Genomic DNA, 60,948 nt, shown 5'->3' on the forward strand with positions numbered 1-60,948 from the left:
AACTGTGGTGACTGGAAAGTTTCTCATATGATTTTAGCAAATCAGGAGAAAAAGGCATCTATCCTCTGACTTTGTATCGCCTTGTCGCATAAACTTCGTGCAAAAGAAGCTTCGGTTTACTGCCTGAGGTTTGTCGTTACACAATCTTGGAGGTCTAATATGGTACAAGATATATAGGATAAAAGTTAAAAATGCCACTAGCGTGCTTTCCAGACTTACAGGACTGGAACTAAAAATGAATCATGAATTTAGTTTTGGAAGCAATATTCTGAGTAGTTTTTTTTAACACAATAACAGTACAATTAACAAACTTTAAGTATATTTCATGATTAAAACCTTTGGGCAATTATCTGAAGAATAAAATATAGTGTCGGTAATATGGGAGGTGCGTTCCCTCGAATTAGGTCAACAGTTCGCAAAATCACAGTCAGAGGTTAGAAACAGCAGAGGACGTATACTTCGCCTCAATATAGGCTGGCAATGCAGTGTCAGCCCCATCAGGGGCCAGCACATCAGCGGCGGATTGCTAAAAGCATGCCCCACGCAAGAACGATTGTGTACTTGCTTGTTCGTGAGATAGTCTTGATATACTAGGAGACACGCAACAATTTAAGGCCCCCACACCTGCGTATTCCAGCAAGTAGACAAGGTTCCTAAACTACAGCCCCTCGAACAGTTCCTCCGTGGCAGCTTCCATTCTGGTACATCAGGTGTCGAGGTGTCGGCGAACAAACCTCTTGGTACGGGCCGTCAGTCCCATAAGCATTGTGAGGTTACTGCTCACTTGTTATGGCTGCAGTTTACTATGGTACCACCCCCCCCCCCCCTCACCCCTTCGCTACTGACTCAGCTGAACTTTGTTCTAATTCGAAAGTCCCCAATATAACCCACAGTCCGGCGTAGCCTAAAACGTGCCAAGCGCGTCGTGCAGTGTAGGCGGCGACAAAAAAGAATGGCATTCTCCCTGGATCAACTGTAGCATTTATTCGGACGCTCAAAGACCATGACCCTCATCAGCCCATTGTCATTAATTGTACTCCGTGTAGTTTATGTTCCTCTGTTTCTACTATACCGAATGGACCGGACTCGTACATTGCTAACGTACACACCGCATTCGTTGAGCTCCACTTCTATCTAGCAGCAAAACGACTGCTTTCATGCTGCTTTGTAACACTTGAGAATGCCTCAGAATCACCCTCAATGGCGCTACTTATTGTAGATCGCATGGTCGGAAGTTAATCAACGTAAAACACGGCGGCTATTTATTGCACTGTTGTCAAGCATCTAAACGTGTGCGGGCCCTAAAGCTGATTGCGAACTCTGCATGTTACTTGGTTTTGCGTATATTTAAAACCGGTTCTTTAAATTCTTGTAAGGCGACCTTACCCCGTGACTGGTTCTAATGCTTCCCCAGTGCCTCTTCTTTTCCATCTTTCCTTGCCCGTGTTCGTTTTAGCACAAGTTGCGCAAAGTAATTGGACAGTTGCGCAACGATATCGTGCGCTCGTTTAGAAGCCGCAGCTGAACTTAAAAAAAAGCATTCACCCCCGCCCTGGTGCTCCTTCCAAATTTATTCATTCTAAAAATTAGCATGCCCCGACGCCATCACTGCAAGCACCAATCAGCAGACATCTTGTAGTATGTCTGCCGTTCTCTCGGAAGAATGCATCACCAGAGCCCCCATCCCCCTCTCCTGACTTTATTTCTTTCCTAACTTTCCATTTCTCTCCCTCTCTTTTGCCTGTGTGAACTTTCAAGCTGCGGGGGAGATGAAACCTCTGGAATAATTTGTTCTTCACAGTGTTCACCTCTTTTTCTTTTTGCTCGTTCGTAGCTCGTTCCTTCTTTCAAACCCTGTTCGTCGCCATTGGATGGCGGTAGCAATTTACATCTCTGCGTTAACACACCAGAACGCCGAATCCCTTTAACAGGAGCCCGCCTCGCTGTGAGAAATGAGTGTGCCTCATCTCGACGCGCCGCATTCATTCACTTGCCCCGCGCGGGCTCGGTTCCACGCCAACGCTGGCTTGCTTCGTTTGCATCCGCGAATTCGCTCGCGCCCTTTCGCCCGGCTAGCGTAGTTTCACTTCCGCGCCGATGACTGCGCTCGCGGCCCGATGTTCTTTTATTGTGCCGCACCCACCGAGTGTGGACCACCGAGAAGCCAGCGCACCATCACTCTTCTGCACTATTCGAAACCCTGTGCTCAGTATGTACCCTGCCAGATTCCAAGCTTTAACGTCAAACCAAGCAGGCTCCTGCTTGGTTTTGTAAGTATATGAGTGAGTGTTTGTGCGTGTGCATTTGTGTGCGCGTTGGGGGGGGGGGGGGGGGGGGGGGAGCAGAGGAATGGGGGTAATTTTGTGTACGCACTTCTATACTTTTATTTCTCGATATATTGCTTCACAGTGAGGGGAAGCAAGCACTATGAGTAAGCGATGTTGCTGGCTTTACTGGAGCCCGTAATGCTTGGTTTTACCGCACAATTCCTGAGCGCGGTACACTATCATGTTGCAAATATTGTGAGACGGGAAACAAAGCGCAGGATAGAGCGAGCTTTAATGGCACCCGCAAATATGGCGACCAACCCTTCGAAGAAGAAGATGAGCGATGATGATGGATATGTACAGATGAAGACGAAGGTCGCATGTTGTGCTTACAATATGTGTATCTAGTTTTTATTTTCGGAACACGTCTAAAGGGAGGGGGGAGGGCAAGCTACATACAAACTGGCGCCAATGATCAATGAATACTATTCGGCAAGCGGCACTACATTTGAGAAGCAAGAAAAATGTATGCACGTCAGAAAGAAAAAAGAAAGCTTATGTAAGCACGATAACATTTCAAGCACAGAAGTCAATCACAAAACAGAAGTCGCAGTTACATTTTCTTGTTTTGACTGCGACACGTTTTCGCTCTATCGCATCTCCTACTTTGCCGAGCGCGCACCGGTACTCCCTGTCACCGCCTGCTTGGCGTGCGCGTGTATTGGAGACGGACACAACGCGAAATCCAGTTGAGGAGACTGAAAACTGCGTCGCATTAAAATGGAAATGAATGACAGTTTATCACAATGCGAACAAAATACTACATGAAACGAAGGAAGTTTCGCACTTTAAAAAAAACAGCAAAACCTTTGTTCAAATCAGTGATTAGATTTGTTTTGTTAAATACCTTTACCGTTCGAGAACGTGAGCTTCAACTGCTCGTCGTGTTTGAGTTTTCGTTAAGAAATGGTGCGCGCGTATGGTGCTTTGTTGGACAATCGCACGGCTACGGATAACTGTAGCGTTGATGACAATGTGAAAGATATTTAAGCTGCCGAAACGCGAGAGCTTAATGATTAATCGTCGCTGTATGAAGGAAACTCGCACGCTACAAAAAGGTCGTAACACTTCGCAAACCGTGTTGCAGAAAAGATGCCAAAAGTGGAAACTCAACTGGGAACTAAAGTGGGAGGGCGCCATAACCCACCACCACAGCGCACCGCATACAGCGAACTCGCACACCACCTTTCTTATGCACATTAAAAAGAAAGAAGTAAAAATGGAGTAACCCGACCGCGACGGCAGCGTTTCGACGGAGGCGAAGCGCAAAAAAAAAAAAAAACAAATGCGCCCGTGTGCTGTGCGATGTCAGTGCACGTCAAAGATCCCCAGGTGGCCAAAATTATTCTGGAGTCCTCCACTGCGGCACCTCTTTCTCTCTTTCTTCTATCACTCCCACCTTCTTTCCTTCCGTACGGCGCGGTTTAGGTGTCCACCGAGATAAGTTCGGTTTGGTTTATGGGGTTTAACGTCCCAAAGCGACTCAGGCTATGAGAGACGCCGTAGTGAAGGGCTACGGAAATTTCGACCACCTGGGGTTGTTTAACATGCACGGGCCTCTAGAATTTCTCCCCCATAGAAATTCAACCGCCGTGGCCGGGATCGAACCCGCGTCTTTCGAGTCAGCAGCCGAGCACCATAACCACTGAGCCACCGCGGCGGCTGTCCACCGAGATACTTGAGACAGTTACTGAGCCATTTCCTTTCCTCAGAACCAATTTTCTTTCCTCTAGTGCATTCACTTTCGTAAAAGAGAGCGCGCTAGAAGAAAGCTTACTCTCTTTTTTACTCCCATATAGTCCTATTTTTGCTTAGGGTGTAGTGCTAGGCTGTTCCCATTCCTTCACGCTTCCGTGCTAAGAGGAAGCTCCCGCTGTGTGCCCCAGCGTGCCAGAACAAATCGGCATCGGAAAGCGTCGGATCAAGTTGTCGCAGGACTTGAAGAGAGAGAGAAACAACTTTATTGCCATTGATTGGCGGGATTTAGGGCAGGTGGGCTTGGTGTGGCCCCCAGGTGGGGGCGACTTCCTGGGCCCACGAAATGAGCGCCAGTTGCTCTTCAAGAAGAGGGCTGAGTCGGGCTGGTTGGTTCATGTTGAATGGTACGGCAAAACAGCGCTGACATGCTGAATGCTCTTGTCTGGCCTTGTGAGGAGTTGGTTCCATACCTCCTCGGAAAGAGCTGGCAGTAAGGCTCGAGGGGGCGGATTTCCCGCGCAACCCCAGAGGATTTGCGCCTGGGTGGCGATTTCTCCCTGGTAACAATTTTGGCAGACGGGGTCGTATTCCCCGTCTGGGATGAGTGAAAGTCTAGAATGGCTGAGGATGGAGTGTGTCTGTAACCTGCGGAGCAAGGTGGCTTGCGCTCGATTGAAGTCGGGGTGGGGAGGCGGGAACTGGCGTCTCATCTCTCTGTGGAGGTTGGTGATTTCGGCAAAGGTCTGGGGAGTCTCGGCAAGAGTGTCTAGGTCCGTGGGGCCGGCCGCCCGGTTGGTTAGTCCTCGGGCTAGTCGGTCGACCCCTTCGTTTCCAGAGTTTCCCGCGCGGGCTGGTACCCAGACCAGGTTGACACTATGCTCGAGAGTGCAGCCGCGAAGGATGCGTGCAGCGGGGTGGCAGATAAAACCTGCCGAGTAATTTTGGATCGCTCTTTTGGAGTCGCTTAGGACTGCGCGCACGTGGGTCAGTGATGGCCAGCGCGATGACGGTTTCTTCTGCCGCAGTGGGAGAGTGGGCATTCGCCTGCACACGACCGCCACGTGGTTCATAAAACATGAATGCCGGTACATAATACCGGTACATAAAACATGAATGGTGCAGAATACCGGTACATAAAATATTAATGCGACCCGGTGGCCCGAGGACAAATTCACCCAATGCCGGAGCGGGCTGCCTCGTAGCTCCGTACTCGCGCAAGCGCTATAACATGCTTCGGCGAAGTTAAACGCAACCAAATTCACCGCGAACTGCAACTGCGTATCGCGTCAGAGCCAGCGCGAGTAAAGAGAAAGAGAGAAGAGAAAAAAGAACAGAGTTATCAGCTGCATGAGAGCAAGAAAGGCACACTTCACTCCACCCTAGCGTTGTTGATCGCATGATCGGAGCTCTATCTGCCACGTAATAACTCCTCTTTCGTCCGTATAAAGTGCCCCCCCCCCCCCTCACCTCCCTTTTCTATTCGCGTAAGCGCGTCTGCCTTCGATAGGCCTTGGTGCTGCAAGGGGTAGAACCCCCGAGCAGGACGTTCTCACCGCCTGAACACGTGAGGTCAAAAATATCCGAAGCGCTGAACAGCAGCCACCGTTCGTCCGTGTCAAATTGTGACGGAAGGCTAGAGAGGCCACTTATCGATGTTACCTTCTGTCTTGGCCCAGAAAGCCAACTACTCGTTTTCTTTCTCCCGCTCTCATCTCTCTTTGCTTGTTTTTTGTTTTGTCTTTTTATGTATATAAAGACCTACGTTTAATAGCGAAGGTCCGATGACAAAGGCTCTGTTTTTCGCCAGGTTGGGCCCCGGCTTTTCTTCACGGGATTGATTACAGGGTTCGAGGAAATGGCGGCTCGATAAGGGAGAGACATTCGTGGAAGAAAGGCGAATGGGAGAGCCGTCCTCCCGGATAACCCACTCGAGTGTCCCAGTTTCCGGAGAGGTCCCGTTAATTTCCCGGACGCCCCATTTAACGCTCTCCAACGTCGTGCTCTTGGTCGTCGTTTCTCCGATCCCCAGTGCTCCGTAAATACGGAAAGCAAGGGGGAAGAGCTCTTTTCGACCATAGATGGTCGATGTCGAAGCTGCGCGGAGCGGCAGAGATCAAAATTTCTCGAAGCGCACCTTGCCGTCCGCTGTCCCTTCAAATTGCACCCTTTCTGGGGACGACGTTGACATACGACGACACCGTGTCATGCGCAGTCACGTGTGAACTGGTCGGCCTATCTCAGAGCTTGAGAGAAAGACATTGAAAGAGCTGACACTGAGCGCGAACGGACGGCGCTGTTACAAGCACTAGTGGGTTTGCTGCGAGAAAACATAAAGTCGGTCTACAATGTGCACTTTTTATGTTCGTCGTTTCAATGTAGGTATGAGCCTCTCTACCATTGCCTGCGGACGGAGATGTCCAACTACGGGCCATGAACCTGCTATTGCAATTATTGACCAATAGCTACGCCGTTCGATAATTGACAGCAGAGCTCGCAGACGAGACAGCTCGTTGGTTCCAGCATTATAGCAGGGGTACGGCCACCATCCAAGTGTTTGTTATTTGACCTCCGAAACCAGAAATAGGATCAATGGCTGAGACTCTACCGTAAAAGCTGCCTATTCGTTTGTGTGATACCTGTAAATGTGGGCTTCTTCTTTTTTGCCGGGCAACCTACAGCTTGCCTCGCTACACAGCCATCTTCATTCATCGTTCACTGCTCTGTCCAATCCTTCTTTCCCGTAGCCTTCCCAGCCACATGACGTCCTTTATTTCTTCTTGTAAGTGCATTTATGACTGCACTATGCGGCTCTCAGTGGCCAACGCCATTTTTGCCAGCGTTCACTTATTCAGAACTGCGCTACAGTGAACTAGAATAGACAGAGCAGCGGACGGGGACCTCCGCGTGTCCCCAGCCGAGTCGCCATTTGCGGCCCGTGAAGAGAGTCCGATCGCAGCGCCGCCAGGAACGGGTGGAACAACGCGGCGTTCGAATGGTCGCTTTTTTTTTCTCCTAAAGCGCTGTCGGCGTATAGCTGCGCAATCTCAAAGAAATATTTTGTTGTTTCATGCACCAGGCACGCGACGCAACGCGTCACCTAGTTCCGTTTGCATACGAACTCAGAACACCGTAGGAACTCATTTAAGACTGGGCGACAGCAGCGCCGCCGCTTCGCTCGTCATAGCGCGGACAAGCGCCGTATGAGCACACTCTCCTGTGAACTACATAGTCTCTTTTAATACTCTATAACCGCGCTGTGCAATTGAAATTCTGCGCGCCAGGACTGCTTTTACGCATAGGCCAAGGAGAGACGTTAAGCGCGCGGTCACCTGCTTCATTTCTGTACTAAAATTGCGATACTGCCACAGCCAAACTTAGTTGTAGAGAGGTGAACTGCTCTTAAGGTTGAGAATAACTCGATTTTTTTTTATTTATTCAAGGTCTCTCTTCTCGGATGGTCTATTTTTCCTTTTTACACATCTTAGCTTCCGTATACTATGGCTTGCTTAACTGAAAGTATACTTCGCCGTTCAGCCCCGCTATTCTTCACAGAGAAACGAAACTGTTGAACGAAACTAAGAAGTAAATTCTAACATACAAGCTTACTCTTCGTTTTTATGAACCGGGAGGGTTATTTACGATCACAATAGCAAAGTGTCTGGCTGGTTGGTACTGCATACCTAAAGAAAACAGCGCGTAGAACGAGGACAAAGGAAGAAAATACGTACGCAAGCGCGCTGTACATAGTTTCTACATCGACACATCGCTTGTCACTAGGATGTTGAGAAGCGTATGGTCCAGAACCCCCAAGAAATATCGGCAGCATGCTGATTGTCCTTGCCACTATTTTGCTGCGCCACGCAGCGTCCGGGCTCGCACAACAGCAAAAGTGCCGTCGCTTCTGAATTTCAAAAACCAACAGCTCCTGCGTAAGCCTGGACTTTAGGCAGAAAATCAAGCTCCTTCCCAGCACAAAAAGCACTTCGCCCGACGATGACATTGGTTGCTGTTTTTCATGACAAGGATTACGAGGCATGCTCCTACAGGAAGAGAGGGTTTCAAGCAAAATGCCAACCTTGCCTTGTACAGTAACGCCGGCATTTCACAGAGCACAGACTTAGTAGCCGGCGCGTCAAAACTGAGCCACAGACTTGAGGAACCGACGGTTTCTCGAACAGCACAGTTCACCCGAATGTCCGGCTCTGTTTAGCTATACACATTAGAAAGTCACGATACGCATGAGGCACGAAACACGGAGGGACATCATCTAACAGAGAGGAAGGAGCGATGATTGCATTGAGAGAGTGCGAAAAGGCACAATATAAGACAGGAAAAAATGTTTACATAAGCCGTCGGTAATGCTCGGACATAGCCCAGTCTTTTGACTGATAAGAATGTTCAGATTTTGCTACGGAAAAGAGAAAATACATCATTAAGCTCGGAATGTAAAAGTATAAACAAGATCGACGCGGGGAATTAAGCGTGTTTCATTTTTTAAAAAGAAGGAAATGCATATAGACCAATAAAAACAGCGAAGCGAATAATAAAGAGCATTCGTGATGTGACACCGACCAATGGCGGTCAGGTCACGGGCGACTGCTGCGGCGCACGCTGCCCCGGATCGGGTGCCCCGGCCGACGCTGCCGACCGCCTGCGCTGCTCCCTGATGGTGGCCATCTTGCGTTTGAGCGTGGCTCGGAGCAGCGCGATGCAGGCGCAGCCGGCGAGCAGCATGAAAGACAGCGCCGCGTTGGACACCTTGTCGTCGAGCGCACCCCGGATGCTGGACGAGCACAGGATGAGCACGAAGCCGAACGTTTCGGCCGCCATGTTGAGCACGCTGGCCGAAGTGCCTTCGGGCAACGGGTACGTGATCTCGGCGCCCAGCTGCAGGCCGACGGGGATGTATCCGGCCAGGAAGAAGCCCAAGAAGAAGCACACGACGGCCGTCAGCCAGTGCGAGCGCAGCGACAGCACGAACGTGTACGCGAACAGGCCCAGCGTGGCGAAGGCGTACGTGATGACGGACACCTCCTTGTACCTGCCGGTCTTGTCCAGAAACCATCCAGCCACCCAGGAGCCCAGCAGGCCGGATAGGACGAGCACGAGACCGAGCAGTCCGGCGAAGCTCTCCTCGCCCGGGAAGTACCTCACGATCACGGGGTTGAGCAGCGTCGAGACAGAGTAGAAGGCGCCCGTGTTGATGCCGTACGAGAGGACGAGCAGCCGGAAGTCCCGATCGGACACCAGCTGCCGCAGCGCCTGCGAGAAGCTCGGCTTGGTCTCGGCGTAGCGGTTCAACATCTCCGAGAAGCTGGGCGGGTGTTCGGGCTTGTCCTCGAACGCCACGATGACGATGAACAGGCACGAAAAGCTCACAAGAGCGACGCCCACGCAAAGCATGGTGAGCGTCTCGTGCACGTTGTTCGGGTCCACGATGTAGGGCGGGATGATGAAGCCCAGCGCGATGCCGACCTGGTTGCCGAGAACCCCAAGGGAGCAGGCGGTGGACACCTCTTCGTACTTGAACCAGGCGGACGCAAGCCGAGACGGAACGCCGATGATGAACGCTAGCGAGAAGGCCGGGAACGTCTGGCCCAGAAGCACGTAGCCGAACCTCCCGGGATGGACGCTGAATATCTTGACGCAAGACCCTATGGAAGTCCCGAGAGCACCGAGAAGCACTGTTACGCGCAGGCCCATGTTCTCCAGGATCCAGGAAGACGGGAGCGCGAGAGTCACGCATCCGATGTGGAAAACGAGGGACGTCCAGGCAACCTCGATCTCTTCGACACCGTAGTAGTCCTGGATGACGTTCGCGATGATGGAGTACTCGATCCACTGGAATCCGTTGATGAGGGACGAGGCGCAGAATATGGCCAACATGTAGAACCGGCGGGACGTGGAGAAGACGACAACGTCGTGGAGGGCTGTCGACAGGGACTGGGTGAAACGGCTGCTGAATGACTCTCTCGCGTGTTCATCCGATCCTATGGAGCCTATTAGTCTGGGTGAGCTGAAGAAATCGAGCGGCGACTCTTTTCTCTGAGGTGTCAGCAGCTCCGACCGGAATGGCAGCCCTTCGGGAGAACCTGGGCCGGTTTTGTCAGCTGCTTCGTCGAACAGCTTCTCGCTGGATTTTATATCGGCGCCCAGACACTGATGGCACGCCTGTGGTGCGAAGGCTGGAGAAAGATAGGAGTACGTAATAATAATATGGAGTGTATAAAATGTACTTGGTCCTGCGTTACAGTGAATTCTAATCCGCTTCCTCAAATTTTTCGGGGGAACACGTTCAACATTCGTGGACAAAAATTTTTAAAATTGAAAAACTAAGATACTGGTAGAGAAATATTGAGGGTAATGGTGCATTCTTCCAATGTGTAGCAAAATCTTTCTTTTATACTGTTGCCATCGCTCGCATTGTGCAGTTAAGATTGCCATAGAAAACGAAGAATGCTTTTGACGATAAGAAAAACATTATCAGCAAAAAAAATGCAAGCCTGCCGAAGGCAGATCTGCGGATGTATTGATTGTTATAGTGAAAGCTTACTATATATGAAAGAAACTTTTTCCCGTTAAAATTTGTCCAGACTTGTTGGGTATGAATATCAAAAAAGTCAAAAGTTGGACAAGGATTTTCCGTTACTTACTAGCAAAGAAGTGTGATCTTGAGAATATGAGGGTCTAGATAACAAATATCAGCTTTCGGGAACTCAGAACTCACCACGGTAAACTTATCACGGAAAATAAGAGTGGCAACGATCATTTTCAAGGTGGGGGCGGCAGCGAAGGCGTGAAGGGCTCGCCCAGATCGCGGTTCCAATTAAGACTGCGCATCTCTTCATGCTTTCCACAAAAATGTGCTGTATCAGAAGGAATCTACCCGTGTATACCAAATTGGCTCGAGTGATAGCTTCGTCAGGAATCATAACGAATTGCTGCTCGAAAGAACGCCACGAAAAGTAGAAAAATTCAGAAATGCGTCACGCCTGTCTGTCCACCTCCCGTTCTCAACCTTACACTCTATGGTCACTCTCATTCACTCATTCTTTCCGTGTTCCCAAACAGCTAAGTTCGCCGACATCACTCGAGCGTATGCGATATAGAGCTAACACTGTCAGCTCTCTTGCAACATGGTTTCTTTTTTGCATTGTTTTATACCGAGCCATGGTTTATAGTAAAGGCACTCAGAGGGCAAGTTACAAACTACTGATAGACTACAAACTACTGATAAACTACAGATAAGAAGATAAACTACTGCATTCAAACGACATTTAGACTACTTGCGCCGAAAGAAAAGCTTTTATAAGCCAAAAAGCACACGAAAGAAACGAAATTTAAGTAATGCCATCACCAGCCGATTTCGCAAGTAAGCTGCGTACGTCGACATGGAACATTTTCGCGGTGGGTCCCACAGGTTATAGTTCATCGCCATTCACTTCAAAATGACAGAAACACTGTCCTCCTGGGCGTGGACGTCATGAGCTTGAGTCGAGTGGAGGAAAAGTGATTAAATTCAATTTTAGCTGCAAATGAGTTCCTTTGTTTTTTTCTGTTGGACAAACGTTACAGTATGTTTATAAAGCGACAGAAAGTCAGTTCTTACTAAGAAGAGTAACTGGATAGAGTTGTCTTATCCACAGTGTCCCTTTAACGAAACCTTTGCCATGTTTAGAATCCCGCGTGACCTCAACCAAGGGCTTCAAGGGCTTCACAGTGTAACCAGTGAATATAACTAAATCGCTAAAAATAATTATTCCTTACAAGTTCAGTTTGTCCTAGATGGTACCGGTAAAAGCATGTGCATTCACTGTGTGCACGTCTGCTGTTCATGCTTCTGCTAGAACAATGTTTTTGGTAACGCCCGTGGTCGACTCCTTCATTTTGTTAGCATTTAAACCAAACATAAAAAATAGCAGTCGCTCTCGATCACGTGCCACCGGCGGTAGACTTGTAGTAAAGGTCCAAGTAGCATGAAAGTCATGCAGTCAATGATAAATCCACAAGAGGGAGTGAAAACTTTACTTTTTCGGTTTTTCTATGTAGTTTCCTTCTTGGCGCATGATCCCTTTATGCGAAACTACTTCCCGTCTACGCGCTAGCTTTGTGGTTCATCACCAGTCATACAGGTCGGGCCGACAACTTACGGCCGCTAGGTTCTCGCAGGCCCACAAAGTGACAAGCTTCAGCTATCGTTTCGACTTTTCATGTACAGCCTAACAACTGTAGGAACTGCGTAGTGCCACTGTAAGCGCTTACAAACGGCTGGGATTTAAATGAACAAAGAGTGTCACGTTACTGCGAAACAAACACCAAATTATTGTGCTTCAAGTATCACGCTTCACTAGTATTCTGCTTCACTGATATTACAACATACTCCGATTTTAATCTAGTTTTCTATAGGCAATCCAAAAATATAATGCAAGACAAGAGGCGCCCATGCTTCTCGCGCTGTACAAATCGATCGAACTTACAAAGGCACTTCGTGGTCTCTACAGGGACCTTACGTTAAATCATTGTTTGCCTTCCATAGCTAAAACCTAGCCAAAGTTATCACAGACCGCTCCGCAGCAGTAACATCACTGTTCACCTGGCCTGTAATGCTTAATACCAGAAAGGAACAGTAAGGCCTCTTAATGAATAATTTAGACGTAAAAGAATTTCAACGTGCAAATTAGGTTTGTTTATTGTCCATACTTTTAGCAGGGCGAACAATTCTACACCAATATACGGGCGGGATTTCGGAAAGCCGCGCCAGTGCGAAAGTCTCTTCGACTTCGCCGAGATTCGTAAGGAGGATGGCCAAAATTCGCAAACGTCAGTACATCACTGCTCATAATGCAGCCTCAAACAGCACTCTCTTAAAGGCCTCATTTCACCCCTTTAGGAGGAGGCTTACCGGCGGCCGACGCCTCGCGAGGTTGCCCGCTTTTCACTGCTGATGCAACTGGATTCGGGCTACATGTCGCCTCCGTCGGAGCTAGGACCGGCTGTGGCACTTCAGTTTTGCCGACATCCGCTGACAAACCTTCGGCCTTGTCCTTGGTGGCGTCCGACTTCCTCGCGTCGTCCTCCTTCACAGGCTCGGGCTCCTCCGTCGACAGCGGCGTAGCGGGACTCGGCAGTGGCGGCTTCACTCGGCCAGGGAACACGGGGGCATCGATATCGAGGCTCAGGGCAGAGGTGCCCGAAGCCGCGGAGGAGCGCCGGCGACGTGCACGGTCCTCGTGAGAAGCCGAGTCGTCGTGATCGGCCGCGTCCGTGTCCCCCTCGGCGTCTACCCCGGTGGAGGTGTCGAACTCGTCGTACATGGCGTCCGCCCTGTTCCTAGTCGAAGGCTGTCTCGGAGTCGACTTGAGCTGCGCCGTGTCGTCGGAGGCGGCGGTGACTGCACTGGTGCCCGCCATCTCCCAGCTGGCTCGCCGCTTCGCGGCCGACAGCAACGAGTCGAGCATTATCGTTGCACCCGGCGAGGCCGGGCTCCTGTGCCCTGAGACGGTGACCGCTCCGAAGGAGACGCGGCGGTGGAGGCGGTCGGCCGATGGTGACGCGAGTTCGTGGTCGCGAGGGCTCGAATCGCTGTCTTCCGTGAGGACGCCGAACGTCGACCTGGCAACAACGCCAAGGCCTCCTCCGAGTTCCTCGAGGCAAGCGCTGGACGCGGCGACCTGAGACCTCGCCAAGTCCAGGGAGTCTTCTTCGCGGGTGCCGCCAGGGGGTCGCTCGCGGTCGGCCCCTGCTCCGGAAGACGGCCAGTGCACACTTTCGTGATGCGGAGTTCCTTCCAGGCCGTGCTTCGGGCTGGACGCGGGCCGGACCACCGCTGCGCTGCGCTCGGAGCTCAAGGACGAGGTCGAAGGCAGGAGTTTCGAGGGACGCTTCTCCGGATCCACGCGTGGAGATTTCGGCGTGCCCGGTGGGCTCTTCTTGGCGTTCAGCGGGGACCGCTGCTTCTTCGGGCTACCGGTGGAAGCCATGCCGCTAGGCCCAGGGGTATGACAAGTTAGGTTATCGGGGACGACAGCAACCTGAACGGAAAAAGCTCGAGCAGCGACCCCGGCTTTGGAACACGAAAGCGCGTTCCAGTGCTCGCTCGTGAAGCTGAATTCGTCTTCGTCTTTTCGAACCCGAGGCACGTTCGCGCGTGGCTTGATCATGGACGAGATGATGGCATGGATGTCCGCCGGCATTTTGCTCTAGGTTGTTGTTTCTACAGTGGCATGGTCTCTTTTGTAGCGCGGAGTGGTGCCTATATGACACCAAAAATACCAGAAAGAGTTCAAAAGGCCCAATTCGTTTTACTTAGCAGCGCTAACTCCGATGATAATGTCAGGCACGTAAAGACTCAAGATTATGATGACGATGATGATGCTGTCACATGTGCCGCTCTCTAGTGGCCAGAAGTACAATCAGGGAGGCAGTCCAAGGAATGCTCGGGTTATAATGTGCTGCCCCCGCGTTGCTTTCAAAGCGAGATTTAGCATCATAGTGCGTATAGCTTACTGTGATTGTTTGATGCTTCAAATGCAACAATTGGAAGAAGTATCAGCGGCGATGCTGCTAAGATTTTAATATTTTGACAATCGCGATAGAAATCTAGGTTGCAGATCGTACCACTTCCCTCGAGACCGCGCGGAGGAAAAAATGAATTTAAGCTATGCGTCCTTTTCCTGGTGGGCAACTTGTGAGTCCCTTTTTACTTGTTCCGGCACTGCTCCAAGCAATTAAAACTGCGGGAGTTCATCTGGTTTTCTTTTCCCAACGATGGAACTGCGGTTCTCAAAAAGTAGGAAGACGATGAATACTGGACAAGGAACAAGAGTACATAAGTTAATTAATGACAATGAGTTCACATGTATTCAGTGACAAGTGCATCACTTTAGACTGAATAATCGCTTCGCATAGGTGAAAGCTTTTGGTTTGGTTTGGTTTGTGGGGTTTAACGTCCCAAAGCAACAAAGGCTATGAGAGACGCCGTAGTGAAGGGCTCCGGAAATTTCGACCACCTGGCGTCGAGCTTTTAATGGCGCTGTTAGAAGCCTACTCAAAAACTCTGCCAGGTTATTTTATAAAATTTTAAGTTACGAAGTGGTTGCGCAAACACGCTCAGGGCGACAAAAATCGCATGCGCAACGAGTACCCAGAGGCGACGTAGAAAATTTGATTTGATAATCAGGCTAACACAAGCATAACGCAAACAGGCGATGCGGTGTATAAAAATATGCGACAGAAAGATGCATTCCATGGCAGTGCCACAGCAGGTAAATGTAAACCTTCTCCGCAGCTGGCGGTAGCCCGTTGTATCACCCACTGAAAGCAAGTACGTCATACCTACAAAGCGCTCTCTGAATAACGCTTTTTCGTGCAGTGCCTGCTTACCTGCCGGGTGAGTTGTAGTGCACAGGCGTTTTTACGTTATGTCTCAACTGCAGTGCGTCCGCTATGACCTATGGCTTGTGTAGAGCAGCGTAACCGTATACCATTGGACTCATGCGCCGGATATCGTTTCTGTAACGCCGAGCCATTCTAGGCTGCTTTTTGCGCAATTTTTTTTTTCTCTTGAAACGTGAGAAATGTGTTCGGAACTTGCTGTGGCGTGGATAGGTACGCTTGAAAATGTGTTCTCTACCTCGTCGTCGATAGTACGTATAAGCATGAAATGCATTGCTGGGAAGGTGTAGCGCATTCTAGGACTACTCATAGATGGTAGTAGTCACACTAGGGTACCGGCCAGGTTTACTGACGGCTGAACGTCCCTCCGTACTCGCCCGCTTCTTTTCGAGCTGGGCAGTACATATGATCGCCTTGGATGCTTTCACGGTCTGCGGAGTTTCTTAGCTGGGCAGTACGCTTGCTTTTCTTTGCCGCGGTCGGTGTTTTATGTGCCGCAGCATTCAGCCACTCCTGTTTTTCGCGCTGGCCAGTGCGCTCAAAGTCCCTCGCTGCTTTCGCTCTTAACGCGTCATAGCACTCATCTGCCCTTGTTGAGTCTGAGCGATGCGTTTAAATGCGTCTTTATCTTCCTAAAAAACGTTAAAATAGGCGAAAAGAGTCATAGAATCTATTCTGAGTGAAATCGAAAATAAAAAATGTATCAGACCGTTCCCATCCCACTGTAACACGTTCAAATATTCATTTTTTCTGTTGACCATCGAAGAATGGAACAGATTGCCACGTGATTGTGTCACTGCGGGCACACTTGAATTGTTCCTTCAGAAAACTGAAAGCCTGTTCAGCCAGTGAATCCCTCTGAGACGTGTATTAAGCCTTTTATTTATTTGTTGATTGTAGCAAAGTATGTATTCTCATGTGTATTTTGTTTTTGTGACTGTGCATTTTACATCGTGTAACCAAGCACTGTCTGCTTGGACGGAACTGCAAAACCCACTCCTGTACGAGCCTGGCAATCAGGCTCACAGTATTGTCAAATAAGTAAAATAAATAAATAAACGGAGTTTTTCTTAGTGCATCCAATACCCGATTGCCTATAACGAGCTGCTGTTCCTTTCCCACAGCGTTGACCATTACCAGCTAGCACTTGTCTCCTTGAAACAACGTTTAAGCTTTCCGTTTCGTAGGTGGCATGTTTAGGTCCTCAGTGATTCCCGACATTTTCTCCCCCAAGCTGCTTATCAAGGCAATGTCGTAAGCAAATCGGAAATCACTAATGTGTTCTCCTTCGATTCTTACTCGTATCTCTGCCTGCTCCGATCCTCCAAATACCTCCTATAAGCGTGCACTAAAAAATCCTTTCTTCTACCACTCCCCCGTTTATTTCCTTCTCCCTGTCCTCTCCGTCTCATTTTATTCTCGCTAGCCGCAGCTCTGGTGCTTCAGGCTTCGATGGCAGATGCCGCGGCTAGCATAATTTATTTTCTTATTACCAATAACTAGCCGCTAACAACAACAACGTAGGCTCCGCCTTAAGGATATGACGCGATAACGTTGATGAGTTAATGCCCATATATGAGGAATTGCCAATTCTCAACTTTACGCTCATAGCTCCCTGGGAGTCCTCATACCACTCCTGGCGCAGTGGTGCAACGGATAAGGAATGCGCCACAGCCCTTCGATGGCAGGTGCTGCCACCAGTGGGTCTTGTGCGACCTAAGTTACCCTTCCCGAGCAACCTCTCGCGATCAATCATTAATTTGACTGCCACCTATCAGTGTGGTGGTTGCTCACAATCCGGTGGGCAGGTTGTGAAGACTCCACAAGGTCATGTGACCTAGCTTGCTCACAATCCGGTGGGCAGCTTGTGAAGACTCCACAGGGTCATGTGACCTAGCTTGCTCACAATCCGGTGGACAGGTTGTGAAGACTCCACAAGGTCATGTGACCTAGCTTGCTCACAATCCGGTGGGCAGGTTGTGAAGACTCCACAAGGTCATGTGACCTAGCTTGCTCACAATCCGGTGGGCAGGTTGTGAAGACTCCACAAGGTCATGTGACCTAGCTTGCTCACAATCCGGTGGACAGGTTGTGAAGACTCCACAAGGTCATGTGACCTAGCTTGCTCACAATCCGGTGGGCAGGTTGTGAAGACTCCACAAGGTCATGTGACCTAGCTTGCTCACAATCCGGTGGACAGGTTGTGAAGACTCCACAAGGTCATGTGACCTAGCTTGCTCACAATCCGGTGGACAGGTTGTGAAGACTCCACAAGGTCATGTGACCTAGCTTGCTCACAATCCGGTGGGCAGGTTGTGAAGACTCCACAAGGTCATGTGACCTAGCTTGCTCACAATCCGGTGGACAGGTTGTGAAGACTCCACAAGGTCATGTGACCTAGCTTGCTCACAATCCGGTGGGCAGGTTGTGAAGACTCCACAAGGTCATGTGACCTAGCTTGCTCACAATCCGGTGGACAGGTTGTGAAGACTCCACAAGGTCATGTGACCTAGCTTGCTCACAATCCGGTGGGCAGGTTGTGAAGACTCCACAAGGTCATGTGACCTAGCTTGCTCACAATCCGGTGGGCAGGTTGTGAAGACTCCACAAGGTCATGTGACCTAGCTTGCTCACAATCCGGTGGACAGGTTGTGAAGACTCCACAAGGTCATGTGACCTAGCTTGCTCACAATCCGGTGGGCAGGTTGTGAAGACTCCACAAGGTCATGTGACCTAGCTTGCTCACAATCCGGTGGACAGGTTGTGAAGACTCCACAAGGTCATGTGACCTAGCTTGCTCACAATCCGGTGGGCAGGTTGTGAAGACTCCACAAGGTCATGTGACCTAGCTTGCTCACAATCCGGTGGACAGGTTGTGAAGACTCCACAAGGTCATGTGACCTAGCTTGCTCACAATCCGGTGGACAGGTTGTGAAGACTCCACAAGGTCATGTGACCTAGCTTGCTCACAATCCGGTGGGCAGGTTGTGAAGACTCCACAAGGTCATGTGACCTAGCTTGCTCACAATCCGGTGGACAGGTTGTGAAGACTCCACAAGGTCATGTGACCTAGCTTGCTCACAATCCGGTGGGCAGGTTGTGAAGACTCCACAAGGTCATGTGACCTAGCTTGCTCACAATCCGGTGGGCAGGTTGTGAAGACTCCACAAGGTCATGTGACCTAGCTTGCTCACAATCCGGTGGGCAGGTTGTGAAGACTCCACAAGGTCATGTGACCTAGCTTGCTCACAATCCGGTGGACAGGTTGTGAAGACTCCACAAGGTCATGTGACTTAGCTTGCCCACTTAGGTCGCTTCTCCGGAGGTGGCTGCTTGAGCCCCCCTACGCCACCCTGCTTATCTCTCACAACTACGACAACGCCAACACCGGATTTTCTGCGTAACGGGGCCTATTACGCTATCGCGTTGAAGCAGCGGAGAGATCGTGTCGGCTTGCGTGACATCCTTTCTAATGGGTATTTCTTCACTTCTGCTGCGGAGGACTGTGATAGCTTCGCACTCGCTGTTTGTATTTTGATGGATACTTACAAAACCTTCCTCCAAGCCCTGGCTACGCAAATCCTGCATGACTGCCGATGTTGGAAGTTAATCAGCGGCTTTTCATGGTCTATTTTTGCGATATATAGGTGTCCGTTGTATTCTGAACATTTCTCTATCACCTCACTGATGGCATAAATGTGTTCTATTTGCGTCATCCCCATCGAAAAAAAAAAAATTCTTTTTGTTGGCAGCCTCAAAACAAAAGACGGAGCTTAGATTTTTATCTTACAAAAAGGAAACTTATTCTCGCAAACTTATATCGCATCGGCAGCACTTTGTAAGATGCGTGCATTATACAGGGTGTTTCACCTAAGTCTCTAAAATTTTTGAAAATAAGCTTTTTGAGTTAGAACGATGCTTTTTCCGCGTAGCACTGTCAAATGTACAGTGCATCACATTGCAGCTAAGATGTGCTAACTATGAGGCTGGTTAACTAGTACTGAATAGTTTCTAGCTATTTAACTATTACTGTTAGGCTCTTTAATTATTGAGAGGCATCTAGCCCACCAGAAATAATATCCATATCAGTTTTTAGAATTTCGAAAACGTGGTTACCCTGGGCGCTGTGGCTCAACAAGTTTTGGCTGCATCGCGCCTAAATACACACGATTTCGAGAAGCTTGCAGGCAAAGCAACCTCTTCAGTGCACGTAGCTCGTCGAAATAGACAAAATTTGTTGGGCCACCTCGCCGAGGATTACCACGTTTTCGAAATTCTAGAAACTTACATGGATATTACTTACGGCGTGCTACACGTCTCTCGGTAATTAAAGAGCCGAACAGTAATAGTTAGTTAACTATTCAATATTAGTTAACCAACCAACTAGTTAGCACAGCTTGCCTATATTGTGATGTACTGCACCGCTGACAATGTTATGCCAAAAATAGCGCTCTTCTTACTCAAAAGGTCTATTTTTAAAAATTATGTTAAGTCTTGGGTTAGACGCCCTGTATATACAGCTGGCGAACAAGTTAGAGCACTAACTCTAGTTTATGCGGAACTTTCGCGGCGGCAGCGACTACAGGTACACTTGTACTTGTCTTGTATTTCCCTCGGAATGCACGTGCTCCTGAACACTTCGGGCAAAACACTGCAGCACCGCACAAGCCAAGCGGGCAGCAACAACAACGACCCAGGTTGATGACACCGCGCTTACTGTCCAGCCATGAAAGGTATAGAAAAGAAAAAAAAAGGCAGGGGAAAGGTGAGGGTGGAGGAGGGGGGGATGAGGGCTCTAGCTTTCCGCTCCGGCGAGCAGCCAGTCCCTCCCGGCCGTCCGAGCGGCATGCGTGACAGAGCACTAATACGCGCCCTACCTGCGCCGCTACACATGCTCCCGTGCGCGCGCCCCGAAAGAAGAAAAGAACTAGCTAGCGCAGCGCTCGCGTGGCCAGGTCCTGACCGGTTTCCATCACGAATGACCCTATATGGAATCCGCATGGAGAGAGCGGGTGGAGAAACAGGAGCACTCGAGCGGGCAGCTATGGCTATGCAGGATCCACTTTCGCTACTGCTCTTGCTGCTGCTTCTCCGCTGATCCGCTGCTGTTGTCGTCTCTGCTGTCGTCGTCACCGCTTGTGTTTCAGGCGCTTCCCTCCTCCCCGCCCCCTCGGTCGCGGTCACTGCCCGGAGTTCGTTACGTGAACCCTCGTGCCCGGCTTCGCTGCGTGTTTTTGCAGGATGCGTTCCTGCGCGTGCTGTCTCTCTCTCGGTACAAGCAAAAAAAAAAGAAAATGAGCCGGCATTCCTTTCGTTTTGCCTGTTCTCTTTACCACCCATATCCTTTTTGTCCCGCTTACGCCTGCCTCCGTAAACCATGACAGCATTGATTCTTTTTGTCTTTCGCATTCTCTGGTGCTGACAGGACGACGTTGCTAATCTCACGCTAAGGTTAAGCCGGATTGTTGCAAGATCACATACTCTGGGAAGCAATGTCCAGCGGGCAGCTGAATCAGGCTGGCTTAGCAGACTTGCGCTTTTTGTCTGCCTCTGTAGTCGAATACAGGAGCATGAACTCGAACGCATATGTAACATTAAGGTACTGCGTAGATATTCGCGAAAGAGCTTGACACCTGCTTAGTGCCACGTTAGTCGAGGTTTCGGAATCCGCATGCAAGCGCACTGCGCATCGGACAACGCAAGATCCACACTTTCCGACGCACTCAGTGCTATTATCACACCACGCTCGGCCTTCGGCGCTCACGTACGCACAGATAAGCAGTCAGCGTGGCCGCTTTGGGCAATTATGCGGCTTAATGGGACGTCGCACCAACCGGCAAGCTCACCTCGTCTCCCAGACAACAAGACGCGCTCCCAAACAGGAAAGATACTCGAAAGCGAAACACCCGCGTGAGCGTGGACTGCGCTCCCAGGTAGTACAACCGGGAGATGGCCGGGGCGGGCACGAGACGAAAGGTCCGTCTTCGTGAAAGTCGCCTAGAATCGAGCGAAATGAGAACGGGATGAAAGGGCGTCGTACAGCACCCACGGGAGCGCAAGAAGACGCGGGCCTGCTCTCACAGACGCACATACTGCATACCCGACGTTCGTTAGCACAGAGCGACAGAATGCGTAGCCAGCTGCGCGACGCGTACACAGACACGCGATGCTTCGTGACGTGTGCGCGAGCGGGTGTTTGTGTGCGTACACTTTGCAGCACGGCAACTTTCGGCGGATCGCCCTTGAAAGCGAGATAGAGAGAGCGGTTGGGAAGAGATGTACAATACACAGCGAGCGCCGTTTTGTTCGCGAAGAGCGATGCGAGACAGCGGTGACGACTCTACTTTAGCCGCGGCGACGAGCCGTGCACAGAGTCGCAAAATTGAAAGGAGCGACGCCCGTTTCCTCACAGACCGGCTGAACCCCTGTACACTCATTTCTTGCTCTTAAATTTTTAGTTTATTCACATAAGTGCGGTTATTTACTTTTGAATGGTGACACCAGCATCAATTTTCAATGGCTGACATCTAAAATGACTGACGAATTGCATCTTGTGGTAAAATTATCATTTACATCGTCATCCACCCAGTAACGCATAGTGCGAGACAAACGTCTCTCCTACTGACCTGCAATTAATCCTGCCCTGCGGTAGTTCCGGTCGCCCTATGCGCGCACACTTCTACTGCCATCTACCCACCTGACTAAGCCTTGGCAGTAAATGAAGGAAGCCAATAGTCAGCGAAACCAAGAAACACATAGGGGAACGTTAAAGCTGCTATTCTTTTTTTTTAATTTGCTTTGTTAATCGGTGGAAATTTAATTTTGTACTTAATTTGTACCTGAAAGTTAACTGATTTTAAAGCAGAAAAAAATAATCACGCCGCTGTGATCTGAACTCACGACCTCCAAATTTCGAGTATGATCTTGACTGCCTTGTCATGTCATTCCATGATCGCGTTTAGGTTGCGATAAAAGGCTGTTTTGCGCCTAACCTTTTTTCATCGAAATGCTATTGAAGGCTGCGCTCTCTTAAATGGCGACCTGCTTCTCAGCAGGCATACAACACATCAGCACGAGCTTTTTATGTAGCGGCCGCTGCCCTGTTTTTCTCCCCACCAAAAAAGTATAATTTTTGACGTTCCCTAAATCTTTGCGTATGTATCCGAGGAGAAAAAAAAGCATGGCATTTAAACGCTTTAGTGCGTACACGGCTCCAGGTTAAGAAAAGCTAACTGCAGCCAGAAAAACTCGCCAATTGTGAACGCATGTCGATGTAATGTGCATATTTTCGCCAAGCCTAATTATCGACCTGAATGATGAAGAAGAATGAAAAGCTTGAACACAGTTTGGTCGTTATCTTTACATACGTATGTACGCTGTGACTGAGGCATTTCTTTGGAGTCGTGACTAAATATCTGTTATTGCGTTGCGCTTTTGCAGCCAGAAGAATTGTAAGAACATGGTCCAAGAGTCTACCGTCGACATGCACGGAAGTTCTGAACTCCTCCTCGATGCGTCGTTATCCCATAAGGCTTTAAGATCTCATATCAGCCGAGACTAAAATACAAATGAAATAGCGCCAGTCGTCGCATGGTACCTAACCTACTTATGTTTGCGAACGACAGTTATGCTTATAGTACAGCGGATTAAGACTACTGTCGGTGAATGGTTCGAATAGAATGATTAGAAGCCCTCTACGGTGACCGCTCTGTACAACTACACGCACACGGTAAGCAGTTTCCATTGTAGGCCGGTCATTCATCTCCAAGTTCACGACTTTCGTGCACGATCCCGCGAAACAAAAATATAGCTACTCCCTATTCCTGACTTGCATTCTGTCTTGCTCCGAGTGCGTACCTGAGCGTGTGGTGCAGGGTGTATTTACGTAATGAGTGCGCGTGAGTGTGTCAGTGAGTGAGTGAGTGAGTGAGTGAGTGAGTGAGTGAGTGAGTGAGTGAGTGAGTGAGTGAGTGAGTGAGTGAGTGAGTGAGTGAGTGAGTGAGTGAGTGAGTGAGCAATTGTGTGCGTGCATGCGTGGACGTGTGTATGTGTGAGTGCCTGTGTGTACGTGTGTGTGTGCGCTCGTGCACGCGTGCGCGTGTGTGCATCTGTGTTTGCGCGTGCATGCGTGTGTATGCGCACGGCGTAAGCTTTCGTGCGTTCGCGTGTGTGTGTGTGTGTGTGTGTGTGTGTGTGCGTGTGCGTGCGTGCGTACGTGTGTGTGTGTGTGTGTGTGTGTCTGTGTCTGTGTCTGTGTGTGTGTGTGTGTGTGTGTGTGTGTGTGTGTGTGTGTGTGTGTGTGTGTGTGTGTGTGTGTGTGTGTGTGTGTGTGTGTGTGTGTGTGTGTGTGTGTGTGTGTGTGTGTGTGTGTGTGTGTGTGTGTGTGTGTGTGTGTGTGTGTGTGTGTGTGTGTGTGTGTCTTTATCCTACAGCGGCTCTAATCAGGTTGATGAGATGTTAACCAGCATTGTGTAGGGGATCCAATATCTGAAAACGGCATCCAAGTGTACGTACCAGTATAATAGCGTCTTTCTACCATATGAAATGCTTCACCTACGCAATAGTGGCCCACAGTTGGATGCCTTGCTGCCTGCTGGCGCCGTACCTTACCCGCCAGCACAAGCTAGGTGATCTGGCGGTACAGGCATCCCTCAATCGGCGGGCATTTCTAAACTTCGCCTTTCAAAAAAAAAGAAATGTCACCCTTGCCTGGACGTGCACCGCCTCCCCTCCCTGGTGGCCCACAGACACCGTCTTCGCGCACTCATTTCACTTTGTCCCGGCCATCGCTCCCTCTCCTCGCTCTTACGGTCTCGCGTGTGCGCGCGTGCAGTCGCGCAAATGTGACGCTTTTTCACGGCCGCTGCGTCCACGGCCGAGGTCCGGGTGTCGCGGCGGTGGCCGGCAGGCTGTCCGCCCTCCCGCCATTGTCCCTGGGCGGACCCCGGCTTTTTTATAAAGCGACGCCCCCAGCCCCGTATTTGCCCAGAGTGCCCCGAGACGCCTGCATGGCCGCCGCTTCAAGGACGATACGCACTCGCCACGGTAAGCGCGCAACCGCCGACGTCGTCGCTCGCCGGCGTTGTTAACGTCGGTGACTCGGCGTTGCGTAAGTTGTAACGCGTGCCACATTGCATGAGCGCGAAGCGAGCTCCTCGGCGGACGGCCGCCGATCGGTGGGCGTTGTAGTCGTACTTCGAAGTGGACGGCCGCCCAAGGACATTTCCGGAGAAGGATTTCGCCCGTATGGGCAGGAATTCGCAGCAAGCGCAAGCGATGATACCGCCGTGTAACTTGGCCGTCGGCGGTAAAATGAATGCAACTGAATATAACGCCTTTGTCAAAAGTGAACGGTTTGATTCTGAGCAGCGTAGTGGGGTTCTTGTAGTCCCTGTAGAAGTCCTGTCTTTTGACGTACTGGGAGCTAGACTTCATCTCCCATTTGTATGGAACGCTAGGGATGCTTGATGACTCACAAAGCATTGCCCAGAAGCAGACCCCTTGGGCTCTTATCTTTATACAAGGGCTGGACATCTAAACTTTATTTAATACAGCGTTATATAGCAATGGCATCCGCTGCGCAGACTGTATATCGCATGGCTCTTCTCAGTCTATACTGAGGCGTATTCCAAACGGTAATCGGGAGCAGCTCTCCGAATTCGCGAAGGAGCAAGATATTCGTCGCAGTACAATCAGAATTCAGAATCTCAATACAAATCGCCGTTTGAAACTCGCTATTCGGTTTCGCGGAGCAAGAAAACTTGCTCTGGATCGCCGATTGGAATACACCAGGAGTGACGGTTTTTTCATCACACATTGTATATCATGTATGTCCTGCTTGATCCGAAAAGATTCCTTCAATTCAAAAACCTCCGGCCACCAGGGAAAGGAACAGCCAGTTTTGAAAATATTGCTTCAGTCCCACCACTGAGTTTCTAGGCGCGCGGAACCCTTATTGTTGATGTTTCCGGGGTTGTTGATGTTCAATTGTGAACGTTTTTTTTTTCCTGATTCCATATTTTATCCGTTCATCATCGGTGGCTGCAGCTTGTGACCACAGGGTAATTGATAGAAAGCAATGTCACTTGTCCACTCTGTTTTCACTGGTGGGGCTTGCTTATGGCGGCATCGCAAAAGAATGGATCGAAAAAAGGAACCTTGCAAACAATAGTCCCATTGGCAAGCCGTTCCTCTCTCAGCACCATGACTTTGGTCACGGGTTCGTATTAACTGTTGTGAGCAAGTGTAGTGGGTTTTCTGCTTTTCAGACTGTGCGAACGACGCGCTCGAGCGACGTTGTGTTTGTGGAATTCTATTCCAATTCTATCGCATTATAATTTTTCACTCATTGTGATCGGCTTCAGAGTCGCCGCATCTAAGTTATCAATAGCGGGAATGGACGCTGAGTGCGGCCGATGATAAGCATGGAGTAATTGAGAAAAAAACATGAGTTTAGAAATACCACATGAGAGTCTAACAGTGTCCTAATGTAACAATGACTGTATATATAACAATATAACAGTATCACCATACAGCCACCCTGAAGTCGTAGTGGCTTAGCAAATCTCGTGCTTCATTTCGTAGACGCCGGCAAGTAAGACAAATATACTACTCTCAGCTTGGCGCTGCCTGAGGTATTCACATCTGGGACTACCTCGTTGAAAATGTCGCCACGTCATGTCAGGCATGCTGACCATCAGCCTGGGGAAGGTATTCACATCACGGATGGGGACGGCAAATAACAGGGGGATGAACTCTCCATAGCAAACCTGCAACAAACAGCGCCGTCGTATACATGGTACACCCATCTTCATGCGCATGTAGCAGAATAACAAGATTGTTTTGGTTGTTCAACGACGTGCCTTCGTGACTGGTACATCCGGACAAACAAGAACGTATTTGTTATGTTCCCACACGTCACAAATAGAATTCCTAAATGCTGCTCATCGTGGTAGGAAGTGCAAAGCAATTTATGCTGCGGTGCTTTTCTCTACGCACTCGTGAAAATGTGCACCTTGCGTTCCCAGCTCTCCTGCAACGAGTGCTGTGCAACTGGCATTAACTCTCAACAAATCAGTTGCATACTGACCGGAAGGCAGGAGAAACAATTAAGTGGTTTTTCATACCGAGGATGTTATGATGTAACAGCCGAAATTAACTAGAGGAGAGTGGGGCAAATCACTACACGGGACAGCAAGCAACATTTCAACGCGATAGAGTTAAGGCTCCCGTTTTGCACAAAATCCGGTGTCGTCGTCGTCGGCGTTATGAGCGAAAAATCCCCGGATAACCAACCTAGGTGACCCACCTAGGTTACGTGACCTTGTGGCGTCATCACAACCTGTCAACCGGATTGTGAGCAAACTGAGCACTGTCTTGGCAGGAGGCAGTTAAACTGCTGGTTGGTCACGAGAGGTTGCTCGGGAATAGCAATCTAGGTCCAATGAGCCCCACCGGTGGCAGCACCTGCCATCGCAGGGCAGTGCCGCATCGCTTAACCGCTGCACCACTGCGCAAGGAGTGGTATGAGGACTCCCAGGTATCTATCAACGTAAACTCAAGAATAGCGCAAATATTGGATGCCCAAAAATTAAATTTCTTCGCGAGAGTCACCTTTCTTAAACTGTTCGCGGCACGCGCACCCACGCCGCTTCCCCAACAAAGGTTACGTGAGAGTGAAACAGCTTGATCATCATCGCTAGCTGCCCTTGTACTTGGTGAATTAGGGCCCCGCCATAACTTTTTTTTTTTGCCGTTCCGTTGACTGAAGGCCGAAAACCCTGAACGAAAACGACTTCTTCGGTTCGTTACAAAATGTCAAAATGTTCGTTACAAAACTATATGGAGTGGCGGGCGGCATTTAAAAGGGTATAGACACCTATGACTTGAAGCGAGGTTTTTTTTTTTTTTTGACGAAGAGCACCACGCACAGAGGTTTTGAATACAGTCTCACATTATTTATGCCGGGGACAAGGTTTCATCAGCTGATCGTCAAGCCTCTTGAACACGCTATCCCGTAACGTGGGCCACAGCAACATATGTGGGTACTCCCATGAAACTGCCCCTTGCTGAATGATTCTAAAGTCAGCTTGGGTCAAAGGGCATACGCAAACCCCATTCCCTCTCACCGCACAAAGCAGACCCCCCCCACAGATGTGAATAAAAGAACGCCGACTGTGCTTACACGTATTTTTTTTTTGTGTGTCATTGCTCTTCTACGTTGCATAGATGTGGTCGCCTTAGTGCAGCGATCGGCATGCCTTGTTACGACGCGAAAGTACATTTGTATTTTTGTGTTTTTTCATGCACGGTTCTAATTATGATATTGTTGCCGTCGCCGGCGCGCTGGAGCCTGTTGCTTGTGCTCGCACCCTTCAGAAGGACTCCGAATCATTCGTGACCTAACCACTGCGTACCAACACGACAATCCACCTGCGCCGGTGATAGCACCAGGGCAAGAATGCAAGCATTCAAGGGCCTCGACGTCAATTCGCTGCGCACCGTTGGAAGCTGTGCAAGGTTCTCTGCTAGCTGTCGCGGTAGAAGAAGAAAGAGACGGAAACGACAAAAAAAAGTGAGAAAAAGAGACAACGAAAAAAAAGAAAACAGGAAATTTTTGTTCACAATTGCGGAAGCAGCGCCAAAAAATTCCCTCACGCGTCGAGCTGAAGGAAGCCTCTTTCCAAACACCGTCCTCTATCATCTGCGCGGAGCAACGAAGTAGAAGGCCGACGCGCACTCCGTCATGTTAGCGCCAGCGTCTAGCAACGATAGCTAAACAAAGGATCTTCAGCAATGATGGCAAAGCAAAAAAAGCGATTGGGTTTCGCTCCTCTCTCGTGTCAACATAATAGGTAACACGACCTCTCCGCGCAGCCGAGTCAGAAGAGGACAAAGCCAACGCGGCAAGAAAAGAACGGGAAAAGACAACGGCCGCGACCGTTAACTGAGGGGCTGCGCGCCTGGCGGCGTCTCTCATAATTGCAGTTCAGCAGCAAAAATGGCGTGATGATTTCAGTTCTTTCGCGGGCATTTGAGCCTTGCTTCTCTAGCTTTATGTCCCTTGAAGGAAGCCAAAGTGGTCACAGTTTTTGAAACCTTTAACAGTCTTCGTTTCTTCTCATAGTTTTTTTTTCTTCGTCCTCTCTTGCAGCTACCACGCTAGGGTCAATGCGCGAAAAGACCTTGCCTCGTCAACGTCTCCAATGACTGCACATCCTTGGAGCTAGGCGGTACTCTGTGCACATCTGAAATTCCACACCGCTGGGGGCAAGAGGACATCTGCGAAGATCTTAAAAGGTACGACAATCTTTTGTGCGAAAGCAATTCCTCTGTTTTTGCTTTATTTCAGGTGGCGCCATCAATCTCCTTACGTAGTTTGTTTTGTCTGTCCGTCTGTCCGTCCGTCCGTCCGTCCGTCCGTCCGTCTGTCTGTTTGTCTGTCTGTCTGTCTAAGCCCGTTGTGCTCTAAGCGGTGCGGGCCGGGCTCTATTATTTTACTTTCCTTTTAGACAAGCCCACCCTAACATCTCTGTCTGTCTGTCCGTCCGTCCGTCCGTCCGTCCGTCCGTCCGTCCGTCCGACTGTCTGTCGGTCTGTCCGTCCGTCTGTCTGTCTGTCTGTCTGTCCGTCTGTCTGTCTGTCTGTCTGTCTGTCTGTCTGTCTGTCTGTCTGTCTGTCTGTCTGTCCGTCCGTCCGTCCGTCCGTCCGTCCGTCCGTCCGTCCGTCCGTCCGTCCGTCCGTCCGCCTGCCTGCCTGTCTGTCTGTCTGTCGTTCTGTCTGTCTGTCTGTCTGTCTGTCTGTCTGTCTGTCCGTCCGTCCATCCGTCCGTCCGTCCGTCCGTCCGTCTGTCTGTCTGTCCATTTGTTTCCTCCTTTATTTCTTTCTTTGCTTGCCTTTTTGTTTCTTTTGATCTCATTAGTTCCTTCGTGGAGCTACCTATTCATTTCGTCATGCGTTAAAACCAGACCACACGTATGCCGGAAACCAGGCTCACCTCACAATTCTGGGAACGTATCCTATATGCAGTCCATTTTCGGTTGTCCATTTCACGCCCATTCGGTCCTCTGTCATTGGTCACTCAGATATACTCGCGCCCTTCAAGCGCCTGGGGCAAGTCGACCCGGCCATTGGGCTGTTGGTGACCGGACTTAACCATTGGCTGATATTTGCTGCGATATGCAGCCACTAGTGAGATGCACTACAGCGCTTTGTCAACAGCAGGTTACCAGACCTGGCCACTGGCTGCCATTTCCTGCGATATGCAGCCTATGAAGTCGGCATTCAAGCGTATGAATACCACTGACAGGCGACCGAACGGTCGCGAAATGGACAACAGAAAATGGACAGCTTGTAGAACACGGCCCCTGACGTCAGTCTTTGGGAAAGAACCTTAGTCTTGGCAAAGCGGGTGCTTAATTAAAACCAGCGCGAAAAAATGCTGACGGATGCACAGAAGTGGGCCAGCTTGGGCTCTAACTTTCAGTTTAATTCCCTAACAAGCCAACGAGCTTTATAAAGTTGAAAGTTTCTGCTTGTCCTATCTGTATCTGCGTCTCCGTCCGCGGCGCAGGTAATGCAGGCGATGGTCAATGCAAAGTTAAACGTGTAGAAAATGTATATAACAACAGAGATTTAAATGGCCGATGATTGATTCTATTTCCACCTTATTTATACGATTGGTGCAGCGAGGAAGAATTTGCGCGTGAAAACGCTTCTAACGCTCTAATAATAGGCCTTTCCATTCGTATTCCACATGAAGAATGGTTTCCTAAGAATAGCCACCCGACGCGTCCGTGCCTTTTGGTTAGTCAATAGAAACGTTTGGGCAGTGTTGATAAATGGCGCAGATCTGCATTGTGACTCGCTGCTCTTGGGTTAGCGGTAACCATCGGGTAATATTTCAGTGTGCCATTAAAAGAAAAGTAAGATATAGTGCAAAATATTATATGTACTGCGAGCCAGAGCTTCGAAGAAACTGGTACTGCGGCGAGATCAAAATTAGAGCTGCATTATCGACGTCTATCTAAATCAAGCGACAGTAGTTTTTTGTTTCATGTTATAGTTTAACAGCCCTGTGAATGTTTATTGATCAGCTAAAAACCGCTGGAAATACGCGGTAAGCGTGAGTAGAAAAGCTGTACAGTGCAGAGTGACATTACCGTGACTGCATATTCAAATGCAATTGTTTGCAGTAAATATATATTCTCTACTACAGGGAGAAAGTGGAATCAAACTTCTCTGCCCCCATTCCTTTAAATGAGGTAATTTGTTCCTCTTCACAGAGAGACCTGAACGTTTGGGTGTAGGTATTGTCGTACAAGAGCCGCACCAATTAGCGGAGATACGGAAACTGATTCTGTTGCTTGGCTGCAGTTTGCAGCGTCATGTGCCTAGCATAAAAGTACGCTTCAACGTCAGTCGGCAGATCTGCAAGTCACAGTAGCGTGCATCGCGAACGCTATACATCCTCGCTGAAAGCAGGTGCTGTTTAGCGTATTCGAGCCAGTGAGCCTGACGCCTCACTGATAGATCGCAATTATGCAGTTATAACATGTTCGCTCTTACATGTATATCATCCCCCCTTTGCCCAGTGGCAAAAATAAAGGTATTCAAAATAATAAAAACGCTCTGCAATGATCATTTCTGTTCACTTCACTGCGATCCAACTCGAGAAACAAAACCACATTTTCGTTCTACAACACTGCACTTTGAATCATTCCAGGCCTGCTTCTTCTCAAACGTTGCTGTTGCAAAGTGTCCATTGAATATTTTTATTTTGATATTTATAACAAAGGAAGGCTTTCGTCGTAAACAGATGTTCGAAAAATTTTAGTGTCTGCACTAAATGTAAACAAATTTTGCTGTTGGCACAGAGTAGCACATTATAAGTATCTAGATCCAGAGGGACGTTCCTGTCTTAGACAACAGTTTATCTTTCCAAGAAGCCGTCAAAAAAAAAACTGCGTGAAATGTCAGCTTTAGAGGCCGTACGACCGTGCAAAAACATGTACTGCTCTTACTGGGCGCTGTGGAAGTAACTGAAACTGTTGCCCCGACTCCTAAAGCATTTATATAACAGCAGCATGTTTTGACTAACTCTCGCTGTGTTATTTTCCCACTTCTTTTTTTTTTTGTGATGTCAGTACAGCGTTCCACCAGAACACGCATTTCACCCACGTAAAACTCGCTACAGGCGGTATGAAAAGAAGCCTCCTCCTCGAGTCGGTCTCCTTTCAGCGGACTGTCACCGATACCTGTGCGCGCGCTCAAACAAGAGCCGTCCTTTCGCTGGCGCATATTCATCGCGCTTTAAAGGGGCCATTGTTCGCGGCCGGATATTACATTACGCCGGCGTCAAATCCCTGTGCGACGTATCTGGGTCACGTAACAGCGGCGTCGCTTTATTCGCCGGTTGCAAAAGTCGGCCTCCGCAGCGCAGGTCGCATTCTTTCCCTCGCAGACAATCGTCGAAGGTCAACGTTTCGATACCAGATCTGCGCTGCGTCATAGAATCAAAGAACTGTTGTTCTCTCGACCCAACACACGATGTATGTTCGGCCAGTTTCAACGCAAAGCCCGGAACGAATTCTTTTCGAGGTTCAGGGGCCGAGTGTTTGCCTTGAAGGTAATAGCTCGCGTTCTTGCAAGTTTAGCAATACTGAATTTAGTAACATCATTATTATAATGAGGAAGGCTTTACAGAGGCCTTGCATGTTAGTACGGGGTGTCAGTCGCAACCAATCGGTGAGAGTTGTTCTCAGTATAATGTGTCTGTTTATTAGTATAGTGCGACGCTCGTACCAATGTTGATAGCACCTTTATTTTTAATTGTTTTTAAAAAGGCCCACTGTAGTAAAACAAATAAAAAAACTACCTGTACATGACGCCGGTTAATCGCAGAGCGAATTCGAACAGATTTTGGTTAGGAACGAAAGCAATTGCTCTGGTCAGTTCAGCTAGTCAAAGGCACAAGATTCAGTGCCCCCGTAACTATGGGGGCATTGATTATATAATCAGTTATAATAGTTAGAACTTTAATCTATAGTTATCATTCTACTAATTATGTCATTTAATACTGATCAGCGCATATTCGCAGATTAAATCCGCATTCTGTATGATGAGACGCCGTGATGTTCACACCCTGCCCCGGAAAGTAGACAAAACTGTCTCGCCCAAATATTTTATATTCGAAATCACCCATCGGATATAAAAAAGCTACGCGCGCATCAAAAACCATGCGAAAGAAAATAAAAACAAAGATTACACGCACGCCTTTTATGCACACGTTCATAACGAAAAACATACAACGGCTACATACCGGCAATATCCACTGTAAGTGCTGACGCAATAAACGGTAAGCTAGTCGCAAGATTCCCCCACTTTGTGCAGCAGCTGGGAGGCAAACGAGCATCGGCTTCAGGACCTCGTAGTGGGTTTATCCGCTAAAAACAAAAAAAAAGGATATGGCATGAAGACACCGCGGTGCGGTGCGCCGTGACATTCCAGTTGTGGCCCGGATGTCGCTGAATTTCGCGTTGCGTTGTCCTAACTCTGGCGTCCAAATTTTAATGCGATAGTATGATAGTTGACTTCCCATCAAAACATTGCCAATGTCCAAGATGAAATTCGCTGATTGGATAAAAGATATCATGAGACCTTGTGACGTCCTCGCAACCTGCCCTGATCAGCCACCCTTATTGGTTGAGAGAGGTCACACGACCTTGTGACGTCATCCCAGCATACCCACCATGGCAGGTGGCAGGCAACCTGGCCACTGGATTGTGAGCAACATAATTTCTAGAGAGCAACCTAGAGATAGAATTGAAATCAAAAATCCAAAAAAAGAAAAACAAATTACGATACATGTAAATGTCAGCGCCGTGACAGCATAACACAGTCGCAACAGAAGCTGCGACAAATGTGAAATCTGATGTTATCGCATTCCCCTCCTAACGTGGCTTAAGCGCTCTTACAGGTGAACAGTGCGCATGCGCAGAACGCAAAGGGTGTGCGTAAGTCCCACGAACGTACAAGAGATTCGGATTTTACGTTGCAGTCTTTGCGTTGCTTGCGTAGGTAACGTTGACAACATGGCGGCGCCTTGTCCTCCGCTTCACGGTGTAAACAGCTTCGTCGCTAACCCCTCGACGCGATATCGTGCTCTAAACTGTTGTACTCGCCGTCAATTTACACATTCTTACCTTCGCATAAAGTTTTAAGCCACAAATATCTTCTGTTTTTCAGTTCGGCTACCATAGTTGAGCTATCTTGGTTCTGGCTCTCGTATTGGAGTTAGTGCACTGCACGGGCTCGGGTCAGCCCGAAAGCCCGGGCCCGGCCCGGCCCGCGGGCCGGGCCGGGCCAGGACATGATTTATTTTGCCGGGCCTGGGCCGGGCCCGGGCTTGAAGTTGCGGGCCCGGGCCGGGCTCGGGCTTAAAGCTGCGGGCCCGAGCCAGGCTTCGATCCGTGCAGAAACGGCTGATGTCCGACTTTTCATTCAATATTGTAGAGTGAAGTGCAGAACTGCGGCATTGAAGCAGCGACACGGATGAGCTATGAGTTATAGTACGCGCTGAGAAAAAGACTAAGCTTTATTCATTGATTTATTTATTTCCGCGCCGCGGTGCAGTAAGAGTAAAATTCAACCGTCCTTAATTGGCCATTGATCATTCGCGTTCCCAAAACATACCTATACACTATTAGAAATGCATTAGGGAAGAACATATTAGTTTAGGACGCTTATGGTCTTCAAGTACATACCATGAAATACTCAAGCCTTTTAAAGCGAAAGCTTTACTACTTGCACTTTCAAGCCTTTGCCGTGCGACGGCGGTGCACATGAAATGACCTTTCGCATGACCTCTGTGTGACGTCACGCCGAAGAGCTGGGCGACCATCTCGCGCCGTCTGCGAGTAGTGGCGGCAGCCACCACCGGCGGCCTTAGATTAGATGGGATTTGACTAGATTGGATTAGATTGGATTGAATTGGATTTCGTTTGATTGGATTGGATTACATTTGATTGGATTGAATTGGATTAGATTAGATTACATTAGATCACATTACTTAGATTAGATTACATTAGATTAGATGAGATTACATTAGATTAGATTACATTACATTGGATTGGATTTGACTGGATTGTATAACCGATGCATCACCACAAGTATAACCACAAGCACCACCACCAGCTACACTACCAGCCGAACCATGGCGCAGCTGTGACTTAACTAAGCTAAGCCACAGCGAATTTTAGCTTTTCGTTTCTGCTGAAAGGTGACCAGTTCGGCTATGAGCTCAACCTGTGAGACCGCGTTCAGTAAAAAAATGTCATCCTACTGCTTGCTAGGCAGCTTTAATATTTATACTTTGCAGGCGGCAGAATATAACTGATTACAATCATGGGGGAACGCAGAGTAGACTAATACGCGTGTATGCAGCCCTTTTTATTTGGCTCTCGGAACTTCCGAGTTTAACTTTGCCCACCTACACGATATCAGTCTCCAAAAGACGGGCCTGGCGAGAACTACTCATCACTTCCTTCTGGGTTAAAAAGAACCAACTTTCTTTAAGCCAAACTGCGGTTTCAGAACCTTTGTCGGCCAGTTCCTTATCGGTGTAGTAGCAGTCTACTTGCTCAGTTACTGTGAAACGGGCCGGGCCGGGCCCGGGCTGAGCTTCACTCCGGCATTCACGGGCCGGGCCGGGCTCACTAGAGCGATAATTTAGTGGGCCCGGGCCGGGCCCGGGCTTGAAGCCGCGGGCCTGGGCCGGGCTCGGGCTTCAGGTCGCGGGCCCGGGCCGGGCTCGGGCCTCAAATTCAGGCCCGTGCAGTGCTCTAATTGGAGTGGCCACAGCCGGACTGGAGAGTGCGCCGCCGCAGATGGAGTACGGCTGTGGAGTGGCTACAGCAGTGTCTCTGTCTGTTAGTAGTAGATGGCGCTAGGAACAACGCGGGGCACGCGCGGCATGCGTCGCGCACATGTAACTACGGGCTTCAAACGACATGCGCGTAGGCCACGTAGACTTCTCGCGCCTGCGTACGTGAAATCTGCACGTACGCGAAACTAAAACCGCCTATTGTGTACGTTAGTGTATGCGTAACCTTTTTTTTTTTTGCGTACGTATATACTCACAGCTGTAGGACACAGTTTAGCACACACACACAGAAACATAAGCATACGCGCACGCACCTACAGATAAAGTGTTGGCTTGATGAAAAGAGAGCTATAGCATAGCGCTTCCGGGTTTACATTTCCGCATGCCTGGGCAAGACTGGCTACTGCTACGCATGAACGGCCATTGACATCCATGCATATAATACCGTTGTGTGGAGTCAGCGTTATCTCGCGAACTGTAGATATTCCATGATTTGTGCACTAAATTAGCTCGCGCCATTGCAAAGCTACCATTAATTGAAGAACTTCACGTGACGATGTTCACTTGGCACCCGACGCGCACGAGCTGACTGTTCGCCACCGATTTTAGGCTTTCCGGCTAACCCTTTGTGTTTTCGGTCTGTCTCAAGGTGCCGACCGACGGGATACGCGTGATGCAGGTGGTCTCAGTTACTCTCCGATTACGCGCTTTATTAGGCCTAGACTTCAGCGTTTCCGGCAAAATGTTGCTATATATGGTATATAAGCTGCTACGTATTCGTGTAATGTCAGGTACGTCGCCTCGCCAAGGCTAAATTACGGTACACTCCTACTGTAGTGCACTCAGCCGCTACATTTTATTCATTTACTTGCATATTCTGATTATTCTACATGGAATATATCGAAATCGCGATGTACATGATGGTGGTTTCTGCATGGGGAGGGGGGGGGGAGTAGGAGGGGGAGTAAGGGAGGGGGGGGGGGGTCGTCATTTGGAGAGTGGCTTCATGGCACGTGCCGCTAGATTTTGTCTTTTTTTTTGCGCAAGAACTTTGCGGGTAAACCTCCGCACAAGAATATCGTTCATGCGTAGAGATTACTATATCTCGCGTTAGTGGATGTATTCTTTTATATTACTTCCAAATCCCCCCCCCCCCCCCCCGGGGGGTCTACATTACTTATTTTATTAGCCTGCCGTATTTTTATGGTGTGTGGTGGCGCATGCGCAATCGGTTCCTTTGCTCACGGTAACGCTAACCACAACACAGTAACCTTGTAATGCACGTCTCTGAAGTGCACAACCAGGTTGTTTCTTGACCGACTGCCAGCGCCCTGTTCGAACAATAGATTCCTTGTTTTAGAATATAAATTCAAATGCATACCAAATCCATTACCAAGGCATCTTTGTAAAAAAATGCTCCGCTCGTTGTTCACAGGACGGCACAACGAGCGTCTTGTTAGCCACTGAGATGCTCAAACGAACGACAAAATCTCGCAACCCACAAACGCAGTGGCTCGCTATCAGCCTGGGTGTCCGCAATGCACCCACCGTAGAAGTTGAAGAAGCCGCAAAGTTTCTCCCTGCGCATGAAGCCTGCATTTAAAACACGATCATAGCGACTCAATCACTCTCACTTCTACGAACACGGAAGCGCTCGGTACAAGCTTTGTAACACCTCGTGGTGGAGCAGCGCAAAGGACGGGACACAAGAAACAAGGAAGGACGTACACAGGCGCTGACTATCAACAGTTGATAGTCAGCGCCTGTGTACGTCCTTCCTTGTTTCTTGTGCCCCGTCCTTTGCGCTGCTCCACCACGATGCAACAGCACCAACTAGCCCAGCAACTTGCTCTTTTGTAACACCTCTTCTTTAATCAGCGATAATCCAGGGACGACTACAAAGCGAGTTCATTCATGGGCTGGTTATTCCGCAGCCGCTATCTGTTAGGAAATTTTAATACTGCTTCATAACTTCGCTCGAACACTAATCAGGCATGCCTGTGTTCTGCGAAGGCGTGTGCCAACGTCACTGTACGTGTGACGAAGTGAGCCGCTCATATTGTCTTCAGTTTAAGGAGAAAAAAATGCAGGAAAATCTGCAAAACACATGAAACTGCTGCGTGCATGCCTTCCTACCGATTCATCTTTCAGTTGGTGACGGATTAACTGCGGCTTTGCTCTGGTGTTCATCTTACGGGAGCTCCCAAAATCTCAAGCACTCTATCGAGGCTACTTTCTTTTAATGCGTTAGCATGAAAACCCTCATCAGCGCAAAGCGTGACCTGACCGGCTTTGGCGACGGCGTGTGAAGCCTTGCGGGGAGGAGACAACGTATGCAGACTGAAAAGGGAAAGGGCAGGTCCGTGGGGGGCGACTCTACCTCTCAGTGGCGAAGGGATACGGCGTAGCACACTGCGGTTGCTAGATAGGATCGGGCGAGTGGAGTGTGGCATGAATCACATGGCCAGACATTAACCACGTTTACATGAATGCGACAGAAGCCTACAGGCGTCCACTTTTTGAAGGAAAAAGCAAAAGAAGAGAGTAGAGGACGAGTCGTATCTTTCCTTCTCAAAACCCGCTCTTTCTCTCGAAAAGGTGGCAAGCGGCGTTCTGTCGCATTTATGTAAACGCGGTCTAGGGGGCCTAATTCGCATACAGCCAAGCTACGCAAATCGACCGTCATTTTTTTTTTCGTCTGCTCCTTCTTCCTGTTCCTCTTTTCCAACTTACCTGGGCAAGTTGAATAGCCTATACTTCTTCCTATGCGGCCCCGTATGCAATGTTCGCTGTACGGGTGTATGTACGCACTGTGCTCCTGTGAAGACATGGGCGCCCTTTTAATATTGCCCAGTTGAGCTGTGTCATACGGACTCAAAAGTGTTAGCGTGAAAATTTGGCACGAATGCAACTTGCATTTTTGCTTCCTCTGCAGCCCAAAAGTCAATACATAATTCTTCCCTCCACTTATTGTTACGGCATGATCTTCGAAATTTCCGCAATCGCGAGCACACAACGATGCAAATCTTAATTTCTCCTTTCAGTGTTAGGTGCTCTGCATATAGTACGGAAACACTTGCCATCCGCTAAATCAACCCCACCTATCCACACCACGGAGCTTGTTCCACGCGAACTGTGCACACAGCCCGCAAGACTATAGGATAAATTACGTGGGCTCTCACGTTTCAGTGGGTCACCTGACGACATCCGACAATGTTTAAAGCCCGCGTGCCTTTGCTAGCCTGTAGACCTCGTATTCTGATTTAGGAACTAATCCTTACGTGACAGAAAGTCTTCTGTGGTATTAGAGCCCATACTCGATACATTTGACTCTATGCTGCAATCTCATTCACAGCGGGTGGAAAGACTTGAGAATACAGTTTGCTGTGGAGAATTTCACGCTGTCCAGGCTGATATGAATAGAACCCTCATGGGCAGTGTTCTTCAACGCAGATTTAGGCGTTCCTTCGGGCTCTGAATAAGATTCTGAAACCTGGTCCTGAATAAGCTTTTCAGTTTTGATGACAAGAACCACAGGCACACACAGAGCAGCGCGAGCTCGCAGGGCGAAACGTCAGAAGCGTTTCTCTGCATCCATGTCGGGGTTTTCGTCAGAACTTAGCGCATTCACAAATAGTAATTGGCATGCAACTCCAGCCAGCCTCTGTCATAGCTTACATGAGAAATCTGCAGCCTGCTATTCTACACGCGTTGATATTTTTTTTTTTCCTAAAAATTGGCGTCACACAGAGAGCTTTGCTTTGGTTTATTGGTTTATTGTGGTTTAACGTCCCAAAGCGCCTCAGGCTATGAGGGACGCCGTAGTGAAGGGCTCCGGAAATTTCGACCACCTGGGGTTCTTTAACGAGCACTGACATCGCACAGTACAAGGGCCTCTAGAATTTCGCCTCCATCGAAATTCTGCCGCCGCGGCCGGGAGCGAACTCCCGTCTTTCGGGTCAGCAGCCGAGCGCCGTAACCACTGAGCCACCGCACACAGAGCCGCACAGAGAGGGTCGAAATACTAGTAAATATGAGCTTTGCCCCCTGTGTTTTCGTCCTGTCAATGTTGCGCTAATATAGTGCGACATCATTAATTCGAACTCGCTCAATTAGTGCTACTTGGTGTATAAGAACGGCCTCTTTATTCCCGTTGAATATCATACATGTATCACATTCCTCTTAAATCGGACTTCTCATATTTCGAACATGATTCCTGGCCCCCTTCGAGTTCGGATTATCGATATTAAAGTGCATAACTGCGTACTCTTCAAGTATGCAGAGGCAGTTTTCTTTACTGATTGCATCGACGACACCTCTTTCTCACATCTGCAGGGACGGTTCATCCAAAGCGGAAACACCGGCGATATGGAAGGGTGGGCGTCCGGGCGCGAGGCGGCCGTTCCCCTGCTAGCCATCGCCGTGCTCCTGGCGACTGCGTCATGCGGAGCGAGTGGGATATCGTCGTCCACCGCCTCGGGCACCAAGAAGACAGAGATCTGGCAGATCGACCTGCTTCCCGGCAACGGAGGTGGCAATGGCGCTGGCTTCGGGCCAGTTGCGCCACCAGCCCCGCCGCCGCCGCCGCCACCACCGCCACTCGGTCACCACCACGTCATCCACTCTTTACCACCGAGCCACAGGGGCGGAAACATTGGTGGAGCCCATGGCATCGGGCTGCATACGTTCTCATCGGGTGGCGGGGATTCGTTTGAACAGCCGCTGCCCATCCACACCATAATGCACACGCCGTTGCAGGTCGTAAGTCGAGATCTTTTTCTTCATCGTTTTTAACTCGCCGGCTAGACGGCGTTTAGGGAGATGGAGGTCTAACGGAACGCACTACATTGTTGCCGGAATAATAGCGCAGCAGCAAGTCATTGGTGTTATAAGTAATACGTGTGCCGTTACCCAAAACTCTGTGATTTTCACCCCTTCCGTGGTCACGTGAATACGTTATAGTCACTGATCACAGAATCCACGAGTTGACCTGCTTACATACTCACGTGGTTCAGGTGTCTGTGATCTAGACTACAGGTAGGTGGCTGTTTCGGATAGTAGTGAAAGCGGTACAACCACACATCAGTGTCGTTTCTTCGCCCCAGGGGAAGAGAAAAAGAGTTTGGATGTTTGTTGGAGTTGTGTTTTTTATTGTTCTTTTGTGTTTCCCCTCAGCGGCGTCAGCGCAGTGTTAACTACAAAAGAGTGTAGACACTAAGGAGCAACAGCTTGGGAGTCCGTTTATGAAATTCGACGACCGCGTTTTTCATCATCATTACCTGCAGCCCATTTTCAATTATCATTGACAGCAGCTTTAACACCTTATGAGCCCGTCAGAAATGCCGCATTTCAGCGGACGACAAATCCAGGACACCAATCTGCTAGCTTAGTTTTCGATACCACTGGAATACCAACTTCGCGGAGTCCAAATTAATCCGGAGCGATAGGTTATGACCACATGTTAGAAAGGGTTGGCAGTTGGCATTTGGCAGTACTCTCATATCCTGAACGGCAGTTTACCGATAACCTTCAAGAGAAAAGTGTAACAGCTGCATCTTACCGGTACTCACCCTACGGGGTAGAAACGTGGAGGCTTACGAAAAGGGTTCGCCTTAAATTCGAGACAACGCAGCCAGCTATGGAAAGGAAAACAATAGCTTTAACGTTAAGAGACAGGAGAAGAGCAGAGTGGGTCAGGGAACAAGAACATCCTACTCCAAATTATCAGGAAGAAATGGGCTTGGGCAGGGCATGTATTCGGAAGGCAAGATAAGCGCCGGTCCTTAAGGGTAACGGAGTAGATTCCGAGAGAAAGCACGCGTAGCAGGGGGCGGCAGAAAGTTATATGGGCAGGGATAAAGTGACCACGACTGGCACAAGACAGGATTAATTGGAGAAGTATGGGAGAGACTTTTGTCCTGCAGTGGGCGTAGTCAGACTGATGATGATAACGATCCTCATTCTTCGGTTGGCCGCCACGTAACAACATTTTCACGCGGCGCCTTAGAAATAACGACACGCCTCCTTACCAGGATAGGGCTCAATTAAGCGGAAATTTACATTTTTTCAACTTCTCACTCTTCACGAGGAAAAAATGGAAGCATTGTTTTCTGTTGTTGCGAGGGAGACTAGTGATACATAATAATGTGCCAATGCGCGTAGTAATCTCGACAAAACTCTCATACTACCCGTCTACCCGGAAGCAATGGTGACATGCAGATAGTTGAAGCACCTCGAATTGCAAAGCAAACTGTTGACTCGGTAAACGTGTCCCTTCAAAAAAAAAAAAAATAGAGCTCGGTGATAGAGACAATGACAATAACGGTAGGCTACCGTTGCAAACAGAATGGCTGTGGCTCACATCCGGCCACTGTTGAACCAGGCGAGCCGTCATGCGCTTTAGCTAATTAATTCAATGGCTATTGCCAAGGTTACAAAACACCTCAACCAAGGAGGAGGAGAAGGAGGATGTAGAAGAGAAAAGGCAGGGAGGTTAACCGAAAGAATAATTGGTTTGCTAGATCCACGCCCACTCACGGAAATGAAGATCCTCGGCCCCTGGCCGCGGCGGTCACCTCAACCAAATCGGTGTTTGAACCCTTTGAGGTGCTGTCGCAAGCGCGTTCCAACTCTTTCTCCGATAACACAGGGGTAAAAATGCCAACAGCTCCGCATTGGTATTCTTGGCTGCAGCCAGAAAGGGACTACAGTTCAATCTTCATAACATCATCATACGATTTCAAATTTCAAAGCGATAGGTACGCGCAGGCCATTAATAATAGAGTATTAACAAGGGCATGAAACAGCACATTTTATTATTCGGTATGTAAAAAAGAACACGCAGAAGTTCAACAGCAATATGAGCCAACTTTCAAATACACTGTAAAGAGAAAGGAATCAAGAGGGAGAAAACTGTCCTTTAGCGCCCTCGCTCTTATAAAATGAAGTGCGGTAGAGGACCACTTACTCCTTTTTTTACTCCCGTATAGGCGTATTCGTGTTTAGAGTGTAGGCACGAGCACATCATTACGAAAAAGTAACGGTTTACTAAACTAAGCAAATTATACGTTATGTATCCACTGTAGGTGTGAACCAGAAAGTTAGTGCAGTAGATCTGATATTTTATTCCAACGATGTTGAGCAGGTCATCGGCCGCGAGTAACGCAGGCGGAGTAGCTGGTAAAAGTAAAAGTGGGCGCCTTTATGGAGTTCAACGCCCAGATTAGATCAGGCAAAAAGAGGAAGTGTTCCCCACATTTGCGCCCATGGCTCGACGACGAGGGCGATAAGGGCAAGAAATATCGGTCGTACCTTTTTATTTTATTTATCAATACTGTAATCCCCTCTGAGGATTTTAGCAGGGTGGGATACAATGAATACATAATGAAAACAATAACACAGACAAAACATATAATACAAATTAGATCCATGGAGCGTATAAACAGTTAAAGACAACACGTTTCTAAACAATTCCTAAAACAAATGCCGATAGTGATGATTTTGAAATTTGATCATTGGTTAGAAGATTCCTTTCAGTTACTGTTCCATTCAGTTACATATATGCCACAGTTACCTAAGGCATATATGTCTGATTCCTTGCGAATGCGGAACGAACAGTGAAGCGAGCATGGCACAGAACCTAGGGTAAGCTAAAATGGAAATAATAAAGTGATTTTTGGTTTCCGGCTAATCTCGAATGCCTTAAACATCCTGAACTTTATTCAGTGTCTCAAGTACTTTTGCGCACTTTATTAGAGGCAGACCAGCCCGGCTTTTAAAACCAAGTGGCGTGCAGGCACGCCCGATTTCTTTGGAGTGTCCAGTCGCTTGTATTTTTTTTTTGTTCTCGTTAAGAATGGGGTCGAAACCTAAGCTGAGAATTTTTATAAGCTGAGTTGCTTCTTCAACAGGTATCAGGAAAATCACGAAAGGTACAAGGCATGTTTTATTAAACGCTGACGCATTTTATTTTCTGCTCTTTCCTCCTGTGAGACTGTAAGTTCATCACTCTTAGATGGTTAGTTGGAAAGTTTTCTTTTTCTTCGGTCGGGCGTTTAGAATAAACCCGTAAGGCCGTTTGGACCACATGCTTCCGCAAATAGGCTAAAGACGCAGGCTGTGTTCGAAAGACCCCGACACTTCGTGCGCGTACTTACAAGACTAAGGTAGCTACTACCATAGTCCTTCAATGCTACTACTGAACCTTTCGTGCGCAGATTCCCGCCTAAAATCAGTTCTTAACGACTCCTTTGTCAAATCCACTGGAGAGAGAGGAATCGGTTGAATGAAACATGTGGGATATAGCGTAAATAACAAACATAGACTCGCCAAATCCTTCAAAAAAGGAAACGACGTTTCCTTTTTTGAAGAATTTGGCGAGTGTATGTTTGTTATTTACGCTATGTTCGCTCCTCGCCAGACGGTATTCCGTCAAACTCTGGCCTAAACATTTGGGATGTGTTAATGAATATTTTTTTTTATGCTGCGATCCCCTGCTGTACCACCTACTGGCGCTGTGGTGCGATATGTAAATAAAAATTAAAATTACAGCACTTCATGGGGTTAATAATCATTATGTCGTGAGGAAGCCTAACAATCTCATCTTGCCCCTTTCCCACCCGCTGATCTGGACACAGGAGCAAGGTCCCCGCTGGCCTTCGAGCTCATCTGACTGCGCCATGTCCTCCAAAGAGATGGCGGCCCTGGCTCCATTCGTCACCCTGGTGGTGGGACTGTCGGTGGCGCTGCCCATGCTCATCATCCTGTTCGCCGCCAAGATGTACCTGTGGACGCAGTTGACGGGAGGCGCCAACGGCCCCCAAACGGTCACCACGAGCGTCGGAGGTGGCAAAGAGGAGGTGCTGGCACGGCGGCTGGCGGACGCACTGCCCACATTACAGAACGCCATTGGCAAATACGTCTTCGACGGCCGGTCCGTCGGAGCCCCCAAGAACATGACCACGAAATCCATGTAGACAAGCGTTGTCTCTGCAGTCTCTCTTTTCTCACGCATTCGTAGTTTGTTTGTCGTCAAAACGATGACGCACCAACGCGTTTCCTTGTGCGGGTTATCTCGCCTGATTAGTTTATGGCAAGTCCTAGCCAGCCACTGTTTTGTGAACAGTCAACAAAGCCGTGAACAGAGCCGTGCTGAGCTTTGCTCAGCTTTTCAAGGCAGCGAGACAAGATCAGGCAAGGCAAACAACAATGATTCGCCCCTCAATATTGTAAATATCTGAGAAAAAAAAGGTATTTCGGCTATCTAAACGCTATCATCTGTGGGACCTTGGGGCCAGCCGCGAATCTAGCTATTGTGGCCATAGACAAAGCGATTACTCTTCAAATGAGATCAAAGGTCCCATTGAGTATGTAATATTTGGATCAGTAGGCCATGCGAACAAAGCCACTTGGTCAATGAAACTAGGTTTACTGACATTAAATTTAATTAGTTTGCTGCCAGTTCAGCAGCCGCGGTGGTGGCTCAGTGGTTATGGCGTTCGGATGCTGACCCTTAAGACGCGGGTACGATCCCGGCAGCGAAGGTCGAATTTCTATGGAGGCAAAATTCTAGAGGCCCGTGTACTGTGCGATGTTAGTGCACGTTAAAGAACTCCAATTTGTCGAAATTTCTGGAGCCGTTCACTGTGGCGTCTCTCATAGACTGAGTTGCTTTGGGACGTTGAACGCCCATAAACCATGACGACAGCAACACGCGTCTCCATCCTTTCAACATCGCAAAAAAAAGGTAATTGTTTGCAGTGGTTAAACACTGCAATAAAACCCACGAATGTCATGCTTAATGCTGCTCTCAGCATCTCAGCATAATGAGAGACTCGAAGTCGCTGTGTTTTTTTGTCCGGATAATAGAACCTTTTGCAGCTATACCATGCACCCCTCCGTGAGCAGAACTTGCAAGATATGCCGCGTTAAACTCAGCTAACCAGAAGAGTGGAGAGTTTCCAAGCGGCATAGCTAATCGGCCCAACATTGGAAATGTATTGACAAAGGCCGGACCTCCATTTACAACCCTAATAAACCAAACCAAACCATTTACAGTATTGGGCCGATTACCTGGGCTGCTTGGGTTGGGCTTGTTCGTTTGAGAACATGATAGAAAAAGCCCTGATACATACGAAACACGATACAACTAATGCGCTGACTAGCCATGGTCCTGAACCATGATCTTAAACCAACAAGTCCAACTCTCCAGTCTTCTGAGTTTCTTTTCTTCTACATCGGGTCCTTTCGCTTCTGTCGTTACACACGCTCTCCACAATCCTTCCCTGTGTAGCTAGTCAGCGCATGTGTTGTGTTCTTGCTTCCTCCTGTGTCAGCGCTTTTTCTACCATGATCACTTAACCACTAGATGTCAAGAACGTTTGCCGTTACGGCGTTACGTGAATTATTTTCCAGAGGTCAAAGTAAGCTACATGCGAATATATTCATTTGCCTTATCTGTATTGCGTAGTAGTAGGGAATAAAAGGACAGGGCTTGTATCATGCTAAACTCAGAAACTGCCACACTGGGCAGGACAGAAGGTGATGAACAGCGAATCTTCAAGGGACACAGACGACAAGTAGAAGCTGAACTGTGTATAAGGTACCAAGCTCTAATCACAAACAGACCACTCTTTTCTAAAACAGAGTTGTTATATGCTAGAAAATCTATTAAAAAAATCGAAATACAAGTGGCGCCAACACCGGCCACTTTCGCAAGTAAAATGCGTGCATAGAAACCCTTTTTTTTTTACGCGGATCCCAGAGGCTTCACTACACCGCCATTCACTTCTCAACGGACGCAACCCGCCTTTTTCGGTAAGGACGTGATGAGCTTGAATCGACACGCGGCTAGATATTTAAACAAAATATTTCCGCGTATAAATGCGTCTTTTGTTGCCGGACAAACGTCAGCATAGCCATAAAGAGCCAGGCAATTGATTTTTAATTACAACAAATAATCGGAAGAAGATGCCTGCGCGTCCCTTTAACTTCGGGATAAAAGCACGATGTTCGTCCATTGCGGTGGTCCCGAACAGGTTTCATTTCTCTGCGGAGCAGCAGCGTTCTCTCAGACTTCGCTTATTTATTTTACAGAGGTTTACATCCGGTCGTCGAGTTGCAACGCGCGAAAACAATATGAACTCAGATTAACAGCCGCAGAAATCTTGCAATCTGTCCCCCGTCTTGAAGACCAGCTGGAGTCAGCACCGAGGGGGAAATGCGAGAGCCTTCTCAGATTGGTCTCTCCCAGCTCACCGACCTACTCCTGTTTGCTCTTGGGTTAGATGGCCTCGTTATCATGTAGATTAACCTGGGATGCAGACATTTTTTCTTTTTTTAAAAGGGGTGCGTGCTAGAGGATAGCTTGCTCCTTTTTATGTGTAGCATATTGCAATCACTCAGTTCAGCCCTTGGGCGCGGCCAGGCAGCCACCAAACCACGTGACGTGACGCCACGACAGCCGGAGGAAAAACCGTAGGTAAAGATGATGGCGATTCTTGGTGAGAATTGCAAACACAGTAAACAAGAAAAAAAAAAGAAAAAGAAAACAGAGAAGAAATGAAAAAAGAAAAAAAAAGAAAAACAAGAACGGCTGAGCATGGTGGCGGTGGCCACCGCCCCGTTTCAAAGGGGGCGCTCCTATCCATCCATCCATACGTCACGGAGGAAAAGCTGCTGACAAAATCGAGTGCCGCCAAGCAATATCTCGCGCAAAAAGACCGCGCAATATGCAACGCATTCTTGGCTTAACCAAGCTAAGCCTGGGCATCTTTTTACTCCCATATAGGCTTATTAGTGCTTAAGGTTTTTGCCGAATATTCAATGTCATTTTGTTCGGTTTCTATCGCTTAATCTCGCATCCGCAGTTTTTACAGTTTTAGTAGGCATAGAGGCCGGGCAGTCGGTCACGCTAAGTGGGTATATCAGTCCTGCCGTCTGAATGTCGTTCTTTCTAGAATTCAAGAGCAATAAAGGCAGCAGACAGAAAGGAGGACGACATGCGCTACTTGCAACACTTTGTTCACTTCAGAAACGGCTGTTTAAATAGCCTGGGGGGAGGGTGGAAATAACAGGCGACTGCTCATGCGCATGATCTCGAAGGCGGCAACAGGGGAGACGCAGGTGAATCAGCGGAAACTAAAACATATCTAAAAACTTACATCTTTCTCATGCATCATGATAGAAGGGATACTAACACAAACACTTCCACTCTTTCTAATTTGGTACGGATCTATCAATTCACGCGTGACTGTGTCTTTGCTCTTCCTAACAATGCTGGTTTCTTGAAGCCTTGGTTCACAGGTCTTCTTTTCTTCTTTTCCGCGACCCTTGCAGTGAAGCGGCAGGTTTGAACCTGTTTCGTTCTTCAGTGACAGTTCGTGTTCTTTTAAACGTTCACTAATACAACGGCCTGTTTGACCGATGTAAATTTGTCCACACGTCAGTGGGATGCTGTACACAACTGTTCAATTGGTTTCCAGGAAGCAAATAAAATTAAAAAAGTCCCAGAGTATTTTCAACAAAATCCCTTATAGAGCCATTCGGGCAAAACAGAAAAAAAATAATACTTTCGCCAATCGTCAGCGGGCAGTAAAAGTGCGACATGTAACTGGCTCCGTGCGTATAAGACGAATGTGTTTTCATTGCATAGAATAGGACCCAGCGGAAGAAGCATCCGCTCGGAGGTGTCAGTAACCAGGCGATGGTAATATGGTCTGCTTCTCGCACCCCTCCCCCCCCCCCCCCCCCCCTCCCTTCCTTCCACTATCCTGATGTCGCTGCTCATCGAGAGGTCATCCGCCAGCGGGCACAAAGCTGGCGCGCGCTTGGTATTTCCCTGCCCGACAACTCCTAATCACGCGATGTGTTCGGCCTTGGCCCGTGTTGCCGTTGATAATACGCGAGGCGAGACAAATGCGTGCGCCGTGGCATATCCCGCTGCCCTGCACGCATCAGGAACAACGTGGCAGCCGTGGCAAAAACGACTTTGGCTGAGAGGAACGTGAACCCAGAGTGTAGCTTAGGTGCGAGCTAGTTGGTGATGTACACTAGGTGCATATTGGTGCCCTGGATAGTACAACTTTTTTCACGATGGTTAGGAAAAGATGAACAACACGTATTGGCGCAAACTACCAACCGCCGATCTCTCCAGCAAAAGCCAGGATGAAGAGCGATGGCTAGTCGACCGGGCGTACAGAAAAGCAGCGGCTAATGGAGCCCTAGACTTTAGCCTCACCCAGAAAGGTCACCAATATGATGCAGGAAATAAAAAGTGTATTGCTATTACTACAACTACAGATGTTATATTCGCCATTTCGAGGAAATGACACGAAACCAAAAAAGTAAAATATTTTTGCTTCACAAATACATTTTTATCCACGTTGACAAAAGGGTATTTTGCTTCGGATTGAAGAGGATAGTCTTTATCAGCTTCTTCCGAAAGTGCCATGCGTTGTAGGCGTGCAGAATTTTCTCTTGTTCTCTTTTTCTCGCCAAGCGGCGTGCGTGCGTGCACGTGCGTGTGTACGTGTTCGCGCGTGCGTGTGCGTTTTTTATTGCGTTTTTCTCTTTTTTTAAGATGAACCAGGCTACCAGACATCGGTAAGCTAGCCGCGTCTTTTATTTTTTTGAACAAAATAAACAACATTAAATTTTCAGGAAACAACACATGAATCCCTCTCTATTAACCTGGAGCATGAAGATTTATGAGGTGAAAGTCGCGCATTGTATGGGCAGCGCAACGTTTCTAGAAAGTGAACAAACGGGCACACTGCATAAATTTTTCTGCACATTCGAGGTTATCTGTTCTAATCCCTCGAGGCAGAAAAGTAAAAGCATTTGACTGATAAGAAATTTTATCAGTTGTGTTTGGCTGCCCTGACTACCTTCATCTCATATAGGCGCAATGGAAACATGCCGACAGCTCAGCGCCCAAGCGAGCCAACTTGATTCTTGTGTAGTGCTTACGTTGCGTTCATTTTGTTCACGACGTATCTTTCCACATGTCTACGATTTAAATGCCAGAAGCGCGTACGAAGCAATAGCTTCCTTTTCTACATTGGAGGCATGTTCGAGGGTGAAATTTTTTCATTCCATATCTCAGAGAGTATAAATACGTTTTATTGCTCGACATCGTGCCGTGAAGGAGCGCACAAGGGAATCGCCGCCGAGACCTTAATTAATTACGCTCCGGGGAATAATTTCAGCACAACGCAATCAATTATTCACTGCCTTTTCGTGTACGGTCGAAGCTATTGCGTAGTCGAATAAAGCGCGTTCTGAAGCCACGCGGACTAGATGCCGCTCCATGTCTAGACGTATTTGATAGAGCGGCAAAACAATGGATTACCTAAGCAGCATACTGTAGGGTAGTCCTCTGGACTGTGGGCAGTGACGTATGTGATGAACTGGACAGGATTTTCAGAAAGCGCTCCCAAAATGAAGCACATTTATTTTTCTACTTTATGCCCTCTGCCTTGAAGTTCCCACACGCATGAGCCAAGTGAAGAAATAAACGGTTGGTTCCGTCCGTACTGATCAGCATTCAACGCCGACTGGTCTTCGACGAGCTTACCAAGTCCCGATCTACAAAACAGACACCGTTTTGTCCTTGCATCTGATAGTCTCGTGCGTTGTACAGCTCACCAGTGACACGCGGAAGGCAGGCATAAAGGCTCGCTTTCGCTGGGTGACTCCAGTTCCAGAATACTCAGCTGCAGCAACGGTAAACGAACCTCAACTATAGCAGTATATCTCGGATTCCCAGTCTGTAGAGGAGATACTTCCATTCCCCACCTTTTGATGGACTGCATCCGCAGCAAATATCAGAGAGCGGCGGCAAGGCAGCTCATTAATTTCACTCCTGCGAAAATTACCAGCCTCTCAAACTAAGAAAGATATGCATCTTTTCTAGGAAACTTTGCTATAAAAATTCTCAGGGACACTTAATTTTATTAGTGCTGGCGATGCGAAAGCATTAGCACCTGTTGCTGTCTTTACCGGAAGTGATGTCACTTCCTGTCTGGTGACGTCACTTTCCTCCAGTCAGTGGGCGAATTTTATCACCGACGACGCATTTTGGCCCCACGAGGCTTCCAATCCTATGGATTTAATAACGTTTTGACTTCGAGGGTGGTCCTCTTAATACAGAATTCCAGTGCTTGCTGCAATCACCCGCGCACGGCGGACCAGCAGAAGCTGCTAACCCGGACAAGGGCAGAGGCAGTTGATGTTGTCACTAGGCTCTTCGGGGTTGCGGATGAGCGGCTGAGGGGCGGTCGCGAATTCCCAGACCGTGTGGTAGGGTGGCCTAAGGGCCGGAGCAAAAGCCGCAGGGTTTAGCGGAGTATCCTCTTCGAACAAAAACAACACAGACATGGATCAAACAACACAAGCATTCAACACACCATCATTTGGGTCCCTGACACTGGGGTTGAGGGAAATCTCATGGCAGACACCGTTGTCCGAGGGTTCACGAACCGGAGGGCGGGTTTGCCGGTCGAACCCTTCAGCACGCCAGAATCTTACGGGGAGGCAATGAAGGCGTTGTTGGGAGCGCGCAAGAAGTACTCGGCTCCGGCGGATATCCTCGACAGAGAGCAGGCCACCACGCTCAGACGACTACAAACAGACACCTACCCAAGCAGAGCCATGTATCACAAAATGTGGCCGAACAGATACGCGAAAGAGTGCGTGTGGTGTGGGGGCTACGCCACAACGTACCACGCCACCTGGGGCTGCGAAAAAAGCCCTTTACTACCAAAGGTAAATAGCCCTAGTCTAGAGCAGTGGGAGGCCCTCCTGGCTGACTCCGACCCGAGCACACAGCTTATGCTGGTGACGAGGGCCAAGGCAGCGGCGGAGGCCAACGGGATCCTGGACTAGGGAAGACCGACCACTGAAGCTCCCCATCTATCTATCCCATCCCCCTACTCCCTAACTCTTCCTTTTGAAAAAAAATAAATGTTTTCCGGAGTCCGACAGCCTCAGTTTCGTGGAGGCGTCCTGCCATCCCTACAGCCCCTCCTGTGCAGGAAATGAGGTTAACGCATAGTCGTCTTCCAATTAATCTGCACGTATTAATTGATTATCTCGCATTGCTTACTGCTCACAACACTATATGCTTGAGCATGCCTGCAGAGATCAGTTGCGCTTTTACCTGTCCCTCGTTCACGATGTTATCCTGAAAAACAAAACAAGTAAATACAAAAAGAAAAGCGCAAGAAAGTGGAGTATCATTCTTGCCCCCGGATACTTGGCGTCTCACAGTGTGTAGCGCAACAAAATACGCATCCGTATAGTAACCAGTGCGTAAACGTGTTATCTCACCACTCAAGGACACATTCTCCCGCGGCAGCCACAAAAGGAAAAGATAAAAAAGCATATTGCAACATGAGCTATAGACAGGCACGCGCCAGCACTAAAGGTGCGCCGTTTCCTCATAGAAATAGCTAGACGACAGTGCTTAGTTAGGATAGCTGCAACAAATTTGAGAACATAATGGCAAATCAGCGTGTTTACGTAGACGTGATGAAGCTAACGGCACAGGGCGCCCTACCACCCCAGTTTGCGCGGTGTCGTTACTGAAAAGCACCTCGCACAAATGACATTTAGTGAGGCCCAGCCCTGATTCAGCGAAAACAAGCAAGCTTTTTTTTGTTTGTGAGCGAGAGTACTGGTTGCTCCCTGTCGTTCGCCTGCCTGTTCCACACAAACATGTCGCCATCGACGCTATATGCTTCATCCCGAAGCCTTTAAATTTAAGCTTACCGCGGTTTCCGGTTTAATCCCCATTTCTTCATGTGCGCTCCACAGTGGTTAAGAAGAATTAAATTTCGGTAATAAAATGCAGTCAATTTACTTCGCCGTAATTTTCTTTCAAGTGCTATTCGTTGCACCTTGTTCGACGCATCACCTTTTAAAGCTTGGCTCGGCCACATGGTGTCAGCAGCCGCGATGTCCGAAGCTGTCGTCTGTCCGCCAAGCCGAGCGGCAGCGGCCAATATAAGCTACCGTTGCCGGGTGTTTTTGCGATACTGCTAACCCCTGCCACGCCAGCTGAACCTTCGCGTTCCTCGTTTTTGTAACCACGCAACATGAACGCATCACCGGCATCGCCGTCGACCTGCGCAGTCATGGCCTCGCCGTACGAATTTCGTTCGCCGAAAGCTGCATTGTGAACCTCCAATACGTTTCAACCGTGCAACTGTGACCTGCGGACACCGAAAAGCAAAGGTACATTTTTTCTCTCTTCGGACACTCTTAGGTGCACGAAAAGGTTCAGGTATGGCTATGTCCCTGTTGGCACTGTAATTGCGCTGGAACTTAGCATGCCGAACGTTGGTACAACATGTGCTTCCAAAGTTTGAAGTTTTTGATTTCACGCCCTCAACTTATCGCTGTGCAATCAGAACCACGTCCCCATTTCCTAAGCTTTTTCTTTTATTAATTTATTGTGCTACTCACGTTTTAACAAAGCTTCACGAAGGAAGGCCCGAGCTTCGATCGAAGCTTTGGGCTCCCGAAAAAGATACGTTTCTTTCGCTTATTTTTCTGGTGAGGATTGAATACGGAAAGAAAACCATCTGGGCAGGAGTGTGTCGGGAACCAACCTAAAATGCAACTGGCCTTGCAGCAAAACGTGTCATGAAACGTTCCATCACGCTATGAGTCAACAGCGGGTTTGTGACAAGTGTCCTATCCAAATTTTGGCAGCTTGTACTGTCGTAATGCCACTGTAAAATAGCGGATTGTCTTCGATGCCTTTCAGGCCTATCATAAATGAGAGGGCCTGGCACTGCGGTCCCACTCAGCCGATCATTCCACCTTGTCACAATTTTGCATGGAAAACTCGGTCGTTTACGCCCAGAATGGGTACAAGTATACAACCACCAGAAATTTATGAACCGCCCATCATGCGTCTGCATCAGCAATAATGCTATTAGTTAATGCTCAAGAGCAGAAGTCCATTACCGCCGCTAACAACCGCCTCGTGAAGACATTGGAACCTGCCCCGCCCACCCTGATGGGAACTGCTTTCAAAGATAAAGTAACCAAGAGGAAATATATTGGGTACCTCAAAGCAGAATTTATGTTCTAATGACGAAATATATATTCACTTCCTTCGCGCGCGTAGGGCCAGAACATCAGTTTGTAGATCTCAGCACACATGGTAATCGAGGGACCGGCCTTCGCGGTCCGCCTCCTGATCTAGGCGAACTGATCGGCTAAGTGTTGTCTCTCCAATATCTAAAAAAAACTTCTGTTGATTGGATGGATTGTATATTTACTCCAATATTTGCATTTGCTGCTGTCTTTGCTTCGGCGGGCAAGTCCATTTTTGGCGACGCCAATCGACCTCTGCTAAACTTACATATATACTTACCTTTGTTTACACTCTCGACTCCTTGTTTTTTCTGTGTTATTAATCGTAGTAATTTTTTATCTCATAAAATAAACTGTAATTAAGGCTCGACCGCTATGTCAGGCGTGTTGTTATATGAACGACGAGGGCGGTGATGCGCTTAAAAAAAAGTGGTTGTCTTGGAAGGCTTAAATTCGAATATTTCCCACAAATGAAACTGCGCATGCGCTTGCCAAACTGTAAAGTTTAAGAACCATTAAAACGTAGCCTGTAACATAGTAAAAACGGGTAAGATTCGCGATGACTGCATGTATAGACTCATATGAAAGCATTCGGAGTATACCTCAACAATTTCGCATTTCTCACAGCTGTGCGAGCCGTGCTCTTTGGCAAAGAAATGCCAGGGGGTAATGTATATGTGCCCACTCAAGTAGCCTGCGCTGCAGCAAATTCTAAAAGATGAGGTAAATTTGTCATGCAGTAGGATAGGCCAAAACTTTGACAGTAGGCGTCGCAGCCAGAGCAGCCTTCTTCGTACCAAATACAAGCAAGTTCGAAAACAAACATAAAAAACGGCAATTGTGAAGGCTCCGAGTTGGCGGAAAATCTGCAGATACGCATTAATTCATTCAGTAGAAGATTGAGCCCTCATATTGCGTGAGCCGAGCCAAGATGAACTAAGCTGCCCAATTTTAATGCCGTATTACGCAATATTGTATAGCAGGCCGCCGCGGTGGCTCAGTGGTTATGGTGCTCGGCTGCTGACCCGAAAGACGCGGGTTCGATCCCGGCCGCGGCGGTTGAATTTCTTTGGAGGAGAAATTCTAGAGGCCCGTGTACTGTGCGATGTCAGTGCACGTTAAAGAACCCAAGTGGTCGAAATTTCCGGAGCCCTCCACTACGGCGTCTCTCATAGCCTTAGTCGCTTTGGGACGTTAAACCCCATAAACCAAACCTAAACCAGCAATATTGTATAGCAGATATACATGCGAAGCCAATCACCAATTTCAGCGCAAAGTTCAGGACCAAGGTAGTGTAAAGTAACAGTCGTTCTCGCCGACACTTATGCATCTCAGCTGTGAAGGCAGACGTGACCACGGCAGTTTGAAGGCGCACAAAACAAGCCGGCTTCCTTGTGAAGATAACGCGCTAGAGCCTCTGTGTTATCGCCAGCGAGGGAATCAGTCTGGGGAAGTGCAACTCTTGCACCACCCCAAGCAACCTGAAGGAACTAAAGATAATGTTTGCCGTACCCGTGGTCAAAAGAGCGCCGTGATGACAACGTCCACTCAGAACAACGTGCTTGTCGTGGCATTCCGAAAAATGTTACTTCCAAACTGATCGGATTTCCTTCATTCCCACAGTATTATGGACGTATTAACTTACAAACCTTTATGAGAAAGTGCTTCCGCGGAATGCCTTTAGCAGTTGGTCTGCCGGGAAAAATGATAATGATGCGTGTTGGCGATGAAACCGTGCTTGAGGTATCTGTACTAACAATACCGCAGCGCGGTGGCCTGTGACGCCGGGAACACCAACTGCAGAAAAGTTAGAAATTATCTGCGCAGTCTAGTCTCGTCTGGAACACGTTTTCGTCACGACGCGAAATGCTACACTCCTGGCATCTTTTAGCAGAGCAAATCGATCTTTCCGGTTCCGACTGGGCGACAAAAACAGCATAAACGCGCAGAAACAATGAGACACGTGTCTTTCGGAAACGAAAGTCTAGTTTTACTTTGTGAATATTTGCTCCCTTTTATACTTTTTTCTGCTATCGCTCCTCCCTGCGGACGAGCAATTTACTGCATCAACATTTTTAGCTTTACACAACAGGCAGAAAAATATAGTCTCTGCACGAGTCTTGTTTGCTGATAAGAATACACCACATAATGTAAAGCCACTTTCTTTTACTACTTTTTGCGATTCCATGTTTACTGGCAGGCAGGGAAACACTGGAAGCTCAATTCTGCGTTTGGGACTCCGTTCTTTAGCCCCCGTGTAAAATAGCGCGTACACTCAGTACTCTACTGAAGAAAGAATACTTCAAGAAGCAGGAAATGTGATTACGGCGTAAAAGACCCGATAAAGAGGAGGAAGCTATTATACCATCCGGTGCACATCCTGTGCCTGCTGAACGCGTGAGCGTCACCTTTTCAGGTCTATAACTGCTTCCTGTAGTCAAAGTGAACGGAAGTTTGTCGAGAACTATTTATGTTCGAGGCTGGTACAATATCCCAATATCCAATACTCCGCCAGGAAAAAAAAACACAAAAAGGCAGAGCACAGTCGAAGCAGGGAAACATCTGTTTTCATACATGTGCCCAACTTCCGGGTTATTTCATTCCCGCTGGCTGAATAGCGGTGATACGAGAGAATCTCTCTGGCCCGTCTGTACTACGCGTCATTAGGCTGTATTTCAGCGCAACACTGATTACTGTGATTACTTCTGGTTCAATTAAGCACACGTTAAGAGCACCGCGGCCAAAGCGTTCCAAAGCATTCTCAGCGAGAAGTCAGTCGCGTGGCATCGTCATTCAAAATCAACAACGCGCTCTTCCAAGCTTGTATGGGAAAAGGCGTTAATGCGAACCTATAGGTTCTGATCCTGAAAACGTTCAAGCATATGCTCAGTTCTCGACTAGCCGTCGACAACACGTTTCCTGGTAATTATAACCATGAATATAGACGAAAAGGTGCACCAGCCAGGAAGTTTAACGAACCGGTCTCACGAACAAAAGCGTTTTGTGAATTTAAATCTGTGAACCAGGCTTCAGGCAGCAGCCGTATTCTAATCTGATCCAACCCTGTCCAGGCCAAATGACATCAGTACATAAGGAGTTGGGTGCCTTAATCCGACAAAATACTGGAGCCGCAAGCGACAAAAACTGGTCTGTGGCTGTACAGCGCATCGACAGGCTGACGATTTCACTGCCAATTTACCGCTTTTTCCAGAACCCTTTGCAGCAAAAATTAGTGGCCTGCATTGAAAAAAAGTTGGAGGGGGCACTTAAGCTCCGCCTTGAGGGTATGACGCAATAGAGTTAGTGGGTTAATGTCGATATATGCGGTATCGGTGATTCTCAACTTTACATTCATAGATCCATGGGAGTCCTCATGCCATTCTTGGCGCAGTGGTGCAGCGGTTAAGCGATGCGCCACTGCCATGCGATGGCAGCTGCTGTCATCGGTGGAGCTCGTGCGATCCAGGTTGCTCTTCCCGAGCGACCTCTCATGACCAATCATTATTTTAAATGCCACCTGCCACGTTGGTCAGTTTGCTCACTATCCGGTGGACAGGTTGTGGTGACGCCACAAGGCCACGTGACCTAGGTCGCCCACCCAGGTTGCTTCTCCCGGGTTTTTCACTCACAATGCCGACGACGACACCGGATTTTCTTCAGAAGGCGAGCCTTAACGCTGTCGGGTTAAAAAGACTTTCCTGAATTGGCGTAGTTTACGCAGAACCTCGCCAACTATCCGCAACTGACCGCGACTGGAGTGAAGCACATACCAAGAGGGAGCCGCCGCAGTGGCTCACGGGTTACCGCGCTCGACTGCTGACCCGAAAGACGCGGGTTCGATCCCGGCCGCGGCGGGTGCATTTCGATCGATTCGAAATGCACGTTGAGGAACCCCAAGTGGTCGAAATTTCCGGAGCTCTCAACTAAGGCGTCTCTCATAGCCTAAGTCGCTTTGGGACGTGAATCCCCATAACCATAAGCATACACCGAGAGAATTTTTGGAGAGTCAGCTGGGGCATGACGTAAGCACCTGTGCAGTAAGTACTTTGTAGTCTGGTCTCGTCCTTGATTTTAGCGAATTTTTCCTCACTTCACAAGCTAGATACCCTAGAACACTGCCTATGCCTGCAGCGGCTCTTACCACGTGCTGCTTCCCCTCACCCCCGTCCACTTACTAAAACGCTTCGCTCACCTAAAATTAGCTTGATCACCAGCTGGGCTCGGCGGGCCAGGCCTAGAAAATTTTGAGCACCTAAGTGGTGTGTTAAGAACAAGTCCTCAGTGCATGTTAAAGAACCCTAGGTGTTTGAAATTATCCGGAGCGCTCCACTACGGCGTCCCTCACAGCTTGAGTAGCTTTGGGACTTCAGACCCCATAAACCAAACCGAGCAAACTTGCACGTTAAAGAACTCCATCTGGTCGAAATTTCCGGAGCCCTTCACTGCGCCGTCCCTCATTGCTGAGTCTCATTGGGACGTTAAAAACCAGTAAACCAAACCATCTTTTTTTTCCTTCTCCCTATGCGAAACTCACTGCCTGCCACACTACCTTGAAGCTAAGGCAAACTCAGAACCCCTGGCACTCGCATTGCATGGGACTAAATATTTTATTTTTCCTCGCGCAGATGAGTGCAATGGAAATCGTCGTGACTCCAGCAGAAGACACGCCCTTAGTCAGCGAACCGCGCGAGGACAACAGCCGACACTCGTCGGATTCGAGCGATTCTCCGCCGCCCACCGTGTGCAGCAACAACAGTTACGTGGGCATCCGCTCGAGCGTGTTCCTGGACATGCACAGCCCCATGGAGGTGTCCACGTCGGTAGTGCTCAGCTTCTGCCGCGAGAACGTGCTCCGCCACTACTTCCGGCTCCTCGCCTTGGTCGGCTGCCGACCCCTGGTGGAGACCGGCGATCGGGAGAGCTGCCAGACCGCTCTGCGGGCGCTCAACTTGGTGTACAACCTGGTCATCGTAGTCGTCCTAACCCTGGGACACGTTCTCCAGTACACGTCCTGCTACCGCCGGGACGGCATCATAAACTACAGGTCGCCGGAGAGCCACTTCTCGTCCCTCAAGGAGTACGGATGGGTCCAGGGCACTGACGTGGTAATACTCTGACGCTTTCACGAAAGATGGGGAGTCACCAGGGTGACGGATTGCACCCGAGAGTACTAACACGACATTGTGAAAAATTAACGTTTTTTTACATACGTATAAGCAAGACTTTTTTTTTTCATTGCATAGTCTACATTGCACGAGCAGTTTGATTAAGATTGGTAAAAATTTCAACATCTAAAACAGGGTGCACTAAGAGGGAAAGGTAGGTTATCAATGGAAAGCCTCATTTTGGCAGATGATATAATGGTCTTCAGTTTTTCATCGGAAGCTTTTTGTACCGCAGGCGTGGCCAAGTGGTTGAGCATCCGCCTCGCATGTGGGAGGGTAGTCGAAAACACCTTTTGCGATGGCACTCTTTGGCCTGGCCACAGATGCTCTTGCGCCATAAAAATCCATCATCATCATCTTTACTTTTTTTTCAAAAACGACAAATGTACTTAAATTTTCAGAACTTCATCGCATTCACTGCAATGCATATATTTCGGCCCCTAGAATAGGCCTTCCCCTTGTTATTATTCGATTACCGTTACGTGTAACATAAATTTTTGCAGTGAGCCTGCGTATAATGACGCCACTTGAAAGCAACACGATTCATTGCCTGACGTCGATGCACATGCACTGTGAAAGCTACGTCTGCGGTTTTAAGATTAGCGAGAGTTTTGTGATACACGTGCTCAGTGCTCGCCATACGCTGATTTGCAGACCTGCGGCGGAAGCTGGTTTGCCATCTACATTCTGCCCGCGGTGATGCAGATCGTGGCGTACGTCGTCGCCCTCACGCACATGCGCTCCCATGAAAACGAACAGTTCCAGGCGCTCATGGAAAAGGTCTTCCTGCAACTGACAGTCACCGACGTCTGGAACGTAGCCAAGAAGCGCATAACGCGCCGACTGCACGCCGTCTACGCCGCCGGAGTGTTCTGGATCGTCGCGTCCCTGGCGTCGCAAGTGCTCAACATCTATGCCGGTGGCACGCTCAACTTCGAGTGGATCTACGTTGCCGAGAACGAGCACAGCGTTCACTACTTCCTGCTCATGTCGCTCGTGCTCATGCTGCTCTTCCACGACCTCGTCAGCATGATCATCGCCACGAGCTACGCCATCCACTGCCAGCTCGTGCTCGTCTACCTCCAGAACATGTCGCAGGCCATACGCGAGAAGCGGATCACCTTCCTGGAGTTCTTCAAAGGCGTCGAAGAAGCCCGCAAGAGCGTCAGGTACCTCAACCAGCGGCAAGCGCTGGGGGTCACGCTGCAGTTGACCTGGGTCGCCTCGAGAACGGTGGTCTGCTTCTACGCCCTGCTGGGCACGCCGTGGAGGCAGTGGGCCCGCTTCCTGGCCGCTTGGCTCAACGTGTTCGTCTGGCTCTCGCTAGTCCTCATCCCGCTGGTCCAAGCCAGCCGCCTCAGCTCGACGTGCAATCACGTCAGGGAAGTGGGTCTCGAGCTGATGGCGCGCCCCTTTGGGTACAGCAGTGTGCCGCAGTCTGAGCTGGACACGTTCCTCCTCTTCACGTCGTCCCTGAGGATGCAGGCCAAGCTCTGCGCCCTCCCGATAACGAAGCGCACGGTCATATTTGTGTTCTTGCTCATAGGGCTGTGCTTGTTCATATCTGTACAGCTGGACGTCGTTCACTTCAAGCCGTAGGAAGTTTATTTAGTCTTATTGCGCTGAGGCTAAATGTTCGAGTAGGTTCGTTATTTTGTTACCTTCTTATTTTAGCTTTCTAATTGTTTCAAAGTTCATGCAATGAAGCTATTCCTGCAGCCTGTTCACAAGAAGGAAACTGCTGAATTAGGCTGCGTTAGGCTGAATTAGGCTGCTGAATTAGGCAGCTTCCCCAGTGAATCGCCTGGTTTTCAATGCAATGGCCGGTGATCAATGTTTATTGTTCCTAGACCCTTTTAAATGATTTGTTGCCCAGTTAGCTAACCTTGCACCTGTGCAACCTGTTAGCCGTAATCGTTTTATCGCGTGCTTTTAACTTTGCTGTCTTAACCTTACTCCTGTTTTTAAAGCATATTAAAACATTTTACAACCACTTTAATGTGAACAAATTATATGCATGTGTAAATGTTGTGTTAATATCACTTTTGTTGGTGTAACGACCAAGCAGACAAGTTTATTCAAGATGTGATTTACTGTGCTACTGAAACACGATAACTGTCCGGTGGCATTTCTGAAGTTAAAGATTAGCCACCTTGCTGGCTTTGCCTACGTAGACGAATTATAACAAAGCTAGAATGGTGAATAAAACACGATATACACATAGGTGTTAAACTAATAAAAAATAAATGATTGTTCTAAAGCAAGTACGCTCCATTTATATTTTTTATCCCTTGTGCATGTGTGAGCGTATATAACTGAATTGATTTGACGTTTCCTCTTTAGTGTTTGTACTTATGTGCTGTTAGGTTCATGGCAG

The 60,948-nt window shown here is 48.6% G+C and overlaps 2 protein-coding genes across 2 annotated transcripts; both read left to right on the top strand.

Moving 5' to 3' along the window:
* Nucleotides 1-24,205: 24,205 nt before the first annotated feature.
* On the top strand, nt 24,206-44,321 carry LOC149371624 (uncharacterized). The gene is made up of 4 exons (XM_089585207.1): nt 24,206-24,464; nt 28,573-28,718; nt 39,637-40,062; nt 43,938-44,321. The coding sequence occupies exons 3-4, from the start codon at nt 39,670-39,672 to the stop codon at nt 44,274-44,276; spliced, it is 732 nt and encodes a 243-aa protein (XP_089441333.1). The 5' UTR covers nt 24,206-24,464; nt 28,573-28,718; nt 39,637-39,669; the 3' UTR covers nt 44,277-44,321.
* Nucleotides 44,322-52,275: 7,954 nt separating this feature from the next.
* LOC149371625 (uncharacterized) lies at nt 52,276-60,642 on the top strand. Its single transcript, XM_089585208.1, has 3 exons — nt 52,276-52,536; nt 58,032-58,511; nt 59,226-60,642. The coding sequence occupies exons 2-3, from the start codon at nt 58,032-58,034 to the stop codon at nt 60,168-60,170; spliced, it is 1,425 nt and encodes a 474-aa protein (XP_089441334.1). The 5' UTR covers nt 52,276-52,536; the 3' UTR covers nt 60,171-60,642.
* Nucleotides 60,643-60,948: the final 306 nt, after the last annotated feature.

The sequence above is a fragment of the Amblyomma mixtum genome, chromosome 1 (assembly GCF_055824585.1).
Source record: "Amblyomma mixtum isolate Tamu chromosome 1, ASM5582458v1, whole genome shotgun sequence".
In the NCBI taxonomy this organism is placed as follows: domain Eukaryota; kingdom Metazoa; phylum Arthropoda; class Arachnida; order Ixodida; family Ixodidae; genus Amblyomma; species Amblyomma mixtum.

Excerpts from the sequence above, each read along its gene's own strand:
- LOC149371624 (XM_089585207.1), top strand. The coding sequence starts at position 39,670 with ATGGAAGGGTGGGCGTCCGGGCGCGAGGCGGCCGTTCCCCTGCTAGCC. Across the intron at positions 40,063-43,937 it reads TGCACACGCCGTTGCAGGTC|GAGCAAGGTCCCCGCTGGCC; the intron begins GTAAGTCGAGAT and ends ATCTGGACACAG.
- LOC149371625 (XM_089585208.1), top strand. The coding sequence starts at position 58,032 with ATGAGTGCAATGGAAATCGTCGTGACTCCAGCAGAAGACACGCCCTTA. Across the intron at positions 58,512-59,225 it reads GGGTCCAGGGCACTGACGTG|ACCTGCGGCGGAAGCTGGTT; the intron begins GTAATACTCTGA and ends GCTGATTTGCAG.